This window comes from Apium graveolens, chromosome 2, assembly GCF_009905375.1.
Source record: "Apium graveolens cultivar Ventura chromosome 2, ASM990537v1, whole genome shotgun sequence".
NCBI classification, from domain to species: domain Eukaryota; kingdom Viridiplantae; phylum Streptophyta; class Magnoliopsida; order Apiales; family Apiaceae; genus Apium; species Apium graveolens.
The window spans coordinates 116,634,985-116,707,073 of record NC_133648.1 but is presented as its reverse complement, the minus strand read 5'-3'; positions in this window follow the sequence as shown (position 1 = coordinate 116,707,073).

The window sequence follows — 72,089 nt, the reverse complement described above, 5'->3', positions numbered from 1 at the left end:
GTATTTTTTCATTATTATTGACTAGTCTCTGTAAATTAAGTTGGACATTTAGATCAAACTTTTACGATAATTATATTTGTGCAATTGCAGTGAATTGATAAATTTGTAATTTTGGTGAATTGATGTTTAATTGAAACAACAGCTGGAGATCTTCTTATTAGTTTTTGTGTGTGTATGTGTGTTATTGTGCCAAACTGATTTTTTGTGTTTAATTGAAGCAGCTGAAGAAGATGCCGCAAACAAGAGATAGATTATCGAGGAGGCATGACAATCCCAGTGCACTATTCCCTCGTCAACGAAGCCAATCCGTTAGTCGACAGATTTTACCCGATGAACCGGCTGTCAATACATTTCGATGGGGAGCAACACTGCTAAATGGAGCAACAACCGGAGTGGCAGGGGCACCTGGCCGTGGTGGTGGTGTTGGGAGGGGTTCTTTCTGAAAGAGATATGTCCTAAGTCCAATCATGTACGAGGATTTAGGAATAACTTTTATGTAATCTGTTTTGATTTCATTGATATTAATAAGAGGCTTGTTTTGTTTTTATTGCGGGCTCTATCTATTTAAATGTTTAAATAAGATATACCACAGTTTAGAGTAAAGCATTTTATGGATTGTGATGAGATCATAATAATGAGACCTAAAAGATGATAACTCTAAACTTAAATAGTTCCTAGTCGTAGGATTACTAACTGGTAATTAATAATCCGCAAAGATCGGTACATACTATGATTGCTTCATTATGAAGGATGCCTGTTCTCATAGACATTTGTGTGGTGACACTATAGCTAGTATGTAGGTGCTTAATATAGAATAAGTTCATTGAATATGACTCACACAGCTGAACAGCTGATGGAGTTCACCCATGTGTCAGCAGTTGTTCACATAGTGATAGTTGTACAAGTATCCTTAGACTTGAGGTCATCATAGTCATCTTGTGTACACTAAACTATGCTTTGGTTTAGTTCTTAGTCTCAAGGGACAATTACAAGGGCTCTACTGGGTATAGGAATTTGTACACGAAGATAGTGTATGATCAATAAAGGATTTACCCCTTCTAGTATAGGAAGAGAATGTTCAATGCTGATCCACTTATGTTAGTTCAGGAATCTCTGGACAGAGTGAATGAAATTAGAAAGGAGTTTCTAATTTACATTAAATAGAACTAAGCATAGTGAATGGGAAAGCAAGTGATTAAATAAGATAGGCTTGACACAAGTTCCATGCCTTGTATTTAATCGTGACATTGCAGGGTAGAAGGAATTGATTGTACGGTAACTACTCACTGAATAGGTTCTTGGTATTCTAAGCTGTGAATTCGTATTATCCGGATAGTCGCGATATGCTAAGAAGTATCCCTCACGATGTAGAATAAATATGATTAATTAATTAATCATATTTAATGAATTAGAGAATTTATATAAATAATGATAAAATAGTTTTATTATTATTTATTTCTACTACCGGCTTAATATTGAACCTACAGGGTCACACCATAAAAGAGAATGATTTAATGGTGGAGGAATTAATTAATAATGGCTGATAATTATTTATTTATGAAATAAATAATTAATTGGCAAATTTAATAATTGATTAAATGAGATTTAATTGATTATAAATTAATTAAGAAAAGGTTCTTAATATTATTAATTAAGAATTTAATTTTTGGAAATTAAATCAAGTGAGAGAATTATTTCTAAAGAGTTTAGAAAAATGATTATTAATTAAAAGATGTTTTAATTATTAGTGAGAATAATAAAGGGTTAATAATAATAATATTTTATGGAAAAAATTTCAGCTGAAAATTTTGCCAATAAATATACTATTATAGACCCTATTTTTGCCTCAACCAAAAAAATTTACAAAACCCTAATTCTCTCCATCTCCTCCTCTTTCATTACATCGTTTTCTTGGTGGATACCGGTGGAGTGCTTCACACTTGAGGAGCAGCTGCTAAGGATCTCCGTTCATCATTTTTGGATCGCCATTAAAGACCTCCATCTTTCCATTAACGTAAAGCTTCTTAAGGTAAACATACTGAACTACGAATTAAATATTATTTTTTGCAAGGATCCTGCGGAGGGTTTTGTTTTTTTTTTAAGATTTAAATTTACGTTTTCGCTGCATGTATGTGCTAAAAACCCTTCAATGGCATCAGAGCTACTTGCGAAAAGTTTTTAATTCGTTTATGTGTTTAACTGTTTTCGATATATGAGCATGTACGTGATTCGCAATGATTTGATGTTGATATAATATGCATATATATGTATAGTTTTGAATATATGATATTCATGTGAGTTGTATAATCGTAAGATGATTATGTAATCTGTATATATACTGATATATACATGATTTATGTTTGTTCTAATTATGAGAATCATATTAGATACGGATTCTGAATTGGCTGCTGCAGATTTGCTGAAATCTGGGTCTGGTGTCCGATTTACGCAAACGAATACCCTATTCCATAGGTAAACGAGCGTCTGAACAAAACTAATAGCAAATGCTATCAACGACTCGTCTGTAAGGCGTTTGACGTCGTTTACTGCCCGTAAACAGTGATTCTTGTTTTTCTGATTTGATTCTGATTTTTCTGATTTTGGTCATATTTTCTTTTTATGATTAGATCATGGATAATATGATATGTTAAGATCAGATTATGTGTTTTAACATGCTTTTATGTGTTGTATGAGCATGGTGGATGGTTATGGCCTTTCGACCTTAGTGTAATGGTTTTGGTTTTGGTTTTAAATACGACTTGCATGTCGTCAATCTTTGTAATCATAAATCTCGAATGTAACTCGAGTTATTCTTGTAAGTTCATTAGATTAGTTTTACTTTCAATCATGTAATGTAATTGAAGACTCAAGAAGGCTATCCAATGGAGGTGATACAAAGAAGAAGACGAGGCATACAAGAAGTCTAAACAAAGAAGAAGACTTATGTAATAAGTAGTTGTATTTATTTCCATCACCATTTTAGATTGACCTTGATCTTTATCATAAGCTTGATAAAGATCACATAGGATGGGGCCATAACCAAACACATTTACTTTATTGCACTTTACATTTACTTGTTTATTTAATGTTATATATGAGATATATGCCTATGTTTACCATGCGATGATAGATTTAGGTGAACTTAAATCAATATAAGGCGTGCTCTAGAAAATCTAGAATAGGAATCGTTTCTTGCCTTAACAATAAATATTATGAATACGATCATGAGATTCTTGTGTTTATGAAACACGTAATTGAATATGAATTTTCAATATTGAGAGAAAGGATGATTTTGTCAACAACAGATTTCTATCTGTAAGAAAGGGTTATTAAGTGACGCCTTTTGACAATGCTCCACCCGATCTGGGAATCATCTGATTATCGATTATTGATTTGAAATATTTAATTTAAAAGGAAGAATCTCTTTATAATATGATTATGATAGTAACGTAATATAATCCCTCTAAAATTAAATAATATCAAGTAGTAATTGGCCAATGACACAACGGGCTTGTGTCGGTCATAGCCTTCCAACATGGTAGAAAGTGGTTTTTATTTTTAAATCATTGTCGTTTCGTGCTACAGCCGAGGACTTTGATTTCGAAATAAGAAATACTTGTCTATTACATAGAGATGTGTACATTGAATTAGAATCTAAAGGTCGGTACGTGCTACAGCCGTGGGCAGTTGGAGACTGATTCAATTGTACGAAATTTTGGGTTAGACTTGACTTAGAATATTGAGTTTGCCGTGCCACAGCCGTGACTCAATTATTCAAGAGGCTAAACTTAAATTAGGGAATAACATAAGATGTAATTGACAAGAGTTATCTGCCTATTGAACATCACATGACGTTTCGTGCAACAGCCGAGGTTGTGTGATGGAATGTAGGATCCCTATTTCCACTAGCATTATGAATGCTTAATTTTCACTTAGGGGGTTGAAAAAGGGAGACATTTATGAATAAAGACCCAATTCATATAGTGTTTTGAAATGAAATTGAATATTTGCTAAGTGTTGTTATGTGTTTATCATTTACAGATTTACTATATTCGTCATGTCTTCTGCACTATCACTCCGGAGCATACTAGATGCTCACAAGTTGACTGGTCCTAATTTAGCTGTTTGTTTTCACTGTAACAAGTTGGGGCACTGGAAGAGGAACTGCAAAGTTTACCTTGTAGAATTGAAGAAGAAGGGTAGTGAGACTACCGCTTCTGATTCAGGCATGTTCATGATCGAAGTTAATATGTCACTAGGTCAAATTTCTACTTGGGTATTAGATACCGCCTGTGGTTCTCATATTTGCAATTCGTTGTAAGGACTAAATGGAAGTAGGACTCTTGAAAAAGATGAGGTGATTCTACATATGGGCAATGGAGCAAGGGTTGCGGCCATATCTGTAGGATCATTTAGTTTACATATGCCTACGGGCAAGACTATTATTTTGAATAATTGTTATTACGTTCCCTCTATTGTGAGGAATATTGTTTCTATTCATATGTTGGATGTGGATGGTTTTTCATTTATTATTAAGAATAATGAATGTTCTATCCTTAGAGATAATGTTCTTTTTGGACGTGGAATTTTAAATAATGGTATGTATGTATGTGACGTAGAGCATGATTTACTTCAGATTGAACAAACTAATAAAAGAAAACGAGATGATGAAAATCTGACCTATTTATAGCACTGTAGGCTAGGTCATATTAGTGAAAATAGACTTCGGACATTGCATAAGGAAGGGTTACTTGACCCCTTTGATTTTGAATCATATCCTACATGCGAGTCTTGTCTATTGGGTAAAATGACCAAATCTCCATTTAGTGGACATGGAGAGAGGGCTGCAGATTTTCTAGGATTGGTACACACAGATGTATGTGGACCAATGTCTACGCAAGCCATGGGTGGATTTTCGTACTTCATTACTTTCATAGATGATAGATCTAGATTCGGATATGTGTATTTGATGAAACACAAGTCTGAAGCCTTTGAAAAGTTCAAAGAATATAAACATGAAGTGGAGAAACAAACCAAACACAGTATTATAACTCTTCAATCAGATCGAGGTGGTGAATACTTGAATGGAGAGTTTCTAGATTATCTCATAGAAAATGGTATAGTCTCCCAGTGGACTCCTCCATATACTCCACAGTTAAATGGGGTATCTGAAAGGAGAAATCGAACTTTGTTAGACATGGTTCAGTCCATGATGAGCTATGCGAATCTTTCAGTATTCCTATAGGGTTATGCACTGGAAACCTCAGCATATTTACTGAATAAGGTGCCTTCCAAATCTATTCCTCAAACACCATATGAGATATGGAAAGAAAGGAAACCGAGTCTTAAACACGTTAAGATTTGGGGATGTCCAGCTTATGTCAAGAAAGTTGACCCAGATAAGATGGAATCTCGATTCGTAAAATGTAATTTTGTGGGATATCCTAAAGAGACTTTGGGGTATTACTTTTATACCGATCATCGGGTGTTTGTCTCCAGACATGCTACCTTCTTGGAAAAGGAGTTTATCCTTGAAGGAAACAGTGGGAGCAAAATTGAACTTGATGAAGTTCAAGAAGCACAAACTACTACGGATTAAGTGGAAACACATTTTCAGACTGAACAACCTTCTGTGGAACAACCCATTCGTAGGACAGGAAGAGTGTCTCGCCAACCTGAGAGGTATTATGGCCTTGTCATTGAGAATGACAATGAGTTGTCAATCATTGATGATGACAACCCTGTGACCTATAATGAGGCTATGAGTACTGTTGACTCCGAGAAATGGCATAGTGCCATGAAATCCGAAATGGAATCTATGTATACCAACCAAGTATGGACCTTGGTTGAGGCGCCTGAAGGTGTTAAGCCTATTGGGTGCAAATGGGTATACAAAAGAAAGATTGGAGCCGATGGCCAGGTGGAGACCTGTAAGGACAGGCTCGTGGCAAAAGGATTCAAACAAAGGCAAGGGATTGACTTTGATGAAACTTTTTCGCCTGTAGTCCTGTTAAAATCAATTCGGATTTTGCTTGCGATTGCTGCTTACTACGACTATGAGATCTGGCAAATGGACGTGAAAACAGACTTCCTCAATGGGGAACTTGAGGAGGAAGTGTATATGACACAGCCAGAGGGTTTTCTTTCCAAGGGAAATGAACACCTAGTGTGTAAGCTGCTGCGAACCATATATGGTTTAAGGCAAGCTTCTCGTAGATGGAACATCCATTTTGATGAGACAATCAAAGAGTTTGGTTTTATCAAAAACATAGATGAAACATGTGTCTACAAGAAGGTTAGTGGGAGCGCGGTAACATTTCTTGTATTGTATGTGGATGACATACTTCTTATAGGAAATGATATACCGATGCTACAATCAGTCAAAGTATGGCTATCAAAGAACTTCACCATGAAGGACTTAGGAGAAGCATCCTATATTCTCGGTATGAAGATCTATAGAGATAGATCTAGAAGAATGATAGGTCTTACCCAGGGTACATACATCCAGAAAGTGCTTAAAAGGTTTAGCATGGAAAAATTCAAAAGAGGTCTCATACTGGTGAGCCATGGAGTGTCCCTTTCCGAAAAAATGTCTCCTAAGACACCTGAGGAAAGAGAGCGTATGAGTAAGATTCCTTATGCTTCAGCAATAGGATCTATCATATACGCGATGTTGTGTACAAGGCCTGATGTTGCTTATTCAATTAGTGTGACGAGCAGATATCAGTCCAATCCAGGTGAAGACCACTGGAAAGCAGTGAAAAACATCTTTAAGTACTTGCGAAGGACTCAAGACATTTTTCTTGTTTTTGGTGGTGAATCTAAGTTGAAAATAGAGGGTTATACTGACTCTAGTTTTCAATTAGAAAGTGATAGCAAATCCATGTCAGGGTACGTGTTTACTCTGAATGGTGGTGCAATTCAGATTGTTGAAAGAGGAGATGTCAACGTCGAGAGAGTTGACACACATAACAACGTAGCAGACCCACTCACAAAGCCACTTTCTCAGAGTCACTTTGATCGTCATAAAGACAAGATGGGTATTAGATACCAGAGTGATTGGCTTTAGTACAAGTGGGAGATTGAAAGAGATATGTCCTAAGTCCAATCATGTACGAGGATTTAGGAATAACTTTTATGTAATCTGTTTTGATTTCATTGATATTAATAAGAGGCTTGTTTTGTTTTTATTGCGGGCTCTATCTATTTAAATGTTTAAATAAGATATACCACAGTTTAGAGTAAAGCATTTTATGGATTGTGATGAGATCATAATAATGAGACCTAAAAGATGATAACTCTAAACTTAAATAGTTCCTAGTCGTAGGATTACTAACTGGTAATTAATAATCTGCAAAGATCGGTACATACTATGATTGCTTCATTATGAAGGATGTCTGTTCTCATAGACATTTGTGTGGTGACACTATAGCTAGTATGTAGGTGCTTATTATAGAATAAGTTCATTGAACATGACTCACACAGCTGAACAGCTGATGGAGTTAACCCATGTGTCAGCAGTTGTTCACATAGTGATAGTTGTACAAGTATCCTTAGACTTGAGGTCATCATAGTCATCTTGTGTACACTAAACTATGCTTTGGTTTAGTTCTTAGTCTCAAGGGAAAATTATAAGGGCTCTACTGGGTAAAGGAATTTGTACACGAAGATAGTGATGATCAATAAAGGATTTACCCCTTCCAGTGTAGGAAGAGAATGTTCAATGCTGATCCACTCATGTTAGTTCAGGAATCTCTGGCCAGAGTGAATGAAATTAGAAAGGAGTTTCTAATTTACATTAAATAGAACTAAGCATAGTGAATGGGAGAGCAAGTGATTAACTAAGATAGGCTTGACACAAGTTCCATGCCTTGTATTTAATCGTGACATTGCAGGGTAGAAGGAATTGATTGTACGGTAACAACTCACTGAATAGGTTCTTGGAATTCTAAGTAGTGAATTTGTATTATCCGGATAGTCGCGATATGCTGAGAAGTATCCCTCACGATGTAGAATAAATATGATTAATTAATTAATCATATTTAATGAATTAGAGAATTTATATAAATAGTGATAAAATAGTTTTATTATTATTTATTTCTACTACCGGCTTAATATTGAACCTACAGGGTCACACCATAAAAGAGAATGATTTAATGGTGGAGGAATTAATTAATAATGGTTGATAATTATTTATTTATGAAATAAATAATTAATTGGCAAATTTAATAATTGATTAAATGAGATTTAATTGATTATAAATTAATTAAGAAAAGGTTCTTAATATTATTAATTAAGAATTTAATTTTTGGAAATTAAATCAAGTGAGAGAATTATTTCTAAAGAGTTTAGAAAAAGGATTAATAATTAAAAGGTGTTTTAATTATTAGTGAGAATAATAAAGGGTTAATAATAATAATATTTTATGGGAAAATTTTCAGCTGAAAATTTTGCCTATAAATATACTATTATAGACCCTATTTTTGCCTCAACCAAAAAATTTACAAAACCCTAATTCTCTCCATCTCCTCCTTCATTACATCGTTTTGTTGGTGGATATCGGTGGAGTGCTTCACACTTGAGGAGCAGCTGCTAAGGATCTCCGTTCATCATTTTTGGATCGCCATTAAAGAACTCCATCTTTCCATTAACGTAAAGATTTTTAAGGTAAACATACTGAACTACGAATTAAATATTATTTTTCGCATGGATCCTACAGAGGGTTTCATTTTTTTTAAGATTTAAATTTACGTTTTCGCTGCGTTTATGTGCTAAAAACCCTTCCCTTTCGGGACTCCTAGAGTTAGGAATGGGCGTGGCAGGGTTTATTCTGGTCGTCAGAATACTCTGGTCAGGAGCATATGGAGAACACCTCATGGTGTTGGTGGTAAACGGAGTATATTACCTTCTTGGTACCCTAGAAAGCCTCTCCAAGACATCACCCCTGTTGTCAAGGTATAAATTAAGTCTTCTTGAAAGTTGTGATTCTGTTCTTAACTTGTGCGTTAACATTGCTATTATCTTTTTGTACCATTCTCTGTATCTTTTTTGTTATGTGTAAATATTCGTTTGCTGTACTTTGTTTACCTTTATTGTGTATATGTGAAGAGATTCATGATTGGCATTTATAGTTTTTTATACTTGACTGTACTATGTTTTTACCTTCAAGTTTGGTAGTTCAAGTTATATAACATATCAATTAGGTTTCCTAGTTTGTTACGGTTAGAACTTAGAAGTATAAATGGTATTTGAGGGACTTCCCTTGGAAGTAATTTTACCGCACTTATCTATATTATAGTTCAGTAACTTTTGTCAATTTTACAGCATCTTGTATAAATGTTTTTACTCCATGTTCCCTGACTGATTTATGTTCACATATATACTCATTAATAATTATAGTGGTATCTATTCTGCTAAGGTTCCTGTCATCTTTAATTTATGTGAAAAATTGGTCTTGGTACTGTCAGCTATTAACAGTCAGCAAGTTACTGAGTTCACTTTCGTTGGTTCTATATCTGCAGCTTAAAATGATATTTTTTCCTAACATAAATGTATGCCCGGAAAACTTTTTGTTTGATGCCAACAAGAAGCTAAGCTAGAGCCTCCAGCATGTGACAGTATGTCAAATATATGAGCCAATGATCTATAAAATCATCCAATTTGTTGGCAATATATTGAACCGATAGTGCATTAGATATTGTAATGCTTTGATTCCTCAAAAGATGTTTTTAGGAGTTATGTCCGTCTAGATTTCATTATTGCATGTGTTCACTTTCTGTATAGAGTGTTGGATAACTTAATTGGTTATGGGATCCTAATGCATGTATCTTGAAATTGTAATTCTGTTCTTCAGTCAGATAAATTTGCATATTAGTTTGCTATAAAATGTGGATATTCTGGAATAACTGTATCTTGTTGAGAAAAAAATGTCTGTGTATATGAGGAACGCTAACTAGGATTTGCTGTTTAAGTTAAGTTGGTCTCCACTTGAGGATTGTATGTGTTTATGCTTCAAATTCATCAGAGTTGCATAGGTTGGTAATTGGTCACTACTCACTACAGTCAACTGCATATGTTGTATCAAGTCAACTTGGTCTCTATAGAATGTAGATTGAAGCTTTAGTATAATATGGCTTGCTATTAATACTGCTGATAATGTTGTCTGTTTCTATGTGTGTATTCTTTTTTTCCAAATCATACTTTTATAGTTACATGTTATAAGACATGTCAGTAACTTAAATGCAGTTTACTTGTCTTGGCTGGTATTTTAATTTAGCGTTAATTAGTTATTGATGATTTTGGCTCAAAACCATATAAGATATTGTTTGAATCAGTAAAGTATCGGATCTCTGGACTTCATACTTAGTCTGTTTTGCAGATCAATGTCTAACAATGTATTTGTTTCTTCTGGATGACATCATTATTCTTTCTTTTTTTCGATTCCCATCATCTTAAGTTTTTGTGAAAGAGTCTCATTGGTCCTGTCAGCTATAGAAAGGCCATTAAGTCGATTAACTCCAGTACAGTTGACTCCGTACCTGCATGTGAAAATGATTTTTTTTGTTTAAAAGTTAATGTATACTTGGAATCATTGTAATTTGATGCCAACAAGAAGCTGGTTTACCGTTCCTCCTGCATGTGACAGAATGCCATGTGTATGAGCTATAGATCCATGGAAATCATGCAATTTGTTGGCACTGATGCACTTTAGTGAAGTTTAATTAAAAATTTTAATTTTGTAAATGTGTAGTGAAGTTCAATTTGTTGGAATCGTATTTTATGATTAGTTTAAATTGTTAAAACTTTATGATAATAAATTGTGTTCTGTACACCGTAGAACATGTAAGATTACAATTGTCATGTGTTTATGTTCTAGACTTACAATTGTATTCTTACATGTTCTACGGTGTATTAGTTAGGCTTCGTACTTTGGTTCTGTCTTCCTCAGCAATTTAACTTCACGTTGATTTGGTATCAGTTGGGGAGTTATAGTTGAATAAATATGGTCATTCCTTGATCGGTTGATCCTTATTATGTTCTGTTGAGGCTTTACAATTTTTATGTCAATTTAAATCTATAACTAGTCCTACAACAGGCCATTGAAAGAAGAAGAGCTCGCTTGAGAGAAGTCGAAGGCCTACAACTATCGAGTCCCTTACCTCAGGGGAAAAGTGTTTATTCTCCTTTTGGACCTATATCTGGTGCTCCTCTCGAGCATAAAGTTTCTATGATCTCTCCAAGTCCAACAATGAGAATTAGGCCAACTGTTGGGAAAGTGCCGAAGATATTGCTTGATATAACTAAACAGAGTGATGGACCATCAGACTTTCTAACACCAGAGAAGAAGCTGTTGAACTCAATTAAAAAGGTTGAGAAAGTTGTGACACAAGAGTTGAACAGATTGAAGAGGACCCCTGCTGCCAAGAGGGCAGAGAGGGAGAAAAAGGTCCGCACTCTGATGTCTATGCGCTGAATGCACATGAAAGAAGACTTGATGTTGGTGGTATCAACTATCGTTGAGAGAAAACGGACTAAGGAATTGGAGAGAAAGGAGATGAATAGCCCTGTGGGGTAGGTTTTGATCATCTTCTGATGATTTTTAGGCTCGAAGTTGATGTAATAGATAACTCCTCCTAAGTAGGTGATAATGCTTGTTATTCAACATTAGATAAAAACGACTGCCGTAGTAGCACATGTGTGCTATTGTAGTGTAGATGTAAATGTGTTTGGCACTTCAGTTCACCACAGGTAATAACTAGGTCTGCTTGTACAGTTCATTAGATGGTTGTTCAAGTAAACTGTTAACAGTTGTAGTATTTTTCTGAGACCATCCACGATGGGTGGACAGTTGGTGTCTTGGGACACGTAAAGTGTAAACAGGCGGCCAAATTATATAGTTTTTGCATTGGAGGTTGAACGAAAAAATGGGTCATGGACACCAACTTGTCCATGCCCACTTCTGAAAATTGCAGTTGCTTTTTAATTTTTTAATCTAACTTTAGTCTAACTTTATAATATAATCTAATAAAAATAAATGAAATGAGGTCCCACAAACAAAAGTAAATGGGCCTGACCATTATATAGGTTTGAAGTTTCACGTGATGGACAATTTGAGGTGAGGTGGTAAAAACCAAGCCCCACTGAAATAAGGAAATGTCCACCTTGTGGAGGGTCTGAAAGACATGAACTAAAGTTTGAGAGGTTATTCATTATATATGAAGATATTCAGTTGCGTACATGTTAAGTTTGAAGGGTGAGGTTGAGGAGTATGCAGGTATCTACTTAAACCTTCAACTTATACAGAGAATTGGAATCCACTATCATACAATGACTGATAAACAGAAAACTCATTATGTTATTGATAATGATTATAGCCGGAGACAGACATAACATAACCTAATTGTTCAGGAGACAGACATAACATAACCTAATTGTTCAAGAGTCAACAACACTTGACGAGGGGACGAGGGGATTCAGGGTCCAGGTCTTTAATATTTAGTTTTGACCATGAAAAGTTATTTAATGAACTAAAGAGAAGGAGAAATGAATGATTCTGAACTGTTTTATCGTTTAGTTTTGGTTATGTAAAGTTAAATGATCATCTTTGAATTCTATTTCGTTTTGATCATTTTATATTGTACTAATTAATTGTCATCTTATTCGCCTCAGCTTCACGGATGGGAGTAGGGTTCGCAAAATAAATCCCAGGGGGCACCTTCTTCGTATAGCTAAAAGCCCTCCAATAGCATCCTTAAGATATCATAGTGTTAGGCGAATTTTAACAAAATATCATTCATGATAACTATTTTTGGAAGATTATAAGCTGACTTCTCAGTCCGAGATCCAGCTTTTGCTATGGCCTTCTTCTTCCGGACATATTTCGTTGTTTTCATATGTACACCCCCTTTATTTTCTGCATTCAAAATGTTTACCGAGAAGGATGAGTTAGAAGAGATGTGTTTAGGAATGGCGATTGGCCGATGACTGTATCTTTTGAGATCCGGATTATCAGTGTTGTTGGCGGAAGAGAGAGACAGTGATCCAACGCGGAATCAGGTAGGTACTGAAGTTGCGGATAGGTAAGTATTTCTTTCCCTCCGCCCTCCTTCCATCAGGGTCAGTTTGCTCTATTGCTATGTTATTTTAACCCTTCTTTTTATTTGGAGTTACATATCTAGCATCCCATTCTAGGCAATTTTAATCCATATTTATTAGTTTAATCCAAGATTGATGTGAAAGAAGTATTTTTTTAGTTTAATCCAAGTCTGATGCAAAACGACTTGAGGACATCGTGATATTCATTATTGAATGTTTCTAACCTGTTTTATTAAGTTTTGTTAGCGGGGTATCTATTTATTTATATTATACTCAAATTCAAAATTTAAGATTTATTCTGCTCAATTCTTCTACGTTATAATCATATATGCATGTTTTAGTTTTTTACACTTATTATTTATATATGCATGATCAAGCCTTATATTAGTAAAATCAGATTTCTCTCCTTGATCTAGTTTGTTGACAAATTTTGAATTATGTATTAATTTTGAGAAAAAACTTAGGCTAATTTATTTTTTAAAATTATGACCGACAGCTATTTTTCAAATTTTTCCGGGTATATTGAATGTAATATTTTTCAAATTCGGTGCATGTCTGGGTGTTAAATGTAATGTGACTTATGATTTTGTCAATAGGACCTTAATACTCCTCCCGTTTTTAAACCTTTTTAGTTATAATTGATGCTTGATTATTCATTAATGTATCAATTTTATTTTTTTAACTGGATTATTGGAGCTTTATTTATTGCTAAAATTTCGACTTTGATTAGGCTTAAATAATAGAATGGTTTAATTGTTGTAGCCTTGAATTTTGGTAGTTTTGTTATTTTTTAGGTTTTGTTTTAAATATCATTGTTTATTTAGAAATAATTGTATTCTTAATTTATTAACTTGTATTTTAAATTAATAAAATTCGAACTTGTGTATATTTACTCGAGACTTGGCTTATAGTATTTTTGACATGTATAATATAATCTCGTGGTATCAATTATTTGAAAAAATGTTGCATATAAAATGCCAAGTTTTGGTGGCTTTTGTGCCAGTTCAATATATAATAGCTTTTGGACCCAGTAACGGGTATTTTGCGGTGTTAATGACTTTTTTGGTGGTTTTTGTGTCTACGATTGTTATGCCATATATGATTGCTTTTGGACCTAATATGAGGTATTTTTTTATCATAAATAACTCGCAGCCGCTACCATTCAAGTGCTCACAGGGTAAACGCTACGCGCTCATGCAATAACTTGTAAAACACGTGAACCATGATAAACCGCATTTAAACGACAATCTCTGGTTCAGGAGACATAATTATAAATTCCCGTCTTGTGGGATTCGAACCTGTGACCAAGATGATAGTTATCCCTTTTTTAATCAACTGAGTCAACCTTACCACCATATTTGTTAATATTTTGAGGATATTTGATTTGGCACCAGGTATTTTGGATTGTTAATGACAATTTTGTTTCTAACCAAAGGGGTTGTCTTTGGGGCGGAAGTTTCTAGTATATGTGCAGCAAAGTTAAGTTTGTTGCAAGGCTGATATAAAACAAATATTTAAGATAAGTATTCGATTATTTTGTTTATTTACTCTATGATAGAATAAATATTCAATTTTAAAATATTTGGTTATGTTTTTACTAGTTTAAAAATTCAAATAGGTTATGTATTTAACTAAAGGATTTTTCTTTGGTGTGTTTTTTGGACAAGATTGTAGAGGATTGAAAGAAGATTTGGATTAATCAAGCAAGCTAGCTTGAGCAAATAATTCATATAAGTGATTTTATTTTATTTCATTTTATTGGGGTGTTTCTTTGTTCATACCTTAAGACATTATGGTTCAAAGCCTGTAGAGTCGTCATGCATAACCTTCAGTTAAATGATAAATTTTATTGTACCAAAAAAACTCCTTTCTTTTATATTGTTTCTCGGTACAGTATGTGCCTCTGTGACAAAAAAATATTAATTGTCATCTTGATCTCTTCCCTGTCTAATAATGTACATATAAAAAAAATTTTAAAGTAACTTTGGGATTTTATTTTTACTAATCTATTTTAGAAATAAATAAATAAAATACTTTTAATATTACATCCTATATAATTTGTGCAAGGGAGTTTTGGTGGTTTGGTTGTTAGGGGCATATCCGTCATTTTAAAATTACTATTAATAGTTAATAACTTTAAAGAGATAAAATAAAAATATACTGTTAATTGTACATTTTATATAAAAATTTGAAGTAAGGTTTGAAAATATAATATAATAAAATTAGCCCCAAAATATTTTTATGAAATGTAAAACTTAATAATTTTAAAGTTAGAAAAATATAAAATTTTATGAAAAATGTTAAAGATGAATATAATAAAATTTTAAAATAATACAATAAGTATCATCATTGAGTTTATAAATAAAATATAAATTTATATAAATATGTATAAATACCTCGGGTATAAAACTGTAGTGAGCTAAAGAGCTCGTATATTTGTAAGTGCTTACTTTACCGACCATGATTTATTGATCAGAGCTATTTGCATCTTCCATTTTTTCTTGTTCAGCAAAATTAGACTATTAATACTTTATACAAAATCCTCTTTTCTGGCTCCTGATACGGATTTTGAATAGTAATAGTTTAATTGATTGATTCTTGTTTGAAGTTGTAATGTTTTATTCTTAAATTTTGGATTTAAATTGAACTAGCTTTGGCGGGACTTTGTGTTGGGTATGAAGCATTTCCACCTAGCATGAAAAGTACATCTGGAGGGCCAAATAACCATATAATGAGTATGTTGCTGCTGAAGTTTCTGCATTTACAACATGGAGGTCGAGTACAAAATTAGACAATCAAACGGTATACCACACGTAATTAAAATACTCCTAAATAGTTTGTTACTGAAGATGTTACAAAGAAATCAGAATTCCAGAATATTTTGTATAGGTGTGAGCATTTGGAATCCAAACCAAATTTTTTTTGGATATTTAAATAAAAAGAAATTATTTTCAAATACCGAACTGAATTAAATTCGGTTAGTTACTGAATCATATTTTAAAATTCGGTTCGGTTATCAAAATAATCAAAAATTCAAAATTTACAGTTATTTAATTAGCTAAAAATTACATAATTATTGTACTGATACGTCGAACCCGAACATTCTAATAACGTATCAAATCAAAATTAAATTTTGCAAATCACATAATTTGTTTCTTGAAATTAGCTTGAGAGTTTTATAGTTTTTTCTCGGAAAATGAAATAATCATGAAAATGATTAAGTAAAATATTTGCACCATATCTAAACTTTCAATAAACATTAAACATTATAAAATAAGTCAAAAATAGAATAATTATATTATATAGAATCACGTTCACTTGCATATTGCTTCCATTTCTTCGTCTCGTGCTAATTTGTAACTATTTCCTCATTTATACTTATACTTTATCATTTTCAATATCGACTTTACTTGCTTAGAGATATATTATACTAATTTTTAATATTAATATAAATAAACATGACATTTAAAATTTATAAATATACGTAATTTCATAAAAAGTGATTACTAAATATGTACTGAATGAACAACAAATTAGTAGTTGTTGAAGTTTACATAATAATATAAAAGACTGATATGAATAATGAGTAAGTACATATTGATGTGATATAATATTTACATATATTTATATACAGTATTCATGTAATTCTAACTAAAACATAATTCGAATAATTTGGATATTTTGGATAATCCGAAAATTCAAATAAAAAAATCCAAAATTTCAAAGTTTAAAAAATCAATTCCAAAAACCGAACTATGTTTTATAAATTCAAATACCGAACCGAATTATTTCGGATATATCCATTCAATTATTCGATATCTGAACCGAATGCTCACCCCTAATTTTGTATGGACCTGAGGCTCACTTGAGTTATCAACTACTCCCTCTGTCCATTGGGTTTGCCGCATTGGGTACAGCGAGGCTCCTCTAAAGTATAGTTATATAATATTTTTGAATTTTATTTTAATAAAAAATTAATGTTTAAAGTTTAATACAGAAAACGAAAATTTTACTAATAAATTAAGGAATTATGCTTTATATTCAACTTAAATTGCGTGTCGAATGTTAAAAAACATGTAGTGAATTAAATGCACTACAAGGATTTTGCCTTCACACAACACCAATGACACAACAGTTCGCAAGAAAACCATTGCCGAAATTAGGAGACAACTGTGAATTTTTTTCCCTCAAACAAGTATTATCTGCATTTTACAATAACAACAGTTATAGATGTTTTATAAAAGTGTTGTATGCGCAGTGTCCTCTTGTGCACTTAGATAACAGTTCAAAATTGGCACTATTGTTTTTCAACCTTTAACGCAACACTTTAAAGCCGTCGTTAGAACACTACCTTCAATTGACCCGACACAACGGTCCGTGGATATTACGTTGTGTGGTTTAGATAAGTGTTTATTCTAAGGCATGTCTTATTATACATGCCACAACGGTTAATAGATACCATTATCAAAATAAATTCTCTAGACAACCGTTACTGGAAGGGTGAGATAAAGGAGGTTGAGACAACAATTTTTAAAATTGTGAGAATTACTATTATGTCAATAATAATGGTTATTTTAAAAAAAGCCAAGGAAATCTTATAGACAACAGTTCTATGTCGTGTGAGAAAAAATTGGTTAAGACAACAGTTTACAAATTGTGAGAATAACTGTTGTATCAACAATAATGGTGATTCCAAAAAAATTAACCAAGGCAATCTTACAGACAACAGTTTTATTATCTATGTGAGATAAGTGAGGCTTAGACAATGATTCTTACAAAATAACAGTAAAGATCTGTGAACACATATACAGTAAAGATCCAAAACAATCATGTCTGAAGAAGAACAAACTCCAACCAAGCCCACCAAAACTGAAGAAACTCCAAAGACTCAAATCAATAGTCGATATGAGACTATTAGGGTTCCCATACTGAGACCTTCTGAGTATCCCATATGGAAAGTGAGGATGACTATATTTCTGGAAGCTACAGATCCAGAATACCTTGACAGAATTAATGAAGGGCCACATAAGCCAACCAAGCTCTCTGTTGTAGTTGCAGATCAGCCAGCAAAGACTGTACCAAAGGAGAAAAGTGAATATACAGCTGAAGATATCTCATATATTTCCAAAGATGCAAAGGTAAGGCATTTGCTGCATAGTGCCATTGATAATATCATGTCAAACATGGTAATTAACTGCAAGACTGTAAAGGAGATATGGGATGCCTTGGAGACAAGATGCCAGGGAACTGATGCAATTAAGAATAACAGGAAGACTATACTCACTCAAGAGTATGAGCACTTTGACTCAAAACCTGATGAGTCATTAACTGGTTTATATGACAGAGTTGTCAAACTCTTGAATTATCTGTCACTGGTGGATAAGGAATATAATCTTGAAGATTCTAATCTTGAATTCCTTTTAGCTCTTCCTGAAAGTTGGGATTTGAAGGCAACTACTATAAGAGACAACTATACTCTTGATGAAACTACTCTTGATGAAATTTATGGTATGCTCAAAACTCATGAACTTGAGATGGATCAAAGAAGCAAGAGACATGGGAGAAAGTCAAGAAAAGTTGATCTTAAGGCTGAGGAGGAATCCCCCAAAGTGTCTGCCTCAAAGAAAGGCAAAGGAAAGGCTCTCATCATAAAGTCTGATTCAGATTCATCAAGTTCTGATGATGATGATGAGGATTCAGAAACTAAAAATCTATCTGAGATGAATGCTGATGAAGTGATAATGAGATTGTGTGATCTTATGGTGAAGGGTATCACAAAGATAGCCTACAGGAAATTCAGAAGGGGAAAGAAGTTTTCCGGGGAAAGAAGTTTTCCAGGAAAAGTGGAAGTTCTGATAAGAAGAATTTCAGAAAATCTGAAGGCAAAGCAGGAAAGTGTGATAGAGGAGATTACTCAAATGTTAAATGCTATAACTGTGGAAACTCTAACCATCTTGCTTCTTTTTGCAGGAAGAATAAGGATATAAACTCTTTACCTCCTAAATCAGGAGTTAAGAGTCAGTCTTTTAGGTTTAAACCACAAAATCCTTATTTTCATTGTGGTAGTTTATGGCATTCCATTTATACTTGTAAGGAATATCATAGTTTTTTACTATGATTATTATCAAATAAAACCTTCATTAAAGAAAGTTAGCATTATTCCTTCTAGTGTAAGTTCTGATGCAAAGTCTGATATTGTAAAATCTGATATGAAAAATGTTAGCATAAACTCTGAAGTTAAATCCGCTGCAAATGCTAACAAACTTAATAAGGCCAAAGGATCCAAGCAAGTCTGGGTCCTTAAAACTAATCATTAGTGGTTTTTGTGATTACAGGGCAACAGGAAAAACATCTTAGTTCTGGACAGTGGATGTTCAGGACATATGACTGGAAATAAAGCCCTGCTATCAGACTTTGTGGAGAAAGCTGGCCCAGACGTTTATTATGGAGATGACAACATGGAAAAAAATCTGGGATATGGCAATATCAATCTTGGGAATGTCATCATTGAAAAAGTAGCTCTAGTCTCAAGACTTAAACACAACCTGCTAAGTTTAGTCAAATCTGTGACAGAGGTTATCATGTGGATTTCTTTGAAGAACACTGTGAAGTTATAAGCAGATCTACAGGAAAAGTTGTTCTGAAGGGATACAGGCATGGTAACATTTATGAAGCCAAGCTTTCAACAAGTACTGATGGTTCTGCAATCTGTCTGTTAAGCAGAACATCAATTGAAGAAAGCTGGGATTGGAACAAGAAACGGCAAAACAAAGAAAATCCTCATTCAAGAGCAAGACTGAATCTTCAATTCTTGAGCCTTATCACCTACTACATGTTGATCTATTTGGTTCAGTGAATGTCATGTCTATTGCAAAGAAGAAATATGCTATGGCCATAGTAGATTTCTTGCACACAAAAAGTGAAACTGCATCTATCTTGATTGATCATGTCAAACAACTGGATAAATTGGTCAAAGACTCTGTGAAAATTATAAGAAGTGATAATGGCACTGAATTCAAGAATATGATTATGAAAGAGTTCTGCAAAGACCATGAAATAAAGCAGGAATTCTCTGCTCCTGGAACTCCACAGCAAAATGGAGTTGTTGAAAGAAAGAATAGAACTCTTATTGAAGCTGCAAGAACTATGCTTGATGAAGCAAAGTTACCAACCTACTTTTGGGCTGAAGCTGTGCAGACTGCTTGTTTTACTCAGAATGCAAAACTAATCCACAAGCATGGAAAGACACCATATAAGATGGTGAAGAAAAAGAAGCCAAATCTGAAGTACTTTCATGTATTTGGATGCAAGTATTTTGTTCTTAAGACTCATCCTGAACAGCTATCCAAATTTGATCTAAAAGCTGATGAAGGAATTTTTGTTGGATATCCACTTTCCACAAAAGCCTTCAGAGTCTACAATTTAAGAACAAGGGCTGTCATGGAATCTATCAATGTCTCTTTTGATGATAAGAAGATTACTAGACTTGAAGATTTCAATGATCATGATCAGCTGAGATTTGAGAATGAAGTTTTAAATTCTGATTCTGTAAATTCTGATAGTCTAAATCCTGATGCTACAAACTCTGATGTTATTGACACTGTGGTGACTACGCCAAAGGAAAATGCACCTGTGTAGGGGGGGCATATTGAAGATCCAACCACATCTCAAGAAGTATCAGAACCTAGAACAGGCTCTTCAAGTTCTGATTCATCAAGTTCTAATGGGCCAAGTTCTGATAATTCTGGAAACTCAAATTCTGATTCATCAATTTCTGATGGGCCAAGTTCTGATAATTCTGGAAACTCAAATTCTGAAGGATCCAACTCAGAGAGCATAATTTCAGGGGGAGTATCATAAAATGTTGATGGAGACACCATGGATCATGGGGAGCATACAGTTCTAGAGATCACCTTCCATCTACAAGAAAGTGGACTAAATCACATACACCTGACTTGATTATTGGAAATCCTAAAGCGGGTGTTAGAACTAGAACAACAACATCAAGTGAATGTCTCTATCATTCTTTTCTTTCTCAGAATGAACCAAAGAAAGTGGAAGAAGCTCTTCAAGATGCTGATTGGGTGCAAGCAATGTAGGAAGAGTTAAATGAATTTGAAAGATATACCTAGTGCCAAGACCAAAGAATAGATCTGTTATTGGTACAAAGTGGGTGTTCAGAAATAAAACTGAAAGTGATGGCATAATTACAAGAAATAAAGCAAGGCTGGTTGCTAAAGGATACTCTCAACAGGAGGGAATTGATTATGATGAAACATTTGCACCAGTTGCTAGATTGGAAGCCATAAGGATATTTATGGCTTATGTTGCTAATAAAAAGTTTAAAGTCTTTCAAATGGATGTAAAAAGTGCTTTTCTTAATGGAGAATTGGAAAAAGAAGTATATGTTGAACAACCTCCAGGTTTTGTAGATTCAAAATTTCCTAATCATGTCTACAGACTTGATTAAGAAATTTATGGCCTTAAGCAAGCTCCAAGAGCATGGTATGAGACATTAGCTCAGTTTCTTCTGGAAAGTGGATTTAATAGAGGGACTATTGACAAAACATTATTCGATCTCAACCATGGAAAGGACTTACTTTTGGTGCAGGTATATGTTGATGATATCATTTTTGGTTCTACAAATGACAGACTTTGTAAAAGGTTTTCCAAGCTAATGCAGTCAAGATATCAAATGAGTATGATGGGAGAACTTAGCTATTTTCTGGGCCTTCAAGTCAAGCAAATGAAGAAGGAACTTTTATTTGTCAAACTAAGTACACCAGAAATTTGTTGAAGAAATTTGGAATGCAAGACTGTTCAAGTGTATCCACTCTTATGGCCACTGCAATAAAATTGGATAAGGATACTGGTACATCAGTAGATATTACTGATTACAGAGGTATGATTGGCTCATTACTCTATCTAACTGCAAGTAGACCTGATATCATGTATGATACCTGTCTTTGTGCAAGATTTCAAGCAGATCCAAGAGAACCTCACTTAACAGCTGTGAAACGAATTTTCAAGTACCTTAATGGTACAGCTGATCTAGGATTGTGGTATCCTAGGGAATCAGACTTTAAGCTAATAGGTTACTCAGATGCAGATTTTCCAGGGTGCAAAATTGACAGGAAAAGCACAAGTAGAAGCTGCTAATTTCTTGGAGGCAGATTAGCCTCTTGGTTTAGCAAGACATAAAATTCATTTTCTACATCAACTGCAGAGGCAGAGTACATTGCTGCAGGAAGTTGTTGTGCACAAATTCTTTGGATGAAGAATCAGTTACTGGATTATGGGTTAACATATTCTAAAATACCCATTTACTGTGATAATCAAAGTGCTATTTCTATGACAGGTAATCCATTTCAGCACTCAATGACAAAGCACATCAGTATTAGATACCACTTCATGAGGGAGCATGTGATGGAAGGTACAGTGGAATTGCATTTTGTTCCAATAGATCAACAACTAGCATATATCTTCACAAAACCACTATGTGAAGCTACTTTTACAAGATTGGTAAATGAACTTGGAATGGTTTCAGGTTCTTTCTCTAAATCTGTTTAGTTTATGTTCTAATACATCAGACTTTATGATCAGTATTTACAGATATTACTATCTTTATGTAATTTGTGCTTAAATTGAAATTTACCTAAGTGATGATTGTTGTCTGATGTGAATTTCTAAACTCTGATAGTGATATGAATGTTTTTATGACTATTCAATCCAATGAGGATAACTGTGCTAGATGCTGACCTAGTAGTCTCTAATATACTAATGATCCCATGTTTGAAGTAATTGTTTATGTGGAAATCTTTTAACACAAGCAAATTATGATATTGAGCTTGGTTAGGTTTACTTTGTGTATCTTATTAATAAGTCAAAAACTAGAATAGTACTTCTTATTTGTTAAGTTCTGATGTTGGTAAATCTTATGGATGTACTAAGTGCTGATAAGCCTCACTTATCAAAAGAAAAAGTAAAGAAAAGAAATAAATATCAGGTACTCCTTTGAGATCTAGAGAAAAATATTTGTGGAATGGAAGACCCAAGTGCATTGCTGGTATTAAGTTATATGCATTAGAAAAGAAAAATAAAATTTTCTTGGAGACTTTTCACATTCTCTGATTACTGGAGAAATACTCTAATAACAAGATAAATTCTGATAAGCAGTCATGACTCACTTACACTGAGAAACCACTGTAAAAAGAAATTTTAAAAGATGCATAAAATGAGCACAAAACAGTTGAGGTGGACTCATGCATGAACTCATTCTATAGTAGACTTCAGACTAATGACATATTTTGAGCAAAGTTCTTAGTTATGCCTTATTTCTAAGATGTACTGAAGTGAATCAGACTTTACTCTTTGTCTGATATTTAGCTTAAAGCACACATTTACACTCCATATGAATGATGAAAATTATTGTGGTGATCAATGTTGTTTTTAGATGAACAGTTTTAGTGTTAGTTATAACACCCTCCAAATCCGGGGTATAGATTTGGGGCATTATTAACATTAACTATAAACTAAACCTGCACAAGCGGAATATAAATATAATAATTACCCCGAACTACTGCTACTCAGGATCTTTTAAGGTTAAGAGTTGAAAACAAGAACGACACACTAACTTTATTACAAACCCAAATAAAAACAATTTGTCTCAAGAACTCTCTTTATTACAAAACTTTATTCTATCTACATTCTCAGCACACAACTTTTATTCAAACCAACATTACTACTTATCCAGTTATACCTGATCTGGTAACTCAAAGCTCTCTTCTGGGATAGGGATGAACACTCTTGGTATAAGAGGGTCCCGCTGCTTGACTCGCTTCTTGACTATGCGGGTTCTGATGGATTTCATTCTCTACCTTAACTGTAAAACAATAGGAATAACAATAAAAGGGGATGAGCCAAAATTGCTCAACAAGCCTGCAACAATATTTATAGTATGAAGAGAAAAGAATAAATGAATCGATAGTCTGATGGTTTGAACAACCATTTGTATCTGTATAAAATAATAATTTGCTAACACTGAACAACACTGGAAACAAGAACCAACATATGCACTATAACCTGCTGATCAGTCAGGATACCCAACTGCATAGACCCAACCAACATAAGGAGTACTCAGGAAACTATGGTCTATTAATTAAAGGTCTGGGTAAAACCCAGCCCGTATCGTAACCATCCAGTCCAAAGTTTAGCATCCGGAACAATCGGGATGCTTTTGATGTATCCCAACATTAGGATATATCAGAGTATATATATAACAAGGGTAAAATTATTGGAATATGAATAGGGGATTCAATAAATTCGGAGAAATCAAGAATCGAAATGAAATATAAACAAGAATAAATAATTGTGTAACAGTGTATATGAACAAGAATTATCAAAGTGTAACTGATATGGGAAATGGGGCATAATTGACTATTCTGGATTTAGAATAGGGGAAAAACTTGCCTGGCGCGTACTTAACCTGGTTCAACTCACCACCTTTGGTCTCTTGCTTGATCTTCCTTGCTGATACTGAATCAATCATAGAAAGATAGTCGTTTAGATAACTTACTACATATGCGTATCTCGAATTGATACCACGTAACCCTATCAATCTACCCATGCATTTCTAACTGACTCGCATATATATATATATAATTATAAAGCACATAAGGTTCATATAATCATGTAAAGCACATAGCACATAAAGCACATAATTGATTTCAACTTCGTAATTATTTTTAGAATCGATACTAGACTCATACATGTATTAACTAACCCTATTTGATTTTATTATAATTTTTCAGGATTTATTTGACTATATTCTACCCATATTAAGGCATATACACAATTAACTAACACAAGACAACTCTCTTTCAGAAGAAATTATGATTTACAATTATTTTTATTGGATTCGTTTCATTTTTCTAAGTCTAGGGGTCTTCGTTTCACTCAAATCAGACTAACAGTTTAATTACTACGAATTAAACAAGATTTAATTAATTAATAATCAATTATAAATAATTAATTATAATTAAATAATCCTTAATTATATTTTTAAATAATTAATTAATAATTATTATATTTTAAAATAATTAATCCTTAATTATTAGGATTAATTATAATTTATTACCATTATTTATAAATTATAATCATTTACTCGATTAGATCGATTATTTACAAATAAATAATCGATACAACTAATTGATACGCTATTTATCGAATAAATAATTATTATTCGCATCATAATCTGACTCAACGATCAACTACTCGTATAAATATGAGCTACTCGCATTCCTCGTATAATTATTGAACTATTATTATTATTATTATAACTTATACGATTAATAAATCATTTATAATTAAATATTCGTTACGAATAATCAATACGACATTCTTCGAATAAATAAATTATCGCTCGAATACTAATTCCAACTTATCGAATCAGTACTCGTATAGATACGAGTTATTCACAATATTCAACTAATTAACGAATTATTATTCATATTATTCAATCATGTTTAATCCTTGTTTATTAATTAATTACCTAATTATTAATGAATAAATAATTAAATAACTAATTAAATAACTAATTTCAAATTTCTAAATTAATAAAATAATTTAGAAATTATTAATAATAATTTTCAGAATTTAAAACTAATTTTTATTTGATTTTTAGAATTATTAAAATTAATTTTTGATTTTATAAAAGTATAATTAAATAATAAAATTCAGAAACACAAACAGGAAATCAGGTTGGGGGTTTATTGGATCAAAACCGGGTCGCTATTCGGTTTAAAAATCGGGTCGTGGGCAGCTAACCGGGTCGGCAAGAACACGGCCGGTTTCTGGAAAAATTCCAGTTTCCGGCGGTTCTTCTCCGGACTCCGGCAAACTTAAATCCTGCCTCAAACCCTTCGCTTGTTATTGATTTTTGTCTCAATCGATTGCAAATCATCCGTTCTGTTCAGAAGTCACCTCAACCCTGCCTGTCAATCCCTGGATCCCGTTTGCCGGCTGAAACCACCATGAACTTCGACGAAGCTTCACCAACGTCCGGCGACGTCGATTTCACTTAATTCAGAACCAAACAATGTGATTCCTATGCCAAAATAAAGCTACAGACTTTTACAATCATTCCCAATAGTTCATATCAATCAAAAACATCTAAAATTCTAAAAAAAATAAATCAAAAACACCAAAACCCATGAACTCGGCACATCGATTTAGGGGTTATAAAATTAAAATAAAAATACCTAATCACTCCTAGGACTACAATAAAACTAACTGCATCAACCAAACAATCAAACCGAAATTCATGCCAAGAACATAAAAATCGATTTTGAGATTAAACGAACCTCAGTTTTAATATTAGTATCACTAGATGCATGCGTCTCTTCACCAGGATTATTTTGATTACTCGAGCTTTTTTAGTGGTTCAGTGAATCTTTCACAATCACAGTTTGATCTTCAAGCTTTCTCAAGAACTCAAACCTCACCCCCACAACTAATTTTCTTTTTTTCTGATTTTTCTATATTTAGTCAATAATTAATTACAAATTAATCCACTATTTATACTAGGGAAAATAATATCCCTAAATAAAATTAAGGGGCTAATTACACATCTAATAAAAAAATTTGGCCCCAATTTTTGGGTATTAATAATGAATTTTTAAATATCCAATAATTACAAAATAAATGTTAAAAATTCCCAAAAATTATGAATAATACAAAAATGCAAAGAAAAGTGATGTATGATAATTTCATGATCATATAAAAAAAATGTGATTTTTGTGGGGTTTTTGGAACCCGAAGAGGTCCGGAAAAATCATTTTTCGTGAAAAAGGTAAATTTGTGAAACGTCTAGGGGTTCAGAATAGCGATATGGTATAGGTCGTTTTTGGAAAAATAGGGCCAATGATTTTGTTTGAAATACGGTTTTCTATACAGACATTTTATCAAACACCTTTCAGGCACTCTAAATTCTCACTTATTTTCAATGGCACCCAAGAATATAATCTTTAATGGAGCAAAGTTCGTCCCCAACAACTACGCTGCCATTCTCACTAAGAGTGAAGCTCCTTCGGAACTTCATTTTATTCAGAATTTCTTATCTCATAGTGAAATTGGGTTCGCTTTGACACAACCATCTAGTTTATCTGGAACTCAAGTTCTGATGTTCTGGCGAATGGGACTTTATGATGATGGTGGTAAGCATGGGACTCCAAGCATCGTGTTTACAGCAAAGGAGGTTGAGTATGTTTTTACTCCGGCAACAGTTTGAAAAGCTCTACACCTACCTGAAAACTGTCAATTCAGTTCTGCTGTAGAGGAGCCCTTGCTACAACAAATGATGGCTAATCTAGGGTATGAAAAGAGTTTGGCTAAGATGGGTCAACTCGAACACCCATATATTCGAAGGGAATGGAGCTTCTTCTTCGATTGTATCACGAAGACGTTTTCCAACAAGTGCTCAAATTTTGATGCCATTCATATTCTGACACAACAAATTGGGTATGCACTCTTAAACCAGTCTGATTTTGATTATGCAAAGACCGTGTTATGTTTTATAGGAGATAGAATGAAAGAGGACAGGAATATAGTTTATTTGCTAGGTTCTGTCAGTTAATTTACAATTACTATACATCAGATGAATCACAACTAGCAAGTGAACTCATAGAACCGTTTAGATTAGCTAATAGGGCTTTTACTGATCTCTTAACTACTGACAACAAGAAGGAAGTTTTGAGACCCCTTAGAATTCCTTTATCAGTAAAGCAAGCTATGGTAAATGATGATTCTGCTACCTATTCATTGCTATATCCTGATGTCCAACCCACCAACACACAACAGCCATCAGCACCTACTACTGTCACTCAACAAACACTAACATCAGAACATGCCAACCAACCATCAACACATAATCAAGTGAAGCCTTCCCCTTCTAGAGCAAAGAGGACTAAGACAGTACCTTAGTCACAACAGAAGAGAAGGAAGATGATTTTAAGAGATGAGTCTGATGATGAGGTACAGGTTTAACCATCAGAACCTGTTGCTGAAGTAGCTGAGAAGGTCATTTCTCAGACAGCTCAAGAAACTGGGAGTTCTAGCCCCCTAAAAAGGCTTAGAAAGCTAAACTCTGATGATCAAGCTCCCAGAGTCTCTCCATCAGCTAAGAGACTTAAAAAGCAAAGAGCAAGAAGGGCTGTAGAATCATCAATCTCTGAAGAAGGAATGAAAGCAGCAGTTGAGGAAGGAGTTCAGGAATCTCTGATCTCAAAAGACCCAATTGTGATTGAATCTCTTCCCATTACTGAACCAGACTTTACTGAAGCTCACAAATCTCCTATTCAAGAGCCAAAGAATAATCAAGAACACATGCCTACACCTCCTGTGTCTCCTATCATTGATCAAGTACATGCTGATAATCCAGGGATAAGTGCTGAAATAGATATTCACAACTTGAATGTGCCTGAGGTTCTGTACTTGGAAGCTCCAACCATTCCTCAGCAAACTCCACCAGCAACTCCACTGCTAGATACTGATGTTCATGCAGATGAATCTTCTATTGCTTCACATACAATTATTCTATCACAAGATGCTAATACTGAAGATTCTACAAGTTCTGTTGAAGTAAATGCTGATAATACTGGTGAAGCTTCTACAAATGTAAATGTTGATGCAGCTGGTTCTTCAGGACATGCACTTCTGCAAACAATTGATAAAGCTGCTTTGATTAAGAAGTTTGTGAGAGAGGATGCACCAGTACTTTGGAGTGAAACCTCCAGAGGAAAAGAATGGATCAAGGAGTAGAATAAAGTTGATTTTGTTCCTACTGCAAATATTCTTGCTGAGCACCTGGCTAAAGATGATGAGATGCTGATGAATGATGACTTCAAAGCACAGCTCAGAGTTACTGCATTGAGTACCAGGAACCTTCAAGGTCAACACTCAATAACTCAAGCCAAGGTGAACAAAATTCAAAAAACACTGATTCAGAAAGACATGAATGTCAAATTGGACAAGAAAAGGTTTTTTAAGCCAGCCTTTGACTGAATTGAGTATATAGAAAAGACTCAAGAAAAGCAACAAGCTCAACTATCTGATATTTTAAAGAATCAAGCTGCTCAACAAGACCAACTCAATGAAATCCAAAACTCTGTGGATATGCTTGTCCCCCTGCTTCTACCAGATGATGCCAAAAAGGGGGAGAAAGTAATTAAGTCCAAATGCAAAACTGATCAACCACTAAAGGGTAAGGATGATGAAAATGAAGACCAGGGAAACTCTGAAAAGAGTAAAGGTCTAAGTCAAGGTAGGGGTTCTTTATCAAGCAAAGCCAGAACTACAAGTCAAAGAACAAGCTCTGATGCTGGGAGAAGAACAAGTTCTGATACTGGTAAAAGGATAAGTTCTGATGAAAAAACTCTGAAACTTGATGAAGAGATCTCTAAAAGGCTGTTCCTAAAGGACAATCCAGGCATGGATATTGAAAGTCTGAAGGAAGAAGAGATTAGACTGAAAGCTGAAAATGACAGATCTAAGTCAAAGTCTAAAACTCAAGAAACAGCAAAGAAACCGCCTAAGGGCATCGTGATCAAAGAGAGGACAAATTCTGAGGCATATAAGGCCATGTTCAAATCACAGGTGGAAGTTGATCCTATATTCAAGGGTAAGGCAAAAGTTGATGAACCTGTAAAGATATATATATGCCAACCATGGATCTGGAAGTAAATGCTGATGAAGATACAACTCTGATTTTGAAGGAGAAAAGGAATATTCAAGCAACCTCTGACAGAGCTCAAGTTGTCTTGACATCAGAAGAAAAGGAAACCTCTGACATTGCTCATGTTAAACCTTAAAAAATTCTACTACCTGGATTTACTAAAGCTCAACAATCTGCTCAACCTATGAAGACTTCAACAAATGTTTTTAAGGGTAGATTGCTCCAAGGGAAGGAAGCTAGAGATAAAATAGGACTGGGTAATGCTGATGAGAAAAGAGTAAACAATTCTACCTTAGATCCTACATCTCTTTCTGAATCAGGAGTAGGGACAACTCTAGAAAGACTAAATCAATTAGAGTATGTATAGATGGTTTACAACTCCAAGCTGAAAGAAGACATAATGCTTTATTTTATGACAGATGGGAGAGTATTCCAGATAAGAAAGGATGCAATTCGATTGAAGTATTATGAAAAACTGCAACATGTTTTATTTCTACTTCAAGTGAAGAACAGGTCAACAGATGGTACTGCCAGTTACTTAAAATCTGATATTCAAAGGTAGAAGAAACTTTACTCTATAAAGTCTGACATACCATACTATCCAAAGTACAGAGCTCACAATGGTGAATTAGTTGAGATGAAGCCTAATACCGCCAAGATCACTACATTTCTGGGTATTACGTGTGTTGAATTTAATCTGGAGTCTGAAAAAGCTTATCTGATCAGATTGGATCAGGAAATAAGGAAAGCAAAGATTAATGATCGTAGGGCTGCTATCTTTCAGACAGGTGAAGATACAGTTGAACTTAAAGATGTTAAAAGGAGGATGATAAATGAACTTGAATATGCTGAGAGAACTCTTTTGAAAAATTATCTCAGAACAACTATTGACATTCAAGAGATCACAAACTAAAGCCAAGTCAAGGACTACAACTGTTAAATTTTGAAGGATATACAGGCTAAAGCTCATATCAGACTTTAAGGATGGTAAAAGCTACAAGGACTGTGAGTTGTAGTTATCTAGTCAAATTCTCATATGCATTTGTACTTAATGTTTTTGACATCATCAAATATCTATTGAACTTGTATATTATGCTAATTTACAAGTTGGAGGAGATTGTTAGATATATTTGTGATGTCATGTCTAATAATGATTTGTGTTTAGTTTTCAGATCTTGACTTATAGGAAAAATTAGGACTTAACTGGAAATCAGTACTTATACTGAAGTCAGAACTTAAGATATCAGAACTTAAGTTATCAGAAGATATTTGATCAGAAGATAATATCAGGAATTAAGAAGACTTTCAGATAAGGAAGACGGCTGATTGAAAGGAAAGAAGATCAAGACTAAAACAAGAAGAGATATGCATGGAGAGGAATTCTATGAAGAATAGAAGACTTGGAGGAAAAGATAACTAATTGATATATTTTAGCATACAGAATTATATTTGATACCAATTAGAAGATTATCTTGTAACTGTGTGGTATATAAACACAGCATAGGGTTTACACTAGAAGTGTTATCATTATCGAGAAAATTATTCATTGTAACCCTAACAGCTCTCGTGATATTTGTTCATCACTGAGAGAGAACGGTTCCATTGCAATACTGTTTTATTAATAAGATTATTATGTGTTTCATACTTGTGTTCTTAATTCAATTTGATTGTATTATACACTGTATTCAACCCCATTCTACAGTGTGTGTGACCTAACAAACCATTAATCGAAGAATACATGATTTAATCATACTACCATGATACAATATGGAACTTGTAGTGAGTAGTTAAGCGACCAAACCCATTATGTTGGCCAAGAAGCATATCACATATAATACCAGCAACCAACTATTGTAAATATGTCGAGGGCGAACAAGAATGCATTGAAATAGTGTTGTTTAGGAAGATACGCCAAGTTGTCGAAAAGTTTTTATGTCCCCTGCTTGATCAACATCATCATCATTAAACTCTTATTGATCGCATCCGTCACTGTAAGGAAAATAAAAACATATGAACAATAAAAATATTAAAAAATATGATTCATGGCCATATTTATAGATATTGTTCTATAATTACATGAAATAAAATATAAGGCATAATAAAAAATTAAAATACATTTAAATCTGATAAACTCCTAAATTCATGTATATTAAAACAGTTTTCGTAACAGACACAAGTTAATTAAAAAATTATTAGTAGACATAAAAATCATTCAATAAAAGAAAAATAAATATTGTGAGTAAATAAATAATACAAGGCACACTTATTCACTCTTGATAATTTGACTTATACCATCATGGAAGTTGGATCAATTCCTATTCCTCCCACATATAACTAGCTTCTTCCAATTTTGTTCGTCAACATTCTGAAACATTGGCAGATGAATCTCGTTCTCAAGTTCAATTTCTACCGACCCATCATTTTCATCATTATAATGGTCATAATAGTTCCTTTATGGTAATTTCAACATAACGAACCAATATTTTTCAAGAGGATCATCAATGTAGCAAACTTGTTTAACACGTTTCCCTAGCACAAAAGGATCATTTACATAACCTAATTTGTTCAAATTTACCAATGTATATCTCAAGTCATCTACCTTAACCCCTTCGTTCATATCTCCCCAATTACAACTAAATACATGGATTCTAACTTGTTATAATCTAACTCCCATATATTTGTTACAACTCCATAGTAGGTGTGTGAATCATGTTCAATATTATTATCCTTGCCCTGCACAAGCGTTGTATCTGCAATAACACAAACACCGTTGTACTGAACTTGCCTATTATCATCCCGGTCCTTGGTGCTATAAGTAATAATATTTATTTTATATCTACTGAACGTAGGGACAATTTTGTTGGGGCCTTCTACAATCCACCTTATCTCATTAGATACGTTATCGGGGTCATCCAACAATTGTGATTCAATTTGTAAAAAAAATAGTAAAACTAAATATTCTACATTACTAGCTTGGCAGTTAAGTATTATAGATAGTTTCAATTTTATATTAAGTTATTTCAATGTGTCTACTTATATATATATATTATCATCAATTTCCACTATCTTTACAAGTAGTATTTATTCTTTCTGTGTCTAAAATTTATTAAATTATATTTCAAGTAGGAAAATTAAATTATTTCATATTTTACACGTGAAGTCATGAAAAAGAGGTTCACTATGTTTTAATAAAGAAAAGAAATATTTAACTATTTTATTATTGTAAATACACCTATATATTTTCCAATCATATGTCACATTGCTAAGTTAATTTTCTTTCCAGTGAAGTATTAAAATTATTTAAGTAACACTAATCAGAAATTGAAAACGCGTTTGCTAGAACGAAAATAATTTGATAACAAAATTCCCTCCAATTTAGTTCAAGCCTAGTAGGAAACAAATTAAAATATAAATAGAGTATTATCAAACCTTTTTTACTATGAACATGTTAATTGGGCTATCCTAAAATGTTATTAACAAAAAAATAGAATACCTTTTTCAGGAATCATGCAGGGAACTCATCATTTTGCTTGTTTTTTAGCCAGACTTCATCAATCCATGTTGCTTAAATTTGGTCATCAGGAATGCCATGTGTTCACTGCCATCAAAATCGATTACGTTAATATATTTATCAAAATGCATAAAATGAATAAATAGCACGCAGACACACATTTTAGTAACTACTTACTCAAAGTATGGCCTAATATCATTACTATTTTACAGAAAATATAAATGTGCTAGGTACAAGTCCTCCTTGCTTGGCATTATCATTACTGCACCAGATAAGCATAACGACTCGTATTTTTGTATTATTCAAAGTATAATTATTGAATAATTAAATAAATAAAATATGCGTATTGGTTCAGTCAGCAGTGTGTGGTATTTAATATTATCTGTATGTGACTCTGTGGTGTGTGAGGATTATTTGTGTGATTAATTGTTAAGTTTTATTGTTCATTCTTACTATTAGAATTGATTTTATGGAGAATTTATTTCTATAACTACTGAGACTATCTATAAAATTATTTTTATTACTTTATAATTTATTTAATTATTTTTAGGAGTTTATAAAATTTAGAAAATAATATTTCAACAATTATTTATCCCTGAATGATTTTCTTATTGTATTTAAGTGTAAATATAGTATTAAATTCCAGAATATTTCAAAAATTATGAAACTCATATTTTCTTAAGTTTGGAATATTTCAAGAATTTTAATATTATTTCTGAAAATTTTCAGATTTAATTTAACCGCACGTTTGTTCATTAAATCGTAAAGTGTGGGTATAGCGTGCGATTCAAAAATGCTTTAAAAATTATGAAAATTTTATTTTTCTAGTTTTGAATTATTCCGGGAATTTTAAAAATATTTAGGTAATTTTCTGGATTATATTTATCCGCACGATTACTCATTAAATTACAAAACACAAGTATCAATTTCAGTTTATAAATGTTTTAAAAATTCCGAGAATTATGTTTTATTAGTTTCGGAATATTTAGAAAATTTTAAGACTATTTTGGGTTTATTTCTATTAATAGTTATTCGCAAGTTGTACCGTTAAAAGATTAAGGACGAGGCAAAATTAAGCTTGCAGTGCAAAATGGGGTACATGGCGGTTTTGAGGGACACGTGCCTTGTTCTCGGTTGTTAACATAAACTGAAAACAAACAAACAGAAACAAAGGGGAACATGGGAGGATCTCTCTCGCTTCTCTCTTCTCTCAGTTTCTCCTCTCTTAATATCTCTTTTCTCCCTGTTCTTTCTCGTGTTGCTTCTCTGGTGCGGGTTGGCCGCTGGTGGTTCCTTTTTCCGGTTGGTTGATCTATTTCCGATTGCCTGGCTTTGGGTCAGGCGTAGTCTTGATATATATATACACACACGCATATGCGTGTGTATATTTCAGTCGAGTGATGTTATGCGTGGTTGTTGTGTTTATTTTCAAACCCATCTTGGGTTTAGCCTGAACTATGGATTCCGTTTGGTTTTGATTATTTTCTGATGGGGGTAATATTTGGTAACTAATTGCGATCCTGTAAATTACAATTATTGGTGGTTTACGGTCGGAAACCCCGAACTGTGGCACCACCGTAAAACTGTCGCCGCCAATAATGAATTCCGATGAGTCGCTGGTGGACAATGATATTCGACTGAGTCCTACAAAATTTTAAAAATTATCTTGTTAACTATTTTTTTGAAAAAAAATTTGATTTTTAGAAAATTTATTTCGTAAGTTTTACTCGAGTTTCGGTGTGTAAAATTGTATAGTAATTGTTCAGGACATAATTATTGGGCTACAAATTGCGAATTGTGGTTTGGTTACGTCGATGATGTTTCGACAGGTAGCCGATAAATAGAGGAGACGTTGCCCGATTTTCGGGAAATTAACTTCAAAATGCGGGGACATATCTTGTGATTATCGGGATTACTAGTCAAACATATATAGCTATATAATTATAAATAAATAGTGTTCGAACCTACTTGCATATTGTGATAAAATATTTTATAAAATAGTTAACAACCCTATTTTACGAAACGACGGGTATATGTATTTCCCGAAAAAGATTATCGAACCAAGTTTTATGTACATTGTCCCTAGTTGTTATGTATATTACAATAATACGTATAATTACGAGTCGGTTTTTGATATCGTTTAGGTAGAATTGATAGCGAGGATATGTCAAGCAAAACTGGACGTCTAATGTAGGGTATTTCAACTCTGTAGGTTCTATTCGGAAGACCCGAGAGGTGACGTCGGACTAAAGATAGCCTAATGGCCAGTCGACAAGCTTAGCAGGGTTCCAATCGAAGGACCTGAGTATGGAAGTCGGATCCAGGCTAGTCTAATTGTTAAATGATAAAGCCCGAGCGTCCAAGTAGGTCCAAAGTCAACCAGTAATAGTTGTAAAGCTATGCAAGGCAAGTACCCCTGACCATACTTTTATTGTTCAGTATATATGAATAGACTGTCGTTTTATCATTGAACAGGAACATAAATGTTTTAAGTTACGTATCCCCTGTAGTTATGTTTATTTATTTTAAATTTTTTTTGGGGAAAAGTAACTTCAAAAAGGTACCTATCTCGAATGAAAATTATTTGTGAACCAATTTTATGTGTGCTGTTAAATGAACGATTTTAAACTAAGATAGGTATAAGTGATTTGAATACTGGATAAAACGATCAGATAATGGATACATAGGGGCCAGAGTGGCCTATTGAGGTTGCGTAAGCGACTAATTCGGTTGCACACACTACATAACCGATTAGTCCAACAGGTCAGAGACCTAGCTACTCTGTGAGTTCCGGAACAGGTTTATGGGATGGCAGTTGGAGTCGTCTGGTATTGATAGCCTGATCAGCTATCTTCACATATCCACTACGTATCTGATTTGGTTTTGTGATTCCCGTAACGGAACAAGTGGTTTATATAGTTGAGTTACAAATGTGAATAACATGTTAAAATTGGACTCTGGTATTTATACACAGCACACAACTGATGTTGTTGTTTTACAGAGCATGCTAGTTTTGAATATCCAGTTTATACATGTTTTACTTGTTTTGTAACAAGTTATGAATTCTGTTCCTATAACGGCTTTATCATGAATTGTTTTATTTATTATTCACATAGTGGTACTGCTAAGCAATTGATTGCTCACCCTTGAAAATGTTTTATATATGTATTTCAGGTTCCTAGGAGACTCTTTAGTCGTAGTCAGGGCAAAGTTCCAATTCCTTCCGTAACAGGCTCTTCTAAAAGGGTTATGTCAAACCAGATGTGGTCTATTGAGTTGCTGTAGAAAGTTAGTTGTGTCAGATTATTTTAAATAAGTTGGTTTGTATTAATTTTGTAACCTAAATCATACTTGAACCTGGAAAAGAACTTGTGAAGAGGTTATGTTTATATTGAAATACGAATGAGTTAGTTGTATTATAATTATGATTTGATGTATTGGTGACGTCAACTCCTGACCCCGGGGTTGAGGCCGTCACAATAAGGGTCTGCATCCTGCGTCTAGTCATGCCTAGCATTTTGGGGCTATCCTACGGTAGCTTCTTCAAAATTCACTAAACACTCAACCACCTCCTCAACAACATATGCCTCGGCAGTAGACCCTTCCAGGTGAGCAGGGTTTCGAACATATCCCTTAAACGCCTACATGTATCTTTCAAAAGGGTAAATCTAACATAAGAATACCTGCCCACAGAGCTTAACCTCTCTCACAAGATGAATAGAGAGACGAATCATCATAATAAAGAATGAGGGGGAAGTGTTTTTCTAGATGGCATAGTGTTTCCACCAACTGAGATTGCAATTTTTACAAATTTTCTACATCGATGGATTTACTACAAATTGCCTTAAAGAAGAGAAAAAACCTAATAATTGTGCACCTAACTTGTTTTTACAGGACTAGAAGAATTGAAATTGGAAGCAAATGATGCAATATCGTGTGACAATCATGAGATTTCATCCAACAAGCCGAAAATGTTCCATATTTACCAGATTTTTGACATTTGAACAAAAACCATATGGGAACTTTATGTGAAGAAAAGATGATCAAACTATTTTTTTAGCATGCAATAAGTTCCATGACGCCAACAGCACATTCTCTTTCTTTTCGGGTGTTTTGGGCCTCAGCTCCGTTCTTATTTCCATTTCATCCAGGTCGAGACGGTTAGACTCTCTATCTTTTGTCTTTCCTGGAATATTTAACAAAGTCTCAAGAAAATCTTCACAAATATTTTTCTCGATGTGCATGACATCAAGAACATGCCTAACCGGTAAAAAATTCCAATACTCGAGTTGGAAGAATATAGAAACCTTCTTCCAAATAGGTCGAGGTTCACCTTTCTTCCATCTAAGTGGGCGTTGTGAATTAGAAAAGATATGGACCCTTAGATGTTGTTCTCTTTCAAGAACCTACTCTCCATTTAACGGAATATGAGCAACCCTTTTCTCTACAGTGTTATCAAAAACTGATTTTTGCCTTCTATATGGATGATGAAGGGCAACCACCTCCGATGCCTCATAACGACTGTCTTGCGGTAATTAACCAGTCTAGTAGCACTTGTTTTGTCAATACATACAGTACACGCATTATACCCTTTAATGACATTTCCCGACAAGCTTCCTAAGGCTGGATAATCACTTATTGCCCATAATAAAATGCCCGTAAGTATGAAAGACTCTTTCTGATATGCATCGTACACTTGTTTTCCACGCCATAGTTCTTGCAGATTATGAATAAGTGATTGAAGGTACACGTCGATATCGTTTCCTGTCTCAGCCAATCCTGATATCAACAAGCAAAGCATAATAAACTTTCTCTTCATATAAAGTTAGGGCGGAAGGTTATAGATTGATAGGAAAACCGGCCAACTTGAGTGATAAGTACTGTTTCTATGAAAAGGATTGAAACCATCAGAGGATAACGCAAAATGCAGGTTCTTAATCTTTGATGCAAAACTAGGCCACTTCTTGTCGACAACCTTCCATATTTCGGAGTCAGCCAGATGCCTCATTTTACCATCCTTTAGTTTATTGGTGGCATGCTAAGTCATATCCTTTTCTATTTTAGGTGTATTGAACAAAATTCTTAATCTAGATATCAATGGGAAATACCGTAGAACTTTAGCAGGGACCCCTATCAGTTCCTCCCCTTTTCTGTTCAATTTCTATTTAGAGGCCTTACATATGTGACATTCATATTTATCTCGCTCGCCATGGTATAAGAGACAATCATCCACACATGCTGTTAGGGCAAAAATACGCGCTAAAATTCACGCAAGTATACGTGTTCGTAAGTAGTATAAGATATAAATTAGATTCGTTCCCACAAAGACTGGTTTAGGTTAAGTTCAATTTATGCACTTATGCAACAATGTATGGTTATCGCTCAATGCTAAGACAAATAACAAGTTGAGATTGTTTATAACTAAGAATTAAACTAACATGCAATTAACTATGAATAAAAGTGATTAATTTAACTATATGAGACAAACATGGGATTCTAACTTCATTACTACTTCATTCAAAGTCATTGTTCTAAACCTTAACATGTGATGGTGATGACAACTAATCAGATAACACGAAACTAGTAAACGCCAACTTTCGTTATATGAATACCCTACTACCAGACATCCACAAAAGAGATAGAAGCTGAATAAACACCAATTATGTTGAGACCCTATATGTCTATAGAATTTGACCACATAAAGGTTTAATGAACAAGTTGTCTATCGTGATTACATAGGGCAAGTAAGATGGTTAAAATTATCTACGAATCATGCGTAACAATTATACATGAACCTATGCTAGCATGACAAGTTCTAAACCTCTATATTCACTTTCGCTTCAATAGAGATTAACACACTATCTTATATGTTAGCTACGCACATAAGACGAATAAGCACAACCAATACTAGGATATCAATCAATCACCACACACCAAGATATTGAAACATATTAACTATAGAAATCCATAAGTAAATCCGTTAGAACCCCACGATAATGATTAGTTCATAATCGAACTCATCATCACTGTGGGTTCCAATGAAAGCATGATAATAAACAATATAAGAGTACTAGGGTTCAAAGATAAATCGAAAACAAGCATCCAAGTATCAACTAAATTAAAGAAAACAAAAGTCCTCTTCTCCGTAGCCTTCTCGTGCTCTCTAGGTCTTCTTATTGCTCTCCCCTCGCTCCTTGTTGTTAAAAACGTCTTTTTATTGGTATATATAGGCTCCAGGATGATCAGGACTCTCAAAATCTTCAATTTCGACTAAAATCAGAAACCGGGCGCGGGCGCGCTGCTACAGGGCGCGACCGCGCTGGAATAGATTTTTCAGCGGCGCGGGCACGCTGACTCTGGCGCGTCTGCGCTGACATTCTGGAAAAATTCTGACAATTCTTCTTTTGGCCGTATCTTAAGTTCTGCTCGTCAGAATTAGGCGATTCAATTGCCCACGCGAAGCTAACGAGATTATCTACAACTTGAAAATGTCCTAAGATTCCAATTCTGACCTCTTTTCATAATATTTCTTTGAAAAGCTCCTTTCTTCATTTAACTATTGCCTGAAATGCAATAACACAAAAATATATTAAAAATACCAAAAACTTGAGTCCAAAACACCAACTTAAGCTTGTAGTGAAGCATTCCAAGTAGATATAAAATCCATTAAGGAGGGTTCCAAGTAGATATAAAATCCACTTAGGAGGGTTCAAACCCAGAAGGGTAGTGACTCTAAAAAACAAGTCATGATGAAAAAAACCTGATCGCATTTCTGTATGGATTTGTAGGGGATTGTTAGAAAAATGAAGTTTTAGATCATTAATTTTATTATGTTCTTGATGTTAATTCCAAAATCTAATGATTGGAAGTTGTTCCTTGATATGGGAAATTAAACTTTCATGTATGGGTTTAAGACTTTTTCTTAATGAAATCCATAGAGAATTAGAGTTGAAGTTAGTGGCTTGAAAGAGCTTGAAGTGAGAATGTATTATTTGTCCCACATTGAAAATAAATAAAGTGGGTGTTGGCTTTATATAGTATCACACACATAGGTAGTGTACAACTACTAAGGTGTGTGATGGTGCATGGTGTTCTTCTGTGCTTTACGCGAAGGTTCGGGTCTGGTCGAAGGGCGATTTAGCCGAAAGTCTCGGCATCTCGTGTACGCGAGGCGACCTGGGGGAGGATTTTATTTATTTATGATTTAATTTTAATTAGAATTAATTTATCAGTTGGGTTGGGTTATCATTTCTGTTTGGCTCAATTACTGGGTTCGGTTTGGTTTCAGAATTGGGCTGAGTCACTTTGTAAGTGGGCTATGCCCGATTCATTGAACCTGGACATGTAACTGATAAAATATCTTCATAATTAAAAACATTAAAGCTGATATAATATGTGGGATAAATGTACAAGCTGTTATATTTTTTTATTTAAATTCAAAATCAACAGTTTTGATTTATTTATTAAATGGGCTATTTAATTTTGATATTAATGCAGGGTGGTCAGTTTCACTTAGCCTCTAGTATAAATAGAGGACTAAGTTGTTGAGTTATACACACCACACCTTATGTTCTGTACACCTCTCTACTTTCTCCTCTCTCCCAAACACACACCAAGTTACTGGTTTTTCTAGCGAGTGAGGTGCTAGTCGAAGTTGAGTTTGTTGTTAATCTGAACACAAAACTCGGAGTTGTTTTATCCAAGAGGAGGAATTGCAAGCATCCCAACACAGCAGGTGGGGGCAATTATCTCTTCAAAAGCAGTCAGGGTCCGAGCAAGGCCTGGCGACTCAGCTGTTTAGTAATTTCGTTTGATTGTACCTATTGATGGACTCTACTTTTCTGCTTCTATATCACTTTGTTAAAGCTATGATTATGGGTACAATTTCTGATCTTTCTTTGTTCCTAAAGTTACTGATATGCATGTTATTTACCTATATATTTTATTTTGTTAATTGTTATTTTGGCATTGCCTTGTTAAATGTTATATATAACTACCTCTATGTTGCTGTAATAGTTAGTATTTCTAACATTCTTGAAGAGATAATTAGTTATAAATTATTTAGCATAATGGTTAGTGAAATTGAGGTTCTTGTTGGTGGTAGTTCTTGTGCATTTGTTGGGATCATTGATTGAACCACTTACAGTTTTTCGAAAGCCGTTGAATTGACTGGCTTGCCAGAGAAATTCAATGGTGCCATCGGCTTTTCTCGCTGGCAGAAAAGGATGAAATTGTGGTTGACTATAAAGGTTTGTGGCCGGTTGTGGAGTATGAGAAACCGGTTGTGGATCAAGAAAAGGCTGACACGGTTAAGGCTTTTGCGAAGTGGGCTGAGAAGGATGGGGTTGTTAGGGCGGCCATTTTGGATGCTCCAACAAACATCTTGTTTGATGTTTATTCTTCTGATGCTTACTCCGCAAAACTCTTATGGGAGAAGATGGACCAGACACAATAATGACTCACAAGGTCTGGAAAAGTATTCTGTGGCTAGGTTCCTTGAATTCAAGCTGGTGGACAATAAGTCCATGACTGAGCAAATGCATGAGTTCGAGATGATAGTGCATGCTTTGAAGGAGTCTGTAATGGACCTCCCTGAGAAGCTCAAGGTTATGAGCGTGATTGAAAAGCTCCCAAATTCTTGGGAATAGTTCTCTCTCTCCCTGAAAATACAGAAATGAGAGATCACCTGGACCAACCTTATGGTGGACATCTCGGTTCAAGAACAACACAAGTCCAAACAGGGACATGTGATGGAAACTGAGCACGGTACCTCGAAGGTAAATGTAGTAACTGTAGGACTAGAAAGGGAAGGTTCTTTCCAAGAAAGTTAATAGTAATAAATCGAAGAGTGACAAGGACAAGGCCAAGAAACCAAAGGCAAACAAACCATATTGGTCTTGTGGGCAGGTTGAGCACTGGAGTAAGGACTTCTCTATGAGGAAAGCGAAGAAAACCGAGCTGGTAGGGCAAGCGAATGTTGTGCTTGGAACCGCAAGTGGGCCCGTAGTGAACATGGTTGTTGGTGAGGCTACGGCTTCTGAAACCAACGTTGACCGGTATGTATCCTACAACCCTGTACTATATTCTACCTATTTTTCAAATGAATGGTTGATAGATACTGGAGCTAATGTATAAACTTGTGCTGATATTAGTTTATTTGTAACTTAACAAAAGAGTCATAGCTTGATTGTGAAGATGGGGAATGTTAGTGCTGCTCAAGTACATGGAGCAGGAAACGTGGATCTGAAGTTCCCTTCAGGACGTATTCTATCTCTGACTAGAGTGCATCAGATTCCCGACACGCGTAGAAATATAATAAGTGGAAGCTGTTTAGTTTCTAATGGTTTTGGAATTTCTTTCAAGTGTAATAAAGTAGTTCTTATTCATACTAGTGCATTTTTTGGCAAGGGTTACTTGTCAAATGGTTTATTTGTTATTAATGCTGACCCCGTTTTAGGGACTTTGAATAATGATATTATTTCTTCTGTTAACTGTGTTGAATCCTCAAATTTATGGCATGCTAGAATAGGTCACTTAAACTTTGGTGTTCTTAAGAATATGATGAACTTAGAGTTGATTCCAAAACATACCCTAGAAAAGAATTCTAAATGTCAAGTATGTGTGTCTGCTAAACAAATACGGAAACCTTTTAATAATATTGTTAGGGATTCAGACTTGTTAAATTTAGTACACACTGATATTTGTGAATTTGGTGGTGTGTTGACCAATGACCAGTTTAGATACTTCATTACTTTTATAGATGACAATAGTAGTTATTGTTATGTTTATTTACTTAGACATAAGGATGAAGCATTTAGTAAATTCATTGTATATAAAATTGAAGTAGAAAAACAAACTAGTAAGGTACTTCAACGGTTGAGATCTGACAGAGGTGGTGAGTATACGAGTAACGATTTTTAATGAATTTGGGCAAACAATGGTATAGTTCATGAAGTTACTCCACCATACACACCTTAGTCTAATGGGGTTGTTGAACGAAAGAACAAAACATTTAAAGATATGATTAATAGTATGCGGATTAACTCTGGGTTGCCTAAATATATATGGGGAGAGACTCTAAATACGACGTGCCATATTTTGAATAGAGTCCCTCTGAAACACATGGATAAGACACCTTTGGAGTTATGGAAAGATAGGATGACTAGTTTTAAGTATCTTCGTGTGTAGGGGTGCCTTTCTAAGGTGTTTGTTTCTGAATACAAGAGAAAGAAACTAGGTCCAAAAACTGTTGATTGTATCTTTATAGGCTGTCTTGAAACCACTACAACTATGAGATTTTTAGTATTAAAATCTGACATAGATGGTATAGTGGAAAACACGATAGTTGAATTTTGAGATGCTACATTCTTTGAGGATGTCTACCCTACGAAGACTAGAATTCCCGAAAAGACTTCTGAGGAAGATTCTACTCACATATCGAGTTATATTCCTGATCATGTGGAAAATATGACAAATGTGGGGGCGGAACCTAGTAGTAGCTCTACTCCTAAGGAAGTAAAGGAACCGAGGAGAAGTAAGCGTGCAAAGGTAGTTAAGGATTTTGAAGGTGATTTTATCACTTACAATGTCGAGGAAGAACCTTTAATTTTCTAACGGGCTATGGATTCTTCAAAGTCTAGGCATTGGAAGGGCGCTGTGAAGAGTGAAATTGACATTATTATTTTTAATGGAACATGGGAGTTGGTTGATCTCCCTCCTGGGTGTTCTACTATCAGGTGCAAATGGGTCTTTAAAAGGAAGTTGAACCCTGATGACACTATAGATAAGTACAAAGCTAAGGGTTTTAAGCAAAATGAAGGAATTGATTACTTTGACACATACTCTCCGGTTGCAAGGATGGTACCAATCTGAATGCTTGTAGCATTGGCTTCCGTCCATGGTCTTATCATTTATCAGATGGAAGTAAAGACAACTTTTCTTCATGGTGAACTTGAAGAAGAGATTTATATGGACCAGTTGAGGGATTTGTTGCAACTGGAAATGAAAGGAAAGTATGTGACTTGATAAAGTCCATCTATGGATTGAAACAAACTCCTAGGGATTGCCATAAAAAGTTTGATGAAACTGTATTGCCTTTCAGTTATGTGATTAATGAAAGTGACAAGTGTGTCTATACCAAAGTTAAAGGTAGTGAGTATGTTATCTTGTGCCTATATGTGGATGACATCTTATTGTTTGGAACCAGTATTGAGATTATTAATGAGACAAAAGCTTTCTTGAAAAGGAAGTTTGAAATGAAGGATATGGGTGAGGCTAGTGTGATTCTTGGAATCAAACTGATTCAGTCGGCTGAAGGAATAACCTTTACTCAATCTCATTATATAGAAAAATTTATACTTGAAAAATATGGTTATTCACAGTGTAGAATAGCTAGTACACCCTATGATCCTAAAGTTGCCCTTGTCAAGAATACTTCAGGAGTACCTGTGTCTCAGTTAAGGTATTCTCAGATTATTGGGAGCTTGCAGTATCTTGCTAACTGTACTAGACCAGATATTTAATATTCTGTGTCTAAGTTGGCTAGATATACAAGTTGTCCAAATAGAACTCATTGGGATGCTCTTGATAGAGTACTTAGATATCTAAAAGGCACAATGTACCTTAGTTTACACTATAGGAGATTTCCTGGTGTACTTGAAGGGTACAATGATGCAAGTTGGATAGCTAAGAAGTATGGTTCCAATGGAGTGACTGGATATGTGTTCACCTTGGCAGGTGGAATAATATCCTACAAGTCAAGCAGACAGACTATAGTGACTCGGTATACATTTGAAGCTGAGTTGTGTGCACTTGATTTTATGTATGCGATACATGTAGTAAGCAGACCGCTTCCTGCTATTTCTATTCATTGTGATAGTCAAACAATTATCGACAAGATTAGCAGTAAAAAGTATAATGCTAAAACAAAGAGACACATCCAAGTTAGACTCAAGTATATAAGGGGTTTAGTGTCTGATAGGATTATAGCTATAAAGTTCATAAGAACTCAGAATAATATAGCTGATCCTTTGACTAAAGGACTGGAACCTGTAGTGGTCCTCAAATCAAGATTGGGGATGGGACTGTCGACCCATCATAATTCATCAATAGTGGGAACCCAATACACATGAGAGGAGATCCCTCGAAGTGTATTCCATGTGGTAATAACAAGCTATAAGGATGAATTAGTAGTACCTTTGCTACATAGATGATATTATTGTATCTGAGTCTATCTCCTGTAAACCTAGAAGGTACTGATACTGCTAGAAAGGTAAGAGCGTTAAAACTCTGAATGGGATCAAGTCATTCGCAGAGATAGAAGCAGTATATTTATGGAGATGCACAACTAAGAGAATGTAATTGTGTGGTCGCAATTAGAGGAAAAACTTATTCCTTGAAGCATTCAACGAACAGGATCGAGACAAGACCATTAATGTCTCAAAGTCGTAGATTGGCACCATAGCCGTTGACTTGTCATCGACTATGGAACATGGTTACACTAATCATATTAAGATTTAAGGTAAAACATTCCATCTGAATCTGGTAGCCATTGAAGTAGAGGACTTAGGAGGGTTCAAATCCGGAAAGGTACTGACTCTGAAAAACAAGTCATGATAAAAAAAACCTGATCGCATTTCTGTATGGATTTGTAGGGGATTGTTAGAAAAATGGAGTTTTAGATCATTAATTTTATTATGTTCTTGATGTTAATTCCAAAATCTATTGATTGGAAGTTGTTCCTTGATATGGGAACTTAAACTTTCATGTATGGGTTTAAGAATTTTTCTTAAAGAAATCCATAGAGAATTAGAGTTGAAGTTAATGGCTTGAAAGAGCTTGAAGTGAGAATGTATTATTTGTCTCACATTGAAAATAAATAAAGGGGGCATTGGCTTTATATAGTATCACACGCATGGGTAGTATACAACTACTAAGGTGTGTGATGGTACATGGTGTTCTTATGTGCTTCACGTGCGCACACGCGCGCCCCGCCCCGTCACGCCACGCACCGGACCGGATCGGTTCGGGTCGGGTCGAAGGGCGATTTGAGCGAATGTCTCGGCGTCTCATGTACGCGAGGCGACCTTGGTGAGGATTTTATTTATTTATGATTTAATTTTAATTAGAATTAATTTATCAGTTGGGCTGGGTTATCATTTTTGTTGGGCTCAATTACTGGGTTCAGTTCGGTTTTAGAATTGGGTTGAGTCACTTTGTAAGTGGGCTAAGCCAAATTCATTAAACCTGGACATGTATCTAATAAAATATATTCATAATTAAAAACAGTAAGATGATATAATGTGTGGGATAAATGTACAATTTGTTACATTTTTTATTTAAATTCAAAATCAGCAGTTTTGTTTAATTCTGATTTTAATGCAGGGTGGTCATTCACTTAGCCTCTAGTATAAATAGAGGACTAAGTTGCTAAATTATACACACTACACCTTATATTTTCTACACCTCTCTAATTTCTCCTCTCTCCTCTCTCCCAAATACACACTGAGTTACTAGTTTTTCTGGCGAGTGATGTGCAAGTCGAAGTTGAGTTTGTTGTACCTGTGAACACCAAGTTCGGAGCTGTTTTATCCTGGAGGAGGCATTACAAGCATCCCAACACAGCAAGTGGGGGAAATTATCTCTTCAAGAGCAGTCAGGGCTTCGAGCAAGGCCTACCAACTCAGCTATTTAGTAATTTTGTTTGATTATACCTGTTGATGGCCTCCGTTTTTCTGTATCTATATCACTTTGTTAAAGCTAGGTTACGAGCACAATTTCTAGTCTTTCTTTATTCTTATAGTTACTGATATGTATGTTATTTACTTACATGTTTTGTTTCGTTAATTGTTGTCTTGGCCTTGCCTTATTAAATGTTATATATAACTGCCTCTATGTTGCTGTAATAGTTAGTATTTCCAACATCTCTCACATCAGGATAAAGGGTTCCATGTTCAGCTTTAACATGGTTGATAAAATCTGAAGAATCTGAAGAGATATCATTATCATCATCCATTCTCTTGGGAAATTGTTTAATAGATTCTAAAGTGTCAGTTTCAACCGGTGTAGGACTCTCTACTTAGACTAACTCCTCGTGCCATATGCAACGTGTATACGTCTCATCGATACCATGTTGAAAGAGATGGTTTTTAACAGTCTGAGCTTTCCAAGATTTACTATGTGCGCATTTCATGCATGGATAACTAATTTTTGCTGCAGTGTACCCTTTTCCAAATGCAAACTTCAATAAATCTTCAACGCCGTTTTAAAACTCTTTTGTTCTTCTATCGACTCTTAACCATGATCTATCCACATTTTTATTCAAAGACCTAAGAAAACTGAATACAACTATTATTCAAAATATTAAGGTCTATATAAGTGTCAACTTAAGGTCTACAGAAAATAGAGAACAACTAACAAAGTTTTTAAATCCAAAGAACAGAGAATAAATGACAGAGAATAATGAAGCACAAAGTTCCAAATCCAAAGTTTTTAAACTAGTTTCAAAAAAAATTCCCCAAATTGACATGAACCCTAATCCAAAGTTCCAAATTACAACCATATAAATATGAATCTCAATTAAAGTACAAAGTTCCACATTATAACCTAAAATGAGTTCTATATTAAACGAATTTGACAAAATGAATTTAAATATATGAAATTGAATAAATTACCTAAAATGAGGCATAGAAGTAATGACATGTTATAGCTCAATAATGACTTGAAGATAAAAACTAAAGATGTATGGATTTCTGAATTTAAACTTGAAGATGGGTGGTTGTAGCAGAGATGAGAGGTGAAGAAAGCTGCAGAGAAAAAGAGGAGAAAGAGATAAAGGAAGTAACGACCTAACTGTTAGAGCTCAATAAATATGTTCTTATTCAAAAATATTTATTAAAAAGTGAAGTATGTTTAATTAAATTGTTCTATATGTAGTGTTATAAAAATTAAAAATTGGAATAGAACGGTTGAGGTACCGATTTATGATTTATCGAAAATCAAAATTTATCAGAATATTAAATCGGATTAAATTTAGATATATTTTTATTTTTTTAAAAAAAATAAATAAAATATATGACACTTTCACATATTAATTTTATAAAATTAATGATATTAATTGGGCTTCTTGGTAGTTATGGGATTATGGCCCATAGCATTCATCTCGTGTATAAATTGAAACAACGTCGTGTACTAAACATAATGTACTAGTACTATTATTGTTGTACTAATGCTGTACAAAACTCAGTATTCTTTATTTTTAACTATGCCATTTTTGTTAAACAATTATAAATTTATTCTTAAGTCATCTTCTTCCTCCTCAGTTTTTCCCCTTTGTCTTGGTTTCTTTTACTGTCAACTTCTTCTTCCTAATTTCTTTTCTCTCTTTCTTCAACTCACCACGACTTCACTGTAATTTCTTTTCTAATCTTCTTTGATTTTCCCGAAATTGACCTATTTTTTCGGAAAATGTTTTTTCCGGCGATTTTCCGTTATTAGATCGTCAGCTCTCCGATTAGCGATTTGTAGGCCGATTTATCGGATAAATCGCCGATTTTTAGAATCATGTATATATGTAAAATACACGTAAATAATAATTAAAGAATGTAATAAATTAAATCATTATATACTAGAGTTCCGTTATAAAGCCAAGCACATAAACTTTGATTTTTTTTACTTTTTCACATACCTAAAATCAACAAATTTGGACATCCATACGGTTGGATTATCAAAAGTCTCGTTTCGAAAAATGGTTCATGATGATCGGGAAAGACACTCATTATAGGTTGTATACCATTTACTAGACTTTCTTTAAAAAGTCATGCACGAAAGCTTTGAATTTCTTTATTATTTTTTTACATACCTAAAATCAACAAATCTAGACATCCGTACGGTTGGATCATCGAAAGTCTCGTTTCAAAAAATGATTCATGATGATCGGGAAAGACTCTCGTTACAGGATGTATACCGTTTACTATAGTTGGGAATATGTTGTGAACTTGATGATTACATTAACAAAACACCTTAATAGATTTAACTTAGTGAAAAATGTAGCACTCGACGGATGATCAAATATAGTCCCGACGGATGACGATTTGACATCCATCGAGTGAGTAGCTTATGTAACAATAAGTATTGTAACATATTTTTGTGAACAACTTTGTATAGATCCTGTAGTAGCATATGAGTCATGTGGACTATTATTAGATATGCAGAATAGGCTGATTAATTGTAAATATAAGATGTCTTGTAATTCTGCATAAGTGAAATAAAGTCAAGTGTCAAATAGCTACATGACAGATGATCAACAAAGCTACCCGACGGATGATCAACAAGGCAACCCGACGGATGACAAGCATGTACCCGACAGATGATCAATTTAAGTATCTGTTGACAGTGACAAGACAGTCACATGCGTTGGGTATTTACAAAAGGAATGTGGGAGCCTGTTTAACAGGAAATGAAGAACAAAGAAGCATTACCATTTACATGCAAGTTAAGAAGATTTTCAAAGAGGCTGGAATAGAGTAGTGAAGCAACATGGAGTTTAACTTGATAGTTTTGTTTTATTATCCTGTCTTATTACCATGTAAACTTGGTAATATATAAACCAAGAGTAGCTAGTGAAACATCTAACTAAGCAAACACTTTTAGAAGAGAAATAGAAAAAGCTGTAACTGTTAAGAATTTCTCTGTAGTTTGTTTTTCACTTGTAAAGCAGCTGTGAGACAATTTGTTCTTCACAGAGTTTTTAAATCGATATATATATATATATATATATATATATATATATGATGGATACTTTCAAATCCACCAGAAAGTTTTAAAAGCTTGTGTTTTTATTACTTTGTGTTTTTGATTCACTTAACTTGTTATTCCGCACCTTATAAATCAAAACACTTATATATATAGTTTAAGTTAGAACATTTTATAATTCAAGAAAAAGTTTACTAGAATTACATTCAACCACCCCCCCCCTTCTGTAATTCTTGCTGCATTTTTAGGGACTAACAATTGGTATCAGAGCGAGCTCTTATAACACAAAGAGTTTAAAGATCACAACAAACAGCAAGATGAACAAGAAGGATGTTGGAGTCAAGATTCCTTTTCTGGACAAAGATAATTACCATAACTGGAAGATAAAGATGCATCTTCATTTACTTTCTCAAGATGAGGCCTATGTGGATTACATAGAGAGAGGTCCTCATGTACCAATGAGAGATGAAACTGGAAATGAGCCATCGGTTCCCAAACCAAGGCATAAATGGTCAGATCCTGATATTGAACAAGTCAGAAAAGACAAGAAGGCCATGAATATTTTATTCAATGAAGTTGATGGTGACATGTTTGACAACATCATCAATTGCAAGACAGCCAAGGAGGTTTGGGACACCATTCAAATAATTTGTGATGGCACTGAACAAGTTAGAGATAACAAGATGCAGTTAGTAATTCAGCAATATGAGCATTTCCACTGTGAAGAAGGTGAAACTCTCACTGATATCTTTAGTAAATTTCAAAATCTACTAAATGCTCTGAAGCTGCATGGAAGAGTCTACCAAACCAAAGATTCTAACCTCAAATTCCTGAGATCCCTTCCAAAAGAATGGAAACCAATGACAGTCTCCTTGAGAAATTCACAAGAATACAAGGAGTTTACACTAGAGAGACTGCATGACATTCTAAAGACTTATGAGCTTGAAATAGAGAAAGATGAAAGAATTGAAAAAGGGAGAAATAAAGGAGGGTCCATTACACTGGTTGCTGAGTTAGAGAAAGAGAATGAGATGAAGATAGAAGCTGTTGAGTCCACTTCAAAGGTTTATGAAAACAAGGGCAAGGGGCTGGTAGCAGAAAATGAAGATTCCTTGAGCCAAGATGATATGGATGATATTGATGAACATCTTGCATTTCTTTCCAGAAGATTTGCCAAGCTCAAATTCAAGAAGAACTTTGGAGCAGCTAAGCCAAATAGAATCATGGTGGATACATCAAAATTCAAGTGTTTCAAATGTGGCTTGGCAGGGCACTTTGCCAGTGAGTGTAGAAAGTCAGATTCCAGCAAAAAGAAGTTTGAGCCTATGGATTATAAACAAAAGTATTTTGAGTTGCTCAAACAAAAGGAAAGAGCTTTTATTACACAAGAAAATGACTGGGCAGCAGATGGTTTGGATGAGGATGAAGATGTCAGCTATGTCAATATAGCCCTAATGGCCAAGTCTGATGAAATAAAGACAAGTTCTTCAAGTAATCGGGTAATCACCATTAACCTTGCACATTTATCTAAAGCTGAGTGTAATGATGCAATAAATGACATGTCTACATAATTATATCATTTGCGTGTTACACTTAAGTCCCTCACTAAGGAAAATGCTAAATCAAAGAAAACAATTTATTTTTGAGTGAAAGGAATAATGTGCTAGAGTCTCAGTTATTGAATTTAAAAAATTGAGAATAGAATGCAAGATTGCTAAGGAGGAATTAACTGAGTCCTTGAAGAAAGAAGAAATTTTGAAGAAGCAGCTTGATCGTGAACAAGATGTGATTAAGGCATATAAATCATCTAGAGACGTCCATGCTCAAATCACCAAAGTTCAAGGTATTGAATCCTTCTGTGATGTAGCCTGGAAAAAGAGTAAAGAGAAGCTGGAATCCAATTTGGTTGAAGGATTGCTAACAGATGTAGATTCGATGAATGATGAGAGTCATCCGTCGGATAATCAAAAAGGTTATCCGTTGAGTGACATAAATCGTCATATGTCAGCTGTGAGCAAACCTGTGAGTAAAGCCAAACTTTCCAAGTTAAATGAAAAATATGGATCAGTTTCCAAAAACTTTATTTCAGGAGAATCGAGTCAAGTGAAGAAGGAGAAGAAAGTGAATGTTGGTCATCTGTCCATCAAGCAATTGAATGACAGATTAGAAAAGATTGAGGTTAAAACAGAGGCTAAAAAGAAAAACAATAGAAATGGGAAAGTAGGAATTAAAAAACATAACAACTACACACTTGATAAATATGCTCCCAGAAAAATCTGTGCTAAGTGTGGTAGTGTTAATCATCAGTCTGTTAATTGAAAAATTGTCATGCCTACTTCTATGATTGTACCACCTTCTTTTCCCAATATGAGTACTATGCCTATGAATGCTATGTCTGCACAGAATATGAATTCACAATTTACTAACATGCCATTTGCACCTAACCCTTATTATGCTGCATTTAGTATACCTCAAATGCCACTTAGCATGCCCTACTGGAATAATATGTTTGCATATAGCATGCCATTTCCTGTTAATCAAAATGTGCATGATAATTTTGTTTTAATGTATGGTTTCAAATGTTACACCCGACATTTCTGTGTAATATTAATTGTAAATTTAGTACAACTTTAAAAGCCGAATGCCAATATATGCAACTATTGTATGCTTGTGTGAATGAGAACTCTGCGTCTTAAATTTTCGTTATGTGGTATATGAATTTTCAAAGCAAAAGTTTATTTATTTCTTTCATTTTTGATTTATAAGGAATATTTTAAACCTTGAATAAATTTCTCTTTAAAAGTTATTTTTTTCACAAATTTTAAAAGTAGTTTTATAAAATTTCTAAAAATCCAAATTATTTTATGGTATAAATTTTATAATTTTTGAACTTGTGTTTTATTTTACAAAAATTAATCTTTATAAATGTTAATTGTTATAATTAGCAAATTACATAGTTGTCCTTGCATGCAAATCTTTTCTATTCAATCCAAAAGGGCTAAAGAGACAATTACCACCCCACTAACTCTTATTTTTCTAGCCAAATTCCTCCTTTACCCTTGCATGCAAAATGATCCAAGTATAAGTGGAAGGGTAGTCATTTTAATTCCTATTTCCACTCACATTTGTCAAAACAAAAACCATAAAACAAGTAAAAGACATGATCATTTCACACATCACCCACACCACACTCTTTCTTCTCTCCCTCCTCTCTCTCGCTCTCGGCTTCTACCCCCTCACTCTCGGCTTTTCAGCCGAAACCACCCCCCTCCCCATTTTCTTTCTTTCTCAATCAAGTTCCCACCTCCTACATAAGTAAATATTACTTCCCATACCATGATCACATATATTTCAAAGAGTTTTGAGTAGAAAGTTTAAGTTTTAAGGTTGCATGTTAAGGTTTTAGTTGAAACTCAAAGTACAACCTTGATTCTTGTGAGTTTAAGGTTATTTTTGAGAGGACTACAAGGAATTCTGAAGTGCCAAGCCTTGAGAAGGAAACTCTTAATGTTAAATGGCCATTCCCTTCCATTTCATTCGGCCATGACCATAGGGGAGCCGAATGAATGGTTCTTGAGACCATTCTTGTTGCTTTGTTCAATTTTTGCATGTTTATGTGATAATGGCTAGAATTTGTAGTAAAAATTTGATGAAACTCTTTGCATGCTAAGTGATCATCTAGATATAGCTCATGCTAGGCTTGCATGTAAATTTCTTGGTAAAACATATTTAGAAAACATGTTGTTTGGCTTGCAAAACTCGAAGACATGCATGCATGTGGATTTCACTTAGAATGTTATAAGATTTTGATCATTTGGAAAGATTTTATTAGTAAGCTTTAATTTCAGTAGGAATAATGTGTTAATATTGATTAATGCTTCTTGATGCATGGTAATAAGTCGTGTAAATCTTTTATAAAATGCATAACTTGTTGTTTCAAAAACTTGATGATTTGTGAGTTGTGAAATGTGGTTTCTTTTGTTTTGCCATGATTGCACCTTAGGTAAGGATGATCTCCACCAAGATTATTTTGAGTATAAGGGAGTTAGTTTATTAGATCACCATGTTTAAGTCTTGGTTTGGGTATTGGGTTATTGGTGGTTGAGTTTGTCAAGTCAAAACCTTGGAGAAAGGAGAGTTATAATTTCTGCAGAAAATCAGTTTAGTACCCTGAGGTTTAGAGTGAGTTTTGACCATATCATTGATGTGCACTTTGAGGCCCAAGCCACCAGAAGTTAGTATTGGGATTATATAAAAGGTTTTAGGTGTTGGTTGGAGGTTTGCATGTCATTTGGTTAGGTGCACAAGTAGAATAACAAAATCTGTCCAGCAAGGGACAATTTTGTTGCAACTTAAAAATAGGGAGATTTGACCATGTCATGGGTAGGCCCTCATTAGGCCCTGTTGGGCCTTAGTTAGAGGGAGTGTCAGAGAAATTTTTCCAACAATAGTTCATAGGATATGAGTTAGAACCATGTGTCACAAGTTAATTCAAGTTAGGGTGTTTTCTGCCCAGGAAAACAGGGGAACCATGAACTTTGAGCTTAGGCCCAAGAAGGCCCAAGAGCGGCCCAAGCCAGGCCCTTGAGCCACATCAAGTTTGGGAGATGCCCTTAGGTCAGGAGAGTCTTGTGTAAGAGTTTTGAAGGAAAACCTATAGTTTAAGGGTGTCAAATGCACTCAAGAAACCATAGATGTCATTCTGAAATTTGCACCAGTGAACACTTTCACTCATCACATAGTTTTAGAACACTTAGGAGTAAGGTCTTGGTTAACCACCATAGTTGTAAGATAGTATAAGGTCATTATAATAAAAGGCACAAGTGAGGGTCAATAGGTCTTGGATAGTTTAGTAAAGGCACATCGAGTTAGGAAACCAAAATTAGAAGACTTTGTCTAGTTTAACGACCAAGTGACTTAAGTTGGGGGATCGAGATCATCCAAGCCTAGTGTTGCATTATGGTGTATATGGAGTTATTTGGTATTAATATATGATATGTGATTATGTGGCTATGTTTGTGCAATTATAAATTAAAGGTGAATATAAATTAAGTGCATATAGGCCTAAGTGCCATCCGTGTTTAAATTCGGGTGGTAAATAGGTTAAGTTGGTGAGAATATATTATAATGAGGATTATTATTATTTATGTAGGATCTCGAGATGAGGGAAAACTTGCCATAAAGGTCGAGTGAAGCTCCAGTTGCTCCTACCAGTCAGACCAGACCAGCCTTTCTCAAGGCAAGTGATTCAACTTGTCCTTCATATTTACTGCTAATAGTTTATACATTGCTGCAACTATCCTGTGTCATTTGATATATTAAATCAAGCATAACTTATGTTTATCTTTGAATTATATAAAAATGCCATGAACCCTCGAGTACGTATTGCAAAGTGGTCTTATCATGATAGTATATTAAAGTAATTCGAATTCCAGGATAAAAGAAAGGGTAATTATAACTCTGTGGTTTGGGCTTGCAATTGGGCCGGACATTTTGGGCCTTACTATTGGGCCTGTTTTTGCAGTTGGGTTTCTGGTTGTTGGGCCTTGATGGGCTGTTTGAGTGTTGTTGGTTTGGATTATTGCAGATTTTAATTTTTTTAAAATTCCATTATTGCAGGGAATTATTGATTAACATTCGTGATATTAATTTTTCGTGTTGGAAATAAATTTTAAAATAATCGGTATAATTTATTTGGGAACCCGTAATATATCGGGCGCCAATAAATTGTGTCGCCGTTGACGATGAACTTCGGTGAGTCAACGGTGGACGGTGATGACGATGTTCTGAGTCCTAAATTCTATAAATAAATAAAATAAAATAATTATGTAAATTATGTTTGGATTTAAATAACTAATCTTGATTGGTATTGGATTGTACGGAATAATATTGTGGATTGTTGAGAATTGTTGACGTCGATTATAATCGACGGGTAGTCTTATAAATAAAGAAGTTGCTGCCAAAATTTTCTAAAAAAAATATATTTATAATCGTACATAATTATGTTTTACGTGATATTCCTATTTATGTTCGAGAAATATAATTACATGGTTATATGTATAATAATAATACGAGTCGGGTTGTCGGATTTGGGGTTATTAGGATTTGAGGATATCAAGCATGTCGGTATAACTAATTAGGGTATTCTGTAATTGTAGATCCCAATCGAGTTGTTCCAGGATCAAAGTCAGCGTGAAAGCTATTAGGGTTTGTAAAGCGTTGCAAGGCAAGTACCCCTGACCATTCTTTTATGGTTCAGTGTATATGAATAGCTAAATATTTTATTCTCGTAATAGAACAGAAACGTTTTAAGTTACGTATCCCCCGTAGTTATAAAATCACTGTTTTGAATTATTTTGGGGAGAAGTAACTTCGAAAGGTACCTATCTTGAATGAAATGATTTGCGAACTGGATTTTTATATGTGTGGTGGTTAAATAAATGGTTTTGAAATGAGATAGGTACGAGTGTTTTGAAAAATGGATAAAACGGTCAGATATGGGATACATTGGAGCCAGAGTAGGCCTATTGAGGTGGCGTAAGAGGCTAATTCAGTTGCGCGCATTATAAAACCGATTAGTCCAGCTGGTCAGAGACCTAGCTAGTCTCTGAGTTCCGGAACAGGTAAATGGGATGGCAGTTAGAGCCGTCTGGTGTTGATAGCCTGATCAGCTGTCTTCACATATCCGCTATGTATCTGATTAGGATTTGTGAATTATATGAAAGCATGATTGATTGATACAGCGGTTTTTATAAAATGATTAGCATGCTAAAATTGGACTCTGGTATTACGCAGCACACTATAATGTTGTTTTTACAAAGCATGCTAGTTAGTGATATCCAGTTACTTTGATTATCATTATGAAATGTTGATATCATGATTACAGCTCTGTTCCCATTATTGTTACATTACTGTTTTAATCTGTTATTCATATTTGGTACTGCTGAGCGATTATGCTCACCCTTGCAAACTGTTATGTATATTTCGCAGATGCCTAGAAGATCAGTCAGACCGACCCGTGTTCCCGCCCCTACTGGACCTGGCTCCTCTGAGGTAGTTTGTATCAGACCATGAGGTCTGAAGAGTTGCTGAATAAAGTTAGTGTGTCTTAGATAGTGAATAAAGAGTTTGTAATAGTGAGAATCTGAATTATACTTGAACCTGGATCGAATCTTGGTTTGGGGTCAAGATAGTATATTTTAATAATATCTCTATTGTTATAATTTTGGGTAATTGTGTTTAGTGACGTCAACTCCTGACCCCGGGGTTGAGGCCGTCACAGTTGGTATCAGAGCTACAGGTTCAAGTCCCTGATTCAGGTTAGGGATTGTGTCAAGTAGGTGATAATGTGAGTCTTTAAGTATGAGTCAGCAACTCTTATAGAGGAGCAAACCTTTAGAGTCAGTCGAGGGTTCCGACGGCGTTACCCTGGCATCTATTAAATGTTTTGATAGAATTGCCTTGACCTGGTTGTGTCTTGTCTGTATACTATTATGTTGATAGTGGCCTATTACGATTTCGAGTTCTCCATCTTGGGCTTCTGATTCGGATAGCTCAGATTCGGAAAAACCCCTTGATGCTGTTGTCGAGGAGACCCCTATGCCTCCTCCACCAGTCCCTTCTTTTGTGCCTCAAGACATCCCTGGATCTGGTCCTCGTCCCCGTTGGGTACGTAGGTCTGTGTCTGCTGTCAGAGATTTCCCTCCCGGCTGCGGTCCCAGTTCTTCTATGATGAGACCTCCGGCACCCCCTGTGGCCCCTAGTGGTTCTTCACCGATCCCTTATCATGTGCATAGGGCGGTGAATACTTCCTCTATCAGAGATCAGAGTCCAGAGTTTGCTTCCCAGTTGGACCAGGTACCTATTGCACCATTTCAGGGTATTTCTGCCCCTTCCCCTGAGGTGCGAGCCTGTGTGAGAGCATTGACCCAGATGGCTGTAGAGAGGGCTAGGTCTGTTGACCGTTTCATTAGTTCAGAAGCTGTGCAGTATCAGGACCTAGTGAACTGGCTAGTGTTTGAGCTAGGTTCCATTGTTGGCAGTGGTAGAGACTAGACAGAGCTGCAGTAGAGGGATGCAGAGCTCAGAGTTGACTTCTAGGAGTTCTGTGGTTGTTTACTTTGTATATGTACATTATGTTGTGATAGTTTGTAGTAGGCGAGGCTGTTATGACAGCCAATTTTGGCGTGTATTCGGATGGTTCTTTGTATTTGGATTTTCAGTTGTACTAGTTGGATTCTGTTGGTTACTGTAGTTCAGCTGCTTTATATTATCGTTCAGTTTTTATATATCGTGTGTTGCTATTATTGTTGCTATTATTATTGTTGTTCTGTTGCTGGCATTTTTAGATTATAATCATTCACTCAGGACGGATCCAATTATAATAGGGGATGAGAATAATGTCTTAGTGGCAACGCTCTCCTGATGCATAAATATAAACTGCTGGAGCAATCCATTTCCTTATATATGACTATTATGTTTCAGGAGATGCCACCAAAGAAAAATTCTCAGCCCAATAAAGGATCTGCTGGGGATCCTTCCATGAGTGATTTGATGAACTTGTTGCGTCAGCAGACCATACAGCTGGCCCAACAGCAACAACAATTCCAGCAACAGTAACAATAATTACAACAGCAACAACAACAGCAACATCAGCTCATACAGCAACAACAACAGCAAATCCAACAGCAGCAACTACAAATCCAACAGCAGCATGAGATGAGAGGGGCAAATCAAGGTGTTAGTTTTAAGTCTTTTCAAGCAGTGAAGCCCCCAGAGTTTAAAGGAGAGGTAGATCATGTTGCTGCCAGGATATGGTTAAAGGAAATGGAAAAGGCGTTTGCGCTCACCAAGGTGAGTGAGGATTTAAAAACTGATTATGCTAGTTATTTTCTGAGAAATGATTCGAATTATTGGTGGGAATCTACGCGAGCCCTAGAAGGAGAAGGTCCAGTTCCCTGGGCCAGATTCACAGAGTTATTCTTGGAAAAGTATTTCCCAGCCTGTTTCCAAAGTCAAATGGAGATGGAGTTTTTGGAGCTGAAACAAGGAAATAGGAGTGTCACGGAATATGAAGCGAAGTTTATGGAATTGGCTCGTATAGCACCGGAATATGTGAGTTTAGAAGCCCAACAAGCGAAGCGGTTTCAACAAGGGTTGAAGCCAGAAATAAGGAGTGGAGTTGTAGCCTTACAACTCAAGACATATACTTCGGTAGTCCAGGCTGCCTTGGTAATAGAGAGTGATCAGAAGTTAGCTGCAAAGGATCAGGGTGAAAAGAAGAGGAAATTTGAAAGTGGACCTGCAAAGTCAGAATCAGGAATAGCGAGTCGGAAGTTTCAGCGTTGGTTCGGCAGAAATAAGAATAAAAAAGTTTAAAGGGCAGAACTTTCCCCAAGTTAAGCCCGGTGCAACATCAGTTAACTCTGCCCCGACGAGGATGAGTAAACCAATAGTTGATTGTAAGACGTGTGGGAAAAAGCACAGTGGACAGTGTCGAGAGAATATTAATTGTTTTAAGTGTGGACAGAAAGGTCACTATTCCACGGAGTGTAAGTATGAGATTCAAGGAGTTACTTGTTTTAGTTGCGGCAAAGTGGGACACATAGCTAGGAATTGCAAGTCAGTGACCCAAAATAATGCGGGAAGGAGTGTGTCTCAAGGACCAGCAACCAGTACTGCGAGAGCTAGGACTTTTAAGATGACCCAGAAGTCTCCAGTTCATGATTTTGATGTGGTTGCAGGTACGCTTACTCTAAATTTCGTACCTGTTAACGTTTTGTTTGATTCAGGAGCGTCCAAATCTTTTATATCTGTGAGTTGTGTGAATAAAATGCAATTGATGCTAGAAGATTTAGATGAACCCTTAACTATAGAAGTGGCTAATAAGGATAAAGTACTTGTAAAACAATTTTGTCCTAGTTGTTCCCTAGAGATTTCGGGGTATATGTTCCCTGTTGACTTAATACCCTTCGAGTTGGGAGACTTTGATGTTATTCTAGGTATGGATTGGTTGTCTCGATATAGGGCAAATATTGATTGTAAGAAAAAGAGAGTTGTTATGTACACCTCCGATAATAGAAGGATCAGTTACCAAGGGCAAAGGCAAGATAGAAAGTTTCTCTCAGTGATGCAAGCAAGAAGATTGTTGAGACAAGGATGTGAAGCGTACTTGGCTCATGTAGTGGATACGAAGAAAGAGACCCCTATTTTGGATGACATCCCTATAGTAAGAGAATTCTCAGATGTTTTTCCAGAAGAATTACCAGGATTGCCACCTGATCGTGAGATAGAGTTTTCCATTGATTTAGTACTTGGAGCTGAACTAGTTTCTAAGGCTCCATACAGAATGGCCCCGATTGAAATGAAAGAATTGGCTAAGCAACTTTAGGAGTTATTGGATAAAGGAGTTATTCGACCCAGTGTTTCCCCGTGGGGTGCTCCAGTGTTATTTGTGAAGAAAAAGGATGGAAGTATGAGATTGTGTATTGATTACAGAGAGCTGAATAAGTTGACGATAAAGAATAAATATCCTTTGCCGCGGATCGATGATTTGTTTGACCAGCTTAAAGGAGCATGTTACTTTTCAAAGATTGACTTAAGGTCTGGCTACCACCAATTGAAGATAAAGCCCGGGGATATCCCCATGACTGCATTTCGAACAAGGTATGGCCATTACGAGTTTCTAGTAATGTCGTTTGGATTGACGAATGCACCAGCAGCTTTTATGGATTTGATGAATAGGGTATACAAGGAGTATCTAGATAAGTTTATTATTGTATTTATTGATGACATCCTCATATACTCGAAGAATCCAGAAGATCACGTGGTGCATCTGCAGATTGCCCTTCAAAAGTTAAGAGAAAAGCAGTTGTATGCTAAGTTTTCTAAGTGTGAGTTTTGGCTGACGGAAGTACAATTCCTTGGTCACGTAATAAGTAAAGAAGGTATCAAAGTAGACCCGGTAAAGATTGAAGCCGTATCAAAATGGGAGCAACCGAAAACACCAACGGAAATAAGAAGTTTTCTTGGATTAGTAGGATATTATCGAAGGTTTGTGAAAGATTTCTCAAAGATTGCATCCCCACTAACCAAGTTAACCAGGAAGAATGAGAAGTTCATTTGGACGGAAAAGTGTGAAGAGAGTTTCCAGGAGTTAAAACGAAGATTAGTGACGGCTCCAGTGTTAGTATTGCCAGATGAGATGGGAAACTTTGTAATTTATAGTGATGCTTCTCTGAAAGGATTGGGATGTGTGTTAATGCAGCATGACAAAGTGATTGCGTATGCCTCCAGACAACTAAAGCCTCACGAACAAAAATATCCAGTTCATGACCTTGAATTGGCGGCTATAGTATTTGCTTTAAGGTTATGGCGTCACTACTTGTATGGAGAGTAATGTGATATTTACACTGATCATAAGAGCCTGAAGTACATATTCACGTAGAAAGATCTGAACATGAGGTAGAGAAGGTGGTTAGAGTTGATTAAGGACTATGATTGTTCGATTAATTATCACCCAGGTAAAGCCAATGTAGTGGCTGATGCCTTAAGTAGGAAGGAAAGATTGAATATGGTTAAGATTGCTGAAGAGTTGGCACGAGACTTAGAAAGAATGGAAATTGAAGTTCGAGGATCTAGCGAAAGTCAAGAGCAACTATATGAAATTACTTTTTAACCGGCCTTGATGGAAAAGATTAGAAGATGTCAAGAAGGAGTTATGGAACAGGAGTTGGATACTTTGACAGGAGAAGAGTTGTGTACTCAAAAAGATAGTCAAGATTTATATAGGTTTTCGTCCAGAGTTTGGATTCCTGATGTAACAGAGTTGAAGAATGAAGTATTGCAGGAAGCACATAACTATAGGTTTTCTATTCACCCTGGTAGTACCAAGATGTACCAGGATTTGAAGAAAAATTTCCGGTGGCCAGGAATGAAGAAGGATATTGCCAATTGGGTAAGTAAATGTCACGTATGTCAGATGGTGAAAGTAGAACATCAACGACTGAGTGGATTGTTACAACCTCTGAAGATTCCTCAATGGAAATGGGAAGACATTGCTATGGATTTTGTAGTGGGATTGCCAAAGACGAGAGCGAATCATGATGATATTTGGGTAATCATTGATAGATTGACTAAGTCGGCGCATTTCCTTTCGATTAATGAGAGGTATTCGTTGGAAAGGCTAGTGAAGTTATACTTGGATGAGATAGTTACCAAACATGGAGTTCTTATTTCTATAGTGTCGGATCGAGACCCTAGATTTAATTCCAGGTTCTGGACTAAATTCCAAGAGTGCCTAGGAACAAAATTGAATATGAGCACCGCCTATCACCCTCAGACGGACGGCCAAAGTGAGAGAACGATTCAAACCATAGAGGATATGTTGAGAGTCTTTGTTCTAGATTTTAAGGGTAATTGGGATGAGCACCTACCTTTGATTGAGTTCTCGTATAATAATAGCTACCATGCCAGTATAGGGATGCCACCTTATGAAGCTTTGTATGGGCGAAAGTGTAGATCACCATTGTACTGGGATGAGGTAGGAGAAAAGAAAGTGTTAGGCCCTGAGTTGGTTCACCAGACTAGAGATGCCATAGTGTTGATTCGGAATAGATTGGAAGCAACTCAAAATAGACAAAGAAAATACGCAGATTTGCATAGGAAAGACATGGACTTTGAGATAGGAGCTTTGGTGTTACTAAAAGTATCGCCTTGGAAAGGGTTAGTACGATTTGGTCAGAAGGGTAAACTTATCCCTAGATTTATAGGACCTTTTGAGGTTTTGAAGAGAGTGGGAAAGGTCGCTTATGAGATAGCGTTACCACCGCAGTGGCAGCACATTCATAATGTGTTCCACGTATCTATGTTGAAGCCCTATGTCCCTAATTCGAATCAAATTATAAAATATGAACCGATTGAGCTTTAACCAGATTTGTCCTATGTAGAACAACCGGTTCAAATCCTAGACCGTAAGGAACGAGTCCTTAGAAATAAGTCAATTCCTTTAGTAAAAGTTTTATGGAGAAATCCTCGAGTAGAAGAGTCTACTTGGGAATTAGAGTCAGACATGCTTGATAAATATCCTCACTTATTTAGCTGAGTTAGATTCTGGGGACAAAATCTTTTTTAAGGGGGAAAGAATATAACGACTCGTGTATTTTTATTTTTATTTTATACTTGGAAGTGTAATAAAAGTTTAAGTAAATAAATAAAAGGTGTGTATTGATTTTGGCAGCGATTATTGATTGTTATTTAATTAATTATGATTTGTTGATATGTGGGATTGGAATTATGTGATTTATTGGTAAGTTATGTGATTTTATTTCGTTTGTAAAAGTGATTTTATTGTAATTTTAATTTCATAAAGATTGGGGTAGTCTTAAAAATTGGTTTTCTAATTTTATAATTTCAATAATCATTTTTAGGACTTTATAAAATTGAGAAATCAATATTTTGTTAATTATTCATTTTCTTTAAATGAATTTCTGAGTGTGTTAAATGCTAAAATCCATATTTAATTGTGGGAATCTTTAAAAAATTATGAAACTTACATTTTATTAAGTTCGTATTATTTTGAGAATTTTAAAATTATTTTGGAAATTTTCGGAAGTCGTTTTACCCACGCGTTGATTCGTTTATTTGTTAAAAGCAGGTATAAATTGTGTTTTTAAAAATTAGTTTAAAATTTTGAAAGTTATGTTTTTAACTACTTCGGAATATATCGAATCTTTTTGGATTGGTTGGAATCTATTTCAACATGTTATCAATATTACTTGGTTCGTTAAAAGTGTATTATTGGGATATAAAAGGGGTTCCGGGGATTCAGAATTCTGAATTAATAATAAACCAATACGTATCCCATTTTCACAGGACACGTGTTGTGTAACACCCCCAGATCCGGGGTCAGGGATCCGGGTCGTCACGGTCTTTCTTTCCACAATATCACTTCACTTAATTAATAATAGTTAACCTTATGTTGTGACCCCATACTAACACACACCACAACCCGTTATAGTCTCAGAGATGAAATTGAAATAGGTACAAGTCTTTGAATCCACAATTTAAAAGTTTACAACCTAAACTGATTACTTAATAAGTTTACAATTAATTGCCATTATCTGCCATAAGTTATAATTATACATAATTGATTCTCAAAAGTAGAAGGTCTGATCTACAGATAGATCTACCTCTGTAGCTATAGCAGCTATGATCTCAACGGGAAGGCGCGGGGTGCTTCCCACGCTCTTGCGCTGGGTCTGCTTGAGTCTGGCCATCTTTCCTAACTGTTGTTGTGTGATGAAGAAATAAAGCAAGAGTGAGCATTACAGCTCGCAAGATAATATATGGTGTAAACAATAATGTAATTATCTAAATGGATAACTTACTAAAATCCTTTATCAAGTGTAAGATAATTACTTACTGGATATAAGCAAAAACAAGGGATGAAGTTACCAAATACTTCACTATATTTATATCATTTATAAAGCTACTTGAACTACCACTGTTCAAGGTATAAGGAGCTTTCAACAGTTCATCACATAGATGAGACTACAGGACAAGTTTTGAATAGATTAAATCTTTGAAGTATTATTGAAGGAAATGAAGTTATGATATACTTCATTAAGTTCTGATATATATATCCACATATATACCTTCTTTATACAGTTCCTGAAAACCTCTGTCATGTAAAGTATGAACAGAGTTTGTAACATCCAATAAATTTTTGGAAGGGAAAAGAATTGTGGCATAAACCCGATATCTTGCTGATCAGGTAAAGATACCAATAAATAACCTTTTCTACTAGTAGATGGACGAATTCCCCACTGGTCATCACCCTGGTCGCAATAGGACCTTATGCTGGACTGCCACTCAGCCACTTACGCATTTGATGGACTCCCACTGAGCCACTTACACTTTCATGGACGCCCATTGAGCCCATGTTGCTTATGCCGACTCGATAGATGGACTAACTTCCCGAACGTTGGGTAGGTAATCAATTCTTTTACCAAAACCACAACCTTGTTGCGAATATAAAATACGTCACAGAGCCGGATCCCTCTGGTTTTGAGCGAGTATTTAAATCCCCTTTAAAAAGGAAGATCTTAAATATATAAAAATGAGTTTTGGGATCCGCTCTAACTTTTAAAAATCATTTTAAAGACTCGAAAACACTTTAAAGAGTGTTTGGAGTACTGCTGATTTAATAAAGTAAACCAGTCCCAATATATTAGAAAATATCTGAATGTTATTATTTAAATAATATTCCCATAAAGAATAATCTCTATAAAAATAATCGAAGTAGAAGTGTTAAAACTCATACTTGAAATGAATATTAAATAACCAAAGATATATTTATACGAAAGTACTATCTTTATTTGAATAATTAAAGATAAGTTTGATTATCGACACCTTATTCTTTAATAAAATAAAGAATATATCTCAGCAAATAATCGGAGTCATAGATCCTCAAATGAATATTCAAATAATGTTCATTAAATAATATAAACTGAGTCATAAGCCCTCGAATGAATATTCGTAATAATATTCATTAAATAAAATAAAAGTTATCGAATAAACCTTATTCGATTAATGGTTTTGAAAACTATATCAATATATATATATATATATATATTTAAATATATATATATATATATATAATATACACGGGAACATCGACTCCCGGTTTTAGAAAATGTTCACCTTTGGGTCCCCTATACTAAGGGTATACACAACTACTACTTATCTCTAGCATAAGTATTATGCAACTAATAAGCATTTGAACCAACAGATATATAAATCAAGAATATAGAACAGGCATGCATATATACCATATCACATGCTACAATATATCGCATGAATTTGCTAATAACAAATATGCATTTATCACAAGATCATGCATATACACATATACATCACAACAACAGTATAACGGGTAGAAAACTTGCCTGAGCGACTGGGGGTTACAAATGGCTCGGGACGAGTCTGGTAACCTATAAACAACATGTAAGTTGGAATTAAACCAAAGTGACTTGTAAATCTATACTTTAACCAAATTAGACTCTAACGCTCACTTTGCGCTTACTGATTCTCTTAAGTCGCTCGAGTACCCTCAGCTCCACCATTTTTAATAAATTAACCATCACGAGTTTTAAGGCGATTCTTTCGCGAGTACCTTACCAACTGCCTAATCCACTTAACATAATTGTTTCATACTCCAATTAGTCCTTTAAGGTCTTTAACCAAGGTTTCAAAATTAGGTGAGGGGAAATGTTTCCTTCGCGAAACGTCATTACTTAAAACGGTCGTTTCACCTAAACCGTACATCGGAATCAAACGAACTATCTAAACATGGAAATGGTCAAAACCTAGCAGGGAGTTCTCGGGTCCTAATGTTATGAACAAAAGCAGTCTAAAGTAAATCGGACATTATGACGGCTATGTTTACGCGATTTCCCAAATTTATACCATTCCAAATCAACCACCAATCAATCCCAATTCATTCATACAACCAAAATCCATCCATATCACACTACAACAGCCCCAACACCTCAAGTTCTCCAATTTATGTTATTCTCAACATGAATTTAAAACTATACTTAAGTCCTTTACTAATCAACAAGTTTCAACATTCAATTCACTACAACTCCAACCCAAACTCTAAACCTACATGCATCAAGCTACTCTTTTACCATAACAATCAAAATCATCCTAATATATAAAGTAAAGCTAGGGTTTGGAGATGTTATACCTTCCTTGAAGTGATTGGAGTAGCTAGGAAGCCTTAAGAAGCCTTGAGATGTCTTAGGGATGCTTGGATCTTAAAGGAAAAATAAGAAAAATCAAGTTAAAAATCTTGAAATCACTATTCATTATCTTCTTCATTGATTTCTTGGAGAAGATTGTGAATGATTTGGAGGGTTAAACTTATAGGATAGCTATATCTATGCATAAGGAGTACTAGATAATTATCTTACCAATTAAGGAAGCTTGGAACTTGAATTTTGAAATTCTTCTTCTTGAAATGGAGAGAAAAGCCGAGAGCAATGGTTGAAGAAATGAAATGATTTTGTGTTTGTGATTTGTTTAGCTTAGCTTGGTTGTTTTTTATTAGATTTTGGTTAATTACCTTATTAACCTTGAACTTTGTGTGGTTATCATTCATCCACACCTCATTCCCCCCTATGTCATGCTTATGTCACCTTGTGATATCATCATCCCTTACTTGCCCTCTTCTTATTGGTTGGATGACCTCATCATCCCTAACCTCCTTGATTAACTTCCTAATTGTTTGCTTAATGACCGCTGATCTGTTATACGGTTCGCTTAACTTTCGTTCTCGTTTCTCGTTTGAGGGATCATACTCGGGATCTTATTACTTGGGTTTCCTTCACCTTTCTCAATACATTATAATCCTTTTATGATCCTTTCTTATAATCCTTTAATTTAAATCCTTTTTATCCTGTTACCTTATACTCAATTCTTTCCGTATCTAATGGATTTCCGGGAAAAAAATCAAAGTGTTCGGAATTGGATTCCGACGATCTTTACATACACTTATATACCATATAGAGTACTACTAAAATCTCATAATATCCATATAAAAACCCCTACATAGTGTGGCATGAAAAGTTTTCTTGTTCAGCAAAAACACTATTCATAAGGGTTACAAAAAGTTCAAAATTTTGGGGGTTATTACAGTCTCCCCTCCTTAAAAGGATTCCGTCCCGGAATCAAATAAAAAACAAATGGGGGTACTTTTCTAGCATTGCGCTCTCTAGTTCCCAAGTTGATTCTTCCACATTATGATTCTGCCATAGCACTCTGACTAGCTTGATCACTTTGTTCCGAAACACCTGCTCCTTCTTATCTATAATCCTTACTGGTTTCTCCATGTAAGTCAGATCTGGTTGCATATCCACATGCTCGTACTCCACTATGTGTCTGGAATCCCGATGATACTTCCTTAGCATTGACACATGGAACACATTATGAACTTGTTGTAGGTTCGGGGGTAAGGCTAGCTCATACGCCAACTTCTCAATCCGTCTTAGTATCTCAAAAGGTCCAATGTATCTTGGGCTTAGTTTTCCTTTCTTTCCAAATCTCATTAACCTCTTCCAAGGGGATACTTTTAGTAGTACTAAGTCCCCTACTCCATACTCCTTGTCCTTTCGGGCTAGGTCTGCATATTTCTTCTGTCTGTCTTAGGCTTCTACCAGCCGTCCTCTGATGAGATCCACTATGTCTTTGGTCCTTTGGACCACTTCGGGTCCGAGCATCTTCCGCTCTCCTACTTCATCCCAGTATAAGGGAGATCGACACCTTCTTCCGTACAGGGCCTCATAAGGCGGCATTCCGATGCTAGCATGAAAGCTATTGTTATAAGAAAACTCGATCAACGATAAGTGATCATCCCAACTTCCTTTAAAGTCTATTGCACAGACTCTCAACATATCCTCTAGTGTATGGATGGTCCTTTCACTCTGCCCATCCTTCTGGGGATGGTACGCAGTACTCATATTTAACTTGGTCCCCGCACATTCTTGAAAGCTCCTTCAAAATCTGGAGTTGAACCTGGGGTCTCGGTCTGAGACAATGGAAGTTGGGACTCTATGTCGCGTCACTATTTCCTTAAGGTAAATGTCCATCAGTCTATCGACTGTGTATCTCTCATTGATAGGAATGAAATGAGCTGACTTTGTCAGTCGGTCTATGATCACCCATATGGCATCATGGTTGGCTTTCGTCCTTGGTAAACCGACAAAAAAATCCATGGCTATCTGTTCCCATTTCCATTTGGGAATCTCCAGGGGTCGTAAAAGTCCACTGGGTCTCTAGTGCTCTGCCTTTACTCTTTGGCAAGTCAAACATTTGCTTACCCATTCTGCTACGTCCCTCTTCATGTTGGGCCACCAGTAATATTCCTTCAAATCCCTATACATCTTGGTGCTTCCCGGGTGAATGGAATACCTTGAACTATGGCTTTCATCCAAAATCTCATCTTTAAGCTCTTGAACGTTCGGAACCCAAATCCGGTAGGAGTACCTCATTATCCCTTTATCATCTTTCTCAGTATGGATCTCTTCTCCAGTCATTGACTCTCTGCCTTCATTCATTATTTTCTCTTGGCACAATCTGATCTTTTCCAATAACTCTGGCTGCATTGAGATCTCAAAAAGCTTTTCAGTTCCAGTTCCGGTTACCTTTACTTCTATTTCCATTCTTTCGAAATCCCTGAGTAATTCCTCCGAAGTCATTATCATTCTGAGCCTTTCCTTCCTACTGAGGGCGTCAGCCACCACATTGGCTTTCCCCGGATGATAGAGAATCTCACAATCATAGTCCTTGATTAGCTCTAACCATCTCCTCTGGCGCATGTTGAGCTCTTTCTGCGTGAATATGTACTTGAGGCTCTTATGGTCTGTGAAAATCTCGCACTTCTCTCCATACAAGTAGTGCCTCCAAATTTTAAAGGCAAAAACTATTGCCGCGAGCTCAAGGTCATGAGTAGGATATCTAATCTCGTATTCCTTCAGTTGTCTCGATGCATACGCAATCACCTTACCGTGCTGCATAAGCACACACCCTAATCCTTTGTGCGACGCGTCACTATATATCACAAAATCTCCTTTTCCGTTTGGCAATGCCAACACCGGGGCCATTACCAACCTTTTCTTTAATTCCTGAAAACTGTTCTCGCATTTCTCCGTCCATTCAAACTTCTCTGTCTTACGAGTAAGTCGTGTCAAAGGGGCTGCGATCTTCGCAAAGTCCTGTACAAATCTACAATAGTAGCCGGCCAATCCTATGAAACTCCTTATCTCTGTGGGTATGGTTGGCCTTTCCCAATTTGAGACCGCCTTTATCTCGGAGGGGTCGACCAATACTCCTTCTTTATTGATCACATGTCCTAAAAACTGTACTTCATTCCGCCAGAATTCACACTTCGAGAATTTGGCAAATAGTTGTTCCTCTCTGAGTATTCTTAGAGCTATCCTCAAATGCTCTGCATGATCTGCCTCAGTCCTTGAGTAGATTAAAATATCATCGATAAAAACTATCACACACTTGTCCAAGTACTTCTTAAATACTCTGTTCATTAAGTCCATGAAAGCCGCTGGGGCGTTGGTTAATCCAAAGGACATTACGAAGAACTCATAGTGCCCATACCTGGTACGGAACGCTGTCTTGGAAATATTTTCGAGGTTAATCTTTAGTTGGTGATATCCAGTTCTCAGGTCAATCTTGGAAAAATAAACAGCATCCTTTAGCTGGTCGAACAGATCATCTATTCTAGGTAACGGGTACCTGTTCTTTATGGTTAGCTTGTTCAACTCTCGATAGTCGATGCACAGCCTCATGCTCCCATCTTTCTTCTTAACAAATAACACTGGTGCTCCCCACGGAGACACACTGGGTCTTATCATACCCTTATCCAAGAGTTTCTGCAATTGGGTAGCTAATTCCTTCATTTCCAATGGGGCTAACCGGTAAAGTGCTTTTGAAACTGGCGCCGTCCCTGGGGCAAACTCAATAGCAAATTCAATCACTCTATCGGGTGGTAATCCCGGAAGGTCTTGTGGGAATACGTCTTCAAATTCGTTGACTACCGGAATATCTTGTAAGTTGGGCACCTCCTTCTGCGTGTCCATCACATAGGCTAGGTAAGCCTCATTTCCTTCTCGTAGCATCCTTCTGGCCTGGGCCATAGTCAAAAATTTCTGCGTCTGCCTCTTTCCTCTAAATATAACTTCTTTCTACTTAACTTTCTTCCCCTTACAGTCTATCTGAGCATCATTGCTAGATAGCCGGTCCATTCCCAAAATTACATCAAACTCCCCTAATTTAAAAGGAATCAGATCAACACTAAAAGATTGCTCCCCTATGCCTAACTCACAGGCGGGGTGAATCTGGTTAACAGGAATAATTTCATGATTGGCTATTTCTACTTGCAAGGGTTCTATCAAGGGTTCAGCCTTAAGTCTTAACTTACGCGCAAGGTCCTTTGATATAAAAGATTTAGTTGCTCCCGAATCAAATAAAACGTTTGCACTGACTGAATTTAGAGAAAGGGTACCTGCTATCACATCTGAGTCTTTCATAGCATCCTAGACTGTCATGTTGAAAGTCCTCGCAGTAGGTGGCTTATTGGAGGCAGCCCTGCTGGCTCCTGAAGCTGCTGGTTTGTTCATTGGGCATTCCCTCTTCCAATGACCCGGGCGTCCACACTGATGACAAGTGGTGGTTGGAATGACGGCAGGGGTTGATGAAGGGCACTTAGTTGAATAGTGACCTTCTCGACCGCACTTAAAGTAGGTTACTGGCTTTCCTTTACACTTTCCAGTGTGCATCCTTCCACAAGTGTTACAGGCTGGCAATGGGGGTCGAGACTGGTTGGAATAGGACGTTCTTGACTTCTGGCCGCTCTGGCTCACATTCACACTCATTGGCCGCTTAAACCCAGTGTTCTTTCCCGGTAGGGACACTGCTCCTCGATTAAATCTAGTTGGGAAGCTTCTTCCCGCGGAACCCCCACCCATGCTTATACTTTTCCTCTTTATTCCCTTCTTCTCTCTTTCCTTCTGTATCTGTTCACTTCCGGCTTCTACAATTGTTGCCTTTTGCACCAGAGTGGCATAATCCGTAAACTCAAGGATTGCCACCCTATTCTGAATCCACGGTTTCAGTCCTTGCTGAAACCTCCTAGCTTTCTTTTCCTCGGTGCTTATAAATTCCGGCACAAACCTTGATAACTCAGTAAATTTCGCTTCGTACTCTGCTACAGATAAATTATTCTGCTTTAGCTCCAAGAACTTGAGCTCCATCTGGTTTTCCATAAACCTCGGGAAATATTTTCCCAGAAACAACTGACTGAACCTCTCCCAGGTTATGATATCATCTGTCTCCATGTTTTTCTTGGCCTCCCACCAGTAGTTGGCCTCTCCTTTCAGAAGGTAGGTAGCAAATACAGTCTTCTGTGACTCATCGGTACTCAAAATC